A 72089-nucleotide genomic window follows, 5' to 3' on the forward strand; every position below is an offset into this window, starting at 1 on the left:
GCTTTGGCCTAGGCTGTGGCTTAGGGACTCTATAGCGCCACCTAGCACATTGTCTGTTATGGTTGACACATACATTGAAGAAAATGAACCAAATTTGGTGGGCTTGTGTGTTATTGCTATCGCTAGTCAGAGACAGAGCTCTGGCCTAGGGTGTGGGTAAGGGATTCTATAGCGCCACCTAGCGAGTTGTCTGTTGTGATTGACACATACATTCACAAAAATGAACCGAATTTGGTGGGCATGTGGGTTGCTCATGCACATGCCCACCAACACGCACATGTTGCTTTGTTAAGCTGGCCACACACTACACGATTTTTAAATCGGATAAGATTTTCGGATCGGGACAACACCACACACATGAAGAGAATCTTCACCGATATTTCCTCTCTCTGATCGTCAACATAATCGCATACGATTCGAACGCACAAGGGAACACCACACACTACAGGACAATCGTGCCCGATTGTCGCACCTCTGCGAAGGAGTAGGCTGCTACGTGTTTTCGCTGCCATCTATTTGTCTGAGCAAAATTAACCTAATTTTCGAGTTATGTCTACTGTGCCTTTACAACTAGCAAAACGATTTTACCAGGGCCATACAGAGTTTAAGGTGGTTCATGTAGGCCTAAGCTTCAAATAGTTCCCGAAAGTGATTGACAATTGATTAGAAAATCATTGAGCAGTTGAATATTGAGAGACAGAGCTACGTCTTTGGGTAATTAAAAGTCAATAAACGCATTATCGTACCACATGTATTTCACAGTGTAATTACTGTGTACAATACGTAGGCCTATCCTACAATTATTACATCAATATATTTACTAAAATCTGTAGCAGGTAAATATCGGATGGTGGCTTTTTCCCGTCCTTTAACGTGAGTGTCATTTCTGTACAACGGTAGATTTGTTGGAGAGACGCAGCGCCCGCCCCATGTAGGCTATACTCACATCACATATAAAAGATAGGCTAATTAGGTAATTTATCGTTAACTTATCGTTGCCCTTATCAGACATTCTCTGGTTGTCGACCTACCGAAAAATAACCCATCATCTCGAAGAGCTGTACTGTACGTCTACTGTTAGCCAACTTTGTTTGAGTCTTCTCCCCGTTTAATAGGCTAGTTCTCCCACTGATCTGAGCTAGAAATCGAGGGGGAATAAAAAAAAAGTGTAGCCACACTATCTTTTCTATTATAGCCTACAGTACTTCCATTGCAACTCGGTGGACATGTTAAGTTAGCCGTAACATCACCTACACAGTAACCCCATGGCAATGAATGACCATCATAATACAGTAATGACTATCAAAGTATGTAGGCCTAATGTGACATGTAAACATGAACAGCATTTTGTCGTCGTTGTCATTGACCGTGGTGTGTTTAGCCAGCGAGATTTTATCAGTGTTCAAAATAGAGAGACGCTGGGAATGGTTGTGCTCATCGTGTCAGAATAGCAATTTGATCACTGATCATCATAGGCTAGCCTACTGCATCAGTGCAAGTTTGGTTCGAAACGTTCAGGGGATGGGGATTTTACTCGATCCTTCCTCACTGACTGTGTCCCGCTGTGTTAATAGGCTATGACCATGCTGATGCTAACAGCTCCCTCAAATCTGGCTTTCATGCATAGGCTAGCTTATGCAAATGCGTAAAAGGCTCGTAACTGAAAACACGTTAACAACTAGCTATGAGCTTCACTGCTGCAAGTAAATTGTCTGTATGCTTTGCCATGCAACAAACCAGCTAGCTTATGATAAACAAAAACATACATTTTATTTGTTTAGTCCATTGAAAGTTATCCACATATTAAACAAGGGAAATTATATGGAGAAGCAGTTGCACTACATCCCACGTACTAGTAGCCGTTTTCAGAGTGCAACACTAAACTAGATGAGCTGTACGCATACAATGCTATGTTGACATGTTAGTAAAGTTACATGCCCAACAAACGTCACGTCATAAAAATTGTAGCCTATGTGGCAAGAGCAGTATTTTAAAGAGCCTGACTACGCCACTCTGGGAATTTCACCCAGAGGAATATTGCTTCAATGTTAACCAGGTTTACTAATGGCACACAAGTTCGTTTTACTAAATAGAGAGACATGGATTAGGCCAGAAAATACTGCTACACCTGCAGCGTTGTCGACCAATTATGCTTTTTCGCATACCTGTCGCTCCTCTGGTAGAGGAGGCGGGGCAGGCTTTCTGATCTCTGATGACTGGAGGTTTACTCAGTTGCTGCCGACTCAAAACCACTGCTCATTTGAATATCATGCCATCATGATAACTGAACCATACAAATTGTACTTGGTGGTTATCTATCGGCCTCCTGGACAGCTTGGCAACTTTGTGAATGAGTTGGACATTCTACTGTCTGCTATTCCAATGGATACGTGCCCTCTGTTGATCCTTGGAGATTTTAATATTCACTTGGACAATTCCTCTTCAGTTGACTTCCTGTCCTTACTCTCCTCATTTAGTATCACACGTGTTCACAGTCCTCCTACTCACAAGGCTGGTAAGGATCTTGATATGATTCTGCTACGTAACTGTACTGCAGACAACGTTTGGGTTAATCCTCTACATGTATCAGATCATTACTTCATTAGATTCTCTGTGCGTCTCCTTGATAACCCTACAGTTCCTGCTCCGACGATGTCATGCCGACGGAACCTCAGAAGCCTCTCAAGTGAACATTTTGCAACATTAGTAACTTCTGCTCTACCTATTCCGAGTTCATTCTCATCACTTGAGGTTAATGACGCTACAGAGACTCTTTGCTCTACACTGGCATCCTGTCTGAATGTAGCATGTCCTCTTTCCACAAGACCCACTCGTTCTAAACCTCGCCATCCATGGCTGACAAACAGTATACGCTCAGTTCGCAAGGAACTTAGAGCTGCTGAAAGGAAATGGCATAAATCTGGAGATAGAAATGATCTTAGTAGATACCAGTCTATGCTTTCATCTTTTTCATCCACTGTCACACTTGCAAAAAGAACATACTATCAGAGTAAGATTGAGAACGCCACTGACAGCAGAAAACTTTTTTCTACATTCAAGTCTCTTCTCAATCCTCCACCACCGCCAGCAGCTTCTTCACTGTCAGCAGATGACTTTGCAACATTTTTCACTGAGAAAGTTGCTAAGATAAGTGCTCAGTTTGATGACCCTGTAAGAAGGACTCTGCCTGGTGTTAGCATGATGCCATCATTGGACTTTTTCTCTCCTCTTGATGAGGAAGCGGTCTCTCAACTGCTTCAGCGAAGCCGTCCAACCACATGCCCTTTGGATCCTGTCCCGTCTACTCTCCTGCAGTCTATAGCACCCGCTATTATACCGGCAGTCACACATGTATTTAATACTTCACTCAGTTCTGGAATAGTTCCTTCTTCTTTTAAACAGGCAAGAATTACACCTTTGCTGAAGAAAAGTACACTTAATTCAACTGATGTGAAGAACTACAGACCTGTCTCCCTTCTTCCTTTCTTGTCAAAGGTTTTGGAGAAAGTGGTCTTCAAGCAAATGTGTGACTTCCTCTATCAGAATAACCTACTAGACCCTATGCAGTCTGGTTTCAAGAGTGGTCATTCTACTGAAACTGCTCTTCTATCTGTGACTGAAGCATTGAGAGTAGCTAAGTCCTCTGCTCAGTCATCAGTGTTAATTCTGTTAGATTTATCTGCAGCCTTTGATACGGTTAACCATGACATTCTCCTTTCTACACTATATGAACTGGGAATTTCTGGGAAAGCTCTTGACTGGTTCAAATCTTACCTTAAAGGGCGTTCTTTTAGCGTGTCTTGGCAGGGACAGATATCAAAGTCTCATGACCTCACTACAGGAGTCCCTCAAGGATCAGTATTAGGGCCCCTCCTCTTCTCTATTTACACCACTTCTTTAGGTGGGATTATTCGCTCTCATGGATTTGAATATCATTGCTATGCGGACGACACTCAACTTTTCCTATCCTTCCCACCTGAGGACTCTAGTGTTTCCCATCGGATCTCTGCATGCCTGAAGGATATTTCAATCTGGATGAAGGATCAGCACCTTCAGCTTAATCTTTCCAAAACTGAGCTCTTGGTGTTTCCAGCAAAAACAGCCATTCCCCAACAGATGAACATCCAGCTTGATTCATCCTCATTGACTCCAACTAGATCGGCACGTAACTTGGGTGTCATAATTGATGACCAACTTACTTTCTCTGAGCATGTTGCCTCAATTGCAAAGTCATGTCGGTATACCCTGTACAACATTAGGAAGATCAGACCTTATCTAACACAAGATTCCACTCAGCTTCTTGTACAGGCAATGGTTATCTCCAAGCTGGACTACTGTAATTCCCTGTTAGCTGGCCTACCTGCTTGCGTATTAAGACCACTACAGTTGATTCAGAATGCTGCAGCACGACTGGTCTTCAATCAGCCAAAGAGGACACATGTAACCCCTCTCCTAGTTACTCTCCACTGGCTCCCTATAGTAGCCAGAATTAAATTTAAATCTCTCACTCTGGCCTATAGGACACTGACTGGATCTGCTCCTAGCTACTTCAGTTCTTTGATGAAGATGTACATTCCCAACCGCCCATTGCGATCTTCTGAGGAGCGTCTGTTATGTCGACAAACCATACATGCTAGGTCAATCTGTAGATCCTATTCTTCAGTGGTTCCGTGTTGGTGGAATGAGTTGCCCAGTGCTCTCCGTTCAAGCAACAGTTTTGGATCTTTTAAGAGGGGTCTTAAGGCATATTTGTTTAATATGCACTTAGTCTTTTGAGTGTTTGTTATGTGTTATGGTTTGTATAATAGTTTTGTTTTGTTATAATTTGTCCATTGTTAACATTTTACATTTATTCTGCTATTGTCCTTAAATTTAGCCATACCTTGCTATAGTTATTATTATTAGATAATTAACTGAGTGACTTATTTGATTGCTTTTGTCATTTCATTGTTTTATTTCTCATTAGATTAGTGCTTAAATGATTGTTGTATTGATAATATTGCTATTCTCCCTTTTTTGTAATTGTTCACTGTTATTTAATTTGTATTGCTATTTATTTGTATGTCGCTTTGGACAAAGGCGTCTGCTAAATAACCATAGCCATAGCCATAGAGAGACGTGGGTCCATAATAATATGTCTTTTATTTAAACAAACACACACACACACACGGGTAGGACACTGAGGCTTACCAGTGGAGGAGGCTATAGCTAGGGCAAGTTAGCCAACATCTATTGCAGAAATCACCCAAAGGCATACGTGCTCAGGAATCACGCACACAGCACAGCAACATGATTTAAAGTAGTGAGATGACACACTGAAAAAGGGACGCCACCACCACAAGTACTGCCCCTCCACCTTTGGCGCTCAGCTCCTAAGAAAGTAAGGAAGACAGAACTAAAATGAATGACACACGAATAAAGATTGACACAACTGACACAAGCTACATGCTGTACATTTAAACACATAATTCGGAGAGGTCGCAGCCATCTCGCTAGACGATTACCAGTGTGGAAGACAGACGTACACATAATTCGGAGAGGTCACAGCCATCTCGCTAGACGATTACCAGTGTGGAAGACAGACGTACACATAACCGCACATACACTCAACAGTCCAACAAGTGGCGCACATTGACGCTAAACCAGTCAATTGGCTCAGATAGCGCATCAAGCTAGGCCAAGCGACACACAACAGCAGGCAAAGCAGGGGTCGGCAAAGCAGGGGTCGGCAAAGCAGGGGTCGGCAAAGCAGCAGTGTTCCCTTCCCGTAAGCGGGGGTGTTATTGTAGCTCCGTGAACCTCAACTTGCAGCTCCAAAGGGGACGTAGCAACCCATTCAGGTAGCTCCCAACAGCATTCCACCCATTCCAGCTGGTGATCGCCAACTGCGTTGCGCGAGCTAGCATATTTCAGACAGCAGACCCACAGTAGAGGATCTGAAGAACCAGGAAGCAGGGCTTGCACTCCCGTGTCAGTCACACATTAATCACACTGCACCTGACTTTTATAAAAACCACCCTGTACCCTGATTGGCTGACAACTAATTGTTTGACAATCAGCAGGGGTAGCCTATCTAATGGTGCCCACAGTATACCATACTGCTACAATCTACCACCGACTTTTCGCATCGTCGCCCCGACGATGGACCGAAAATGACCAAGGCCCATTTAAGGGTAAGTGCTTGGACAAAGGGTGAGTTGCAGTTACCATAGGCAACATGGGAGTGGCTTGCAGCTTGGTCGGTAGACCAGACTCCGCTGCCAGGAGCCTGTGACACAGGAAATCACAGAAAAAGGGGCCAGTAACCCTGACTCCCTCCATATTCAAAATGGTGCCCTAAAAATGACTCATCCCGAATGATCAGGGAGAGCAGACAGGACACCAAGAGGGCCTCCCACAACCCTGCTAATGGGCATCACCCTACCACACAGCTTCCCCTCAGTTACACAAAGTACCTCTATGGGATTACCAGCCAAGTATAGCTGTGGCCCTTGACGGAATGGTGGATGACCCATGACCCAAAGGTTCTAATTGTAGGGAGGCACTCTTGGTTACCTTATACATTGGACCTAGTGCCCCTCATAAAAACACGTCCTCCCCAAGTCTCCAGGGAGGGAAGACAAGACATGAAACAGCCCCCACTATTTGGGTCCCTTGACGGGAGATCATGTCAACATACAGCACCACATCCAATTCCCACAGTGAATGTGAAGGGTGGTTAACCCATTTGCTGTTGCCCATAACAGAACTGACTTGATCCCTTCCAAACAGCTGTATAGGGAAGCTGAACATTTACCAAGACATGATGACGACACTGCCCTCAACAACTTTACTGGTCCTGAAAAGAACGACTGCTGCTTTGCCTTTAAAGAAACTGGTTAGACAAACTTTGCCCAAAACCATACACAATGCTGACAACATCACAAAAAACAAAAATTATGGACACAGTCTCTGCTACAGTATATCCTGCCCGACTACGTCAAATGTGGCAAGAGCAGTATTTTAAAGAGCCTGACTACGCCACTCTGGGAATTTCACCCAGAGGAATATTGCTTCAATGTTAACCAGGTTTACTAATGGCACACAAGTTCGTTTTACTAAATAGAGAGACGTGGGTCCATAATAATATGTCTTTTATTTAAACAAACACACACACACACACGGGTAGGACACTGAGGCTTACCAGTGGAGGAGGCTATAGCTAGGGCAAGTTAGCCAACATCTATTGCAGAAATCACCCAAAGGCATACGTGCTCAGGAATCACGCACACAGCACAGCAACATGATTTAAAGTAGTGAGATGACACACTGAAAAAGGGACGCCACCACCACAAGTACTGCCCCTCCACCTTTGGCGCTCAGCTCCTAAGAAAGTAAGGAAGACAGAACTAAAATGAATGACACACGAATAAAGATTGACACAACTGACACAAGCTACATGCTGTACATTTAAACACATAATTCGGAGAGGTCGCAGCCATCTCGCTAGACGATTACCAGTGTGGAAGACAGACGTACACATAATTCGGAGAGGTCACAGCCATCTCGCTAGACGATTACCAGTGTGGAAGACAGACGTACACATAACCGCACATACACTCAACAGTCCAACAAGTGGCGCACATTGACGCTAAACCAGTCAATTGGCTCAGATAGCGCATCAAGCTAGGCCAAGCGACACACAACAGCAGGCAAAGCAGGGGTCGGCAAAGCAGGGGTCGGCAAAGCAGGGGTCGGCAAAGCAGCAGTGTTCCCTTCCCGTAAGCGGGGGTGTTATTGTAGCTCCGTGAACCTCAACTTGCAGCTCCAAAGGGGACGTAGCAACCCATTCAGGTAGCTCCCAACAGCATTCCACCCATTCCAGCTGGTGATCGCCAACTGCGTTGCGCGAGCTAGCATATTTCAGACAGCAGACCCACAGTAGAGGATCTGAAGAACCAGGAAGCAGGGCTTGCACTCCCGTGTCAGTCACACATTAATCACACTGCACCTGACTTTTATAAAAACCACCCTGTACCCTGATTGGCTGACAACTAATTGTTTGACAATCAGCAGGGGTAGCCTATCTAATGGTGCCCACAGTATACCATACTGCTACACCTACAAGCGCAAAAACGTGCTTCTGCTAAATTTCCAAACGCAATCACAGATGAGACTGTTTGTCAGTGCCAAGAACGACTGGCTGTAACGCTCGGATTCTTGGCAACAGGTTTGCTCTTTGCATTACTGAACTTATGTCACTGCAATTCATGCTTCACATCCCTTAGCCGACATTGATAGCCCATCTAACGTTAAGGCAAAACATCAAAATCTGATCACAGTAAATGGGCGGAAAAAAACATAAAACTGAGACAAGATGTATGAAGATGTAGATGTGCTAATGCTGGCCTGCCAATTTATTTCCATAACCCTCGTTTGAGCAGATTATTAAACGAGATTTGTTCATAACCTCCTGAAAGCAGTGAACACCTAGGCATGAAAGGAGATGCTCGGAAGCATGGGCGAGTTCCGCAACCAAAACACACAGCAAAGACGTGTTTTATTTTGATTAAAGAAAGAGAGCTAGGTGCAAAACTGTCCCATGCGCCAGCTGCTCCGCACAGTAGACCACTTTGTCTGAAGTTCAGTGTAGACATCAGTGATATAGAACGGCTCTTGCAGTGACGACGTTCTATGTCCCGACTGAAATATCAAACATGTTTGATAACCCCGATTTTACGATCGGGCACTTTTGGAACGTATAGAATTCTATCTCAGAACACTCGGCGAGAAAGGCAGATCGGGCCCGATTGTCGGCCCCGTCCAAGCTACCATGGTAACGCCACGCCCGATTGTCGGAGGGGGCAGATCGGGACTAAAATCGTTGCGATTCTCTTGTAGTGTGGGGTCAGCTTTAGATTCCGAAATGTCACATGTCCGCACCGCAGGTGTTCGGGCCCACCATCGCCGCTTGCGGCTATGTTTATTATTATTATCATAATTATTATTATCAATTTTTAGTTCTAACAATTTCACTACATTGATTGTGGAAATGTTTCAACCCTGTTGCAATAGGATTTTGTAGAATTATGAAGTGCAATTAAGAATTTAACAGCTATTACTGCATGTGTATTATAGTAAAAACCCTTTATCAAATATCACAGTTAACAAAGATCTTACTTTTAAGAATGTCTCACAGTTTTCACTCAGTCTGCTTTGCAGGACATCTCAAGTTCTGATATACTTTTAGACTAGCAAATATACTGGAGAGTGGGGGAGACAGCAGTGCATATCACTGGAAATAGACTCCCAACCATTCTAGAGATCTACCACCAGCTGTACCTGCATAAGGCACATTATATCATCGAAGATCACAACCACAATATAATTTGAGATCATAACCAGCCAGAACTTTTACCTTGCATAAGTTACAAAACTATTCCCGAAAACCTGAAAAGACTGTGAATAGTGTGGTACTGAATTGTGGAGCGGGGGCAATCTTGAAATGGGGTATCGGTGATGCTATGGGTTCCCGGGTTTAGCACTAGAGTATTAAAACATGGGTATGCTGACAGACTATCTTCACTGCAGTACAGATTTACCTGTATCGGTTCAATTTCGAAGACTCAAATAAGGAGACAGTTCACTGTAACATTATCTGATAACTTTATTAACAAGTTAAAAAAAGACAATGAATTACAATATTTACATCATCCAGAAATAAATGGAATAAAATTGTAAACATTCATTCTAGGCAACATGACAACCCACCATCTGGGACCAAATTTTCACAGGAGAAAGGCAAGATGTAGGACCTAAGTCTATGATGAACTTCAACAGTCAGAAGAGATGGAAAGACAAAAACTAAAATATTTACACATATCCAGTGTGTTATGAATGAGACTGACAGCTTATAGCAGTCACTCAAAAGCTTATTCTCCAATGTTTTTTTTTTCCTAAAATGATATATATATATATTTATATATATATATATATTAAAAAGCTATGCTAGTCCTTATAAAGGAAGAGAGGGATAAATGAAAAGGCAGGTCACCAAAACAACTCCCGGAATTTAAAGGTACAAAAAAAAGAGATATTTGTTAACCAGACATTTTAACAACAGCTTTTAACATTTGATTGAGATTGGAAAAACTCCAAAAAGTTACCTTTTTAGGTTGTTTCATATGATAACATTTAAAAGGGTAAAAGGTAAGAGTCCTTTCTGAAACACCACAGTTTCAAACACTTGACAAGTAGTTCTATACATAGCTGCATTCGGCATGCAGAGATCCCAGAATGCACCACATGGCACTTGGGCTCTCCCTCCTTGCAACAATGGTTCATTGCTCAGGAAAGACAATCTCAAAGACAGCCAGCAAATTAATAAGGCTGGCAGTTTTGGTACCAACGAGAGTTTTCTCTTGCTTTTGTCTTAAAAAAGAAAATAAAAATTGTTGTTCTGGACATAAAAGTATTAGTTCAATTATTGAATGTTTTTTTTGTGTATGTTGAGATAACTTTGTTGTTGGTTGGCATATTCACCGAGCTACAACATTTTATTTGAGAATCTAATAAGGCTTTGGGGTATTAGAGCAGCAACTTCCAATACATACAATCTCTGCTTTTATGTTTCCCCATAATAAACTGATGGCACACCAGGCTTCCATGTCATCACAACAGGATGGCACATGTTATTTTGCTTTCCATAGCACACAACGATTTAAAAAAAAAAAAAAAATCTATGTACTTAAATGTATGACTGCACATATTTTCTAAGTTGTTCATATGCATTTTAAAATGCAAATGAACAGCTTCTGTGCAGACACATTTCCCCTGTGCAGAGAAATTTCCCACATTAAGTGGGGCTTTCTGACAGCATATTTTATTGAAACATATCCACTTCCACATAGTTGTTGCTGTTTGTGTTGATGCACAGACCAACATACTGTGACTTCCTAGATCAGAGGATACTTCAGTATTGAAAATGTGTGCGTAGTGAAAGTACTACCTGAGATACATAGCTACATTGTTGATATCTACTTAACTATATATGGAGTCATCCAGAGATAGATTTGCACTTGAACCCAATTCATTAAAAGCTTCTGACAGACACCAAATAAAAATGGAATATATTCTGTATACTTTATACACAATATACATATACTGCATATGTATAATGTGCATACTATGTATAAGAAGTGGAAATATGTGCCAGCATGTTTTTCTCACATACTAAAGGAAAGCATGAATCACTGCCATCCTGGAGTTGGTCAGACGTTGTTAAAAGCAGTAAGCGTTAGGAAGTGCAGGGAATGCCTGTGGAGGCAAGTGAAACATATCACAAATAGCAGTAGCAATTTGCTACACAATTTTAGGGCCAGTGTCAATATCTTAAGATCTATCAAAAATTAAACTTCTTTGACATTAAGATAAATAACACATCAATATTCCTAAAGGAATATATATGGATTAAAAATGGGTCTAATAAAACAAACATACAAATAACAAAAAAATATTCAGGTCAAATCACAGAGGCCTTTCTACTTGGAGTAAAGATGCAGCCCACGATTCGGGTTTTGGTTTTGCAAAAGGCTGCAGATATTTGAGCTCAGTCAATCAAAGTACATCCCTCTCTTTCCATGCTCCTGAAGCACGTGTTGATTGGCTGGATGGTTTATGGCTCTGTCTGAACCTGGTCGTTTCCCCATTTACAGAGCCAGGACTATGTGCAAACACCTGAGTTTCCTTTTAAGGACAGTGAGGAGCAATTCACTGAATTTAAGAAAATGTGATGGAATTAGAATCGAGGACTGCACCTTTATGTGCCAAACTACTAGAGAATGAAGAGATCAGGGGGCACTTCAGAGGATGACAAAACAGAAGCGCCACAACTAGAGGCCCCATCACTAAATTTAAAATACCAAAGGCCAGTCCGGCTAAATACCAAATGTTTGGAGCGGACTCTGCTTTTACTATCCTCATTTTGTACACTGTCTATTACATTCTCTCTCTTTAGTCATCCAAAGAACTACCATCAGGAAGCTGATTTGACCCAAATGATGACTTCACAGTTCTATTAGCTATTGGTTACCAATATATTAGGATATGTCCAATGGGACCAAGTTATTCAATATCATGGGTTTAACTTTAAACAATGGATGGATTACAACTTAATGTGCAACACTTACAATTTTAACAATGGTTTACATAATGGTTAATTGAGCCTTTTTTCGACAATTTACGGGTAAATGAAGCAGCCCATTCAGTTGAATCCAAATTCTTCACAGCAATATGGTATCGTCCAGCTCATTTTTGGTCAAGCATTTCTTTGTTCTCTTCATTCAAATTGATACTCTTTGATAGATCTGATGGATATTCGGTCTCCAAAATGATTGGACTACTGGGTTGGCTGCCACCTCTATCCATCCAGACAGCAGAGCCAATAAGATGCTGAGCTGTTGTTCCTATTGCTGGGACAAGGCCGGCATCTGAACTGTTCTTAACGGACCTGCCAAGAAAGAACAAATGTCAAATGATAAACAATATCATCCTAATTACGAAAACTGTACACGGTCTTTAATTGGTGCCTTAATTAAAACATTAAGTAAAAATACAACCTTTAAGGACAACCATTTTCTTTGTGAATGAAGAATGCATCATAAATAAATAAATGTTTTTCCATAAACACAGGGTGCAAAAATGTTGGCACATCTATGTTAAATTCCTATAATGGACTGCATAGAGGCAGGCAGATTTTTATTTTAAAGGCCAGCTATTTCATGGATCCAGGATACTATGCATCCTGATAAAGTTCCCTTGGCCTTTGGAATTAAAATAGCTCCACATCATCACATATCCTTCATCATACCTGAGATTGGCATGGTTTATTTCAGTTAGCCTAATAGCTAATAGTTTGATTTGCATTGAGAGATGATCTTACGAAAAGTACCCAGAGCCTCTTCAAAATATAGATTTTGCAGTGCATGTCTTTACATTTAGTGTTTGTTTTTTCCTGACACTTTGAGGTTGTTTGTGCGATTGAACTCAAATGCTATTTGTTATCCAAATACAATGAAAGTATTTTTAGCAAAATACATTAGTGTCACTATTTTTTAGACCAGTTCTGTGACAAATCAGTCACTTTAGGGATGTTGAGCCTTGGCTGTAATTCTTAATGAATATAAACACTCAATAATGTCAAAACTGTCAAGAAAGTGTATTATAGTCCAGTATTATAGAAAAAGGAGAAAACTCACATGCCATGCCGAAGTACATGCCGTTCCCACTCTGAGCTATTGGTGAAAGAACGGCCACAGAACTCACAGGGAAAGCGTTTTTCCTTGCCAGTGGAAATGCTCCCACAACTTGGGGAGCTGGGAGTCTCTGAAGAATCGCTACCTATATGGTGAAAAACGGGGGGGAAAGCCACAACCCGATAAAATTGCAGTCAGAGCGTGACACAAAGTGTATTTATATGTCATGTTCTATATCTGGCAATATACAGCTATATTATTGTTGTTCAAAGACACACACACACACGCACACACACGCGCACACACACACACACAATTAGAAAATAGCTAATGCCCAAAGGTTGTTGTAGCACTGCTATTGGGCGGAGTGATTTGCACGCAGCACCTGAAAAGCTCCATTGCTACTTCTGCAAATCCTAAGTAGTGCTTCACCTGACTGAGAATGTAGCAATGACATAAAGCCCAGGCTGCTAGCTGTCTTACTAGCATGACTCTTAAGGCATCGGGAGGGAGGTTTACCAACATACTGTACACATGGCACAGCTACGGACCAACTGGCTACAGTTACACACGCAGAGGCGAGAAGGGTATGCATCATTTGATCTAATTCTGGGGCAGACAGCGAATAAGCCAATTGCCCAAAATGTTGGTGTGTTACTTTAAACATTACAGTGTAAAATGGATTGAAGATGTACAGTTCTACAGTTTGGAACATTTAGTAATTTGTACTGTTCTGAACAATGTATTCAACTTTGGCCCATCCCTACCTTCATATAACTGAACAATTCGGTAACACTTTACTTGAACACCTTACTATCTACATAAGAGTGACATGACACTGTCATGAACACATGAACCCTAACCCTAACTTGTCATGACAAAAACTGAATGACACTTAATGACAGAAGGGTTATGTCATAAACATTTCTGACTTGTTTATAATGTTTAGGACACGTTATGTCACTCTTATGTTGATACCTTCAGGTAAAGTGTAACCAACAATTCTTACATGTGATAGCTAATATATTTGGAGCCCCACACTCTTATTCACTAATGCTGTACCTTTAGCCTCAGGCCTTTCAGACTCATCTTCTTGGACCATTTCTTCATTTTCCTCCTCCTCCTTTGCACCCTCCTCTTCCTGTCCTTCAACCAGTTCCTCTTCCTCGCCACTGCTAAGGCTGTTCATCTTGTCCTTCAGAGCCTCCAGCTGGTCCAGACTGACCCGTCCCATAATCTCAAAGTTTCGTATCACCTGAAGAATAAAGAAAAAGGGGTTTTAAACATTGTCTGAAGAGAGGAAAAACTGGTTACATTAAGAGGGTTTACTATTACCCTACAGTAGCTGACTACCTTTGGTGTTTCTTTAACTAGGCTTCTATGCAGTATGATTTGAAATGTGAATTACAACTGAATTTAGTCAATATACATATCCTTATCCACTACTAGGGAGAAAGGGTCTGAGATAGACATGTAATGTGCAACATAATAGCACAAAAAATAGTTTGAATAGCGAAGGCTGTAGCCTGACCTTGTGCTCATCCCGCAGGTGGTTCTCCAGAGCCTGCTTGTACTTGCTGTCGTAGTAGCAGAGCTGGCACTGGTAGGGCTTTATCTCATCATGCTTATGGATATGCAGCTGGAGGCTTTCATCACTAGAGCAGCTGAAGGTGCATTTGTGGCAGCGGAACACAACACCCTGCAGGTGGCGTGAGAGCTTGGAGCGTGACACCTCTAGTGGTACAACACGTTCTTCTGGAGAACGACAGAAAGAAGAAAAAAAGGAAAAAGAAATGTACAGGAGACAAGAAAAGATGACAGGAAAAGATGAGGTAAAGAGAAGGACAAGATGTAGTGACAAGGTGAGGAATAGAGAAACAGGGGAAAAACAAAAGGTGAGCAATAGGAGGGTTAGGCCAGGTCTATCGATGTGTTTTTTAAAAAAACATTTTTTTAATGAAAACTCCTAAATGAACAACCAATATATTTTTGGTAAGAGGACATTAAGCCAATGTGTGTAGCAGAGAAAAATGACAAATTACCATACCACATGATTAAAGAAGAAACATATTTAAAGGCCCAGTAGTCATGTTAGTTGTGTAACCTGCATTGTGTGTACTGCTCAGGCCCCACAGTGTCCTGCTCCCGAACCTGTGCAGCACATGAGCATAGGCAGGCCGATGTGGTACTGAGTAGGCTACAACTCATGGATGCTAGCATCTGTCGCTAGCATGTTTCTAAGGGTGCAGTGACATGTTGGTGTTTATGCTATTTGCTAGAAAGACTGCCATTGTGCCAACTTTCTACGTTAATAGAGAACAAGGTCAAATACTCTGTTCAGACTTCCATATCTATTTCGTAATAGTAAATGCAAATCATCTCCAAGTTTCATAACTGTAGAGAAATTAGTTGTAATTAATTTAACTGTAAACCAATAAAATCAAAAGGGCATATCATTAACAGTGATTAGATTTAGAATTATACTTTTATACAATAGTTACATGGGGTAAATTGAGTTGATGGCAAACCTCCTGAACTTGTGTTGTAGTATGCCATAGTGTATCTGCTATGTATGATACTTGTATATTTATGCTTTTTTTGTTATTGACTCATTATCTTCATTGTTGATATCTGATATTATTTTAATGTATATTGTTGTTATTATTACTACCATTATTGTTATTGTGTTTAATGTAGGTTTTTCATTATTTGAAGCTATTCTTTCAATGTAGTGTATATACAGTAGGTCGCTTTGGACAAAAAAACGTCTGCAAATACCATAACCATAACCTGTTTATGGAAAGTGTATGTAAATTAGAGATAAATAGCATTTTCCCCATGCACAATAATTGCCAATTTTGGTGGTGAATACATTGAATATAGTGAGCTATATCTATGTTAACAGTGTCCAGTGTTTCAAATTGACATTTTCATTTTTATGCTTGATGAAGCACTAGGATCTCACCTCTGTGCAGGACAACATGGTCTATCATATTGCTTTTGTATTTGGTGTGGTAGAGGCAGAACGGGCACCGTAAATCTTTTGGGCCCTCTTCAGGGGCACTGGTATGTCCAGCCTCCACATGAATGGTGAAGGTTGATCTGAGAGAGGAGAAAACAAGACTGAGTGAAGGATGGACAACTTACTTACACCAAATGCAGCCTTTCTATGATGTTATGATGTTGTTCTATGATGTTTCTATGATTTGGAACCAAGGTTGCCTATCCCTGCTCTTACTTGTAGCAGGTGAAGAAAGAGCAGTCCTTGCACTTGAAGAGCTTCTTTCCCCCATGGCGATCACGGTAGTGCCTACGTAGACTCTGCATGTAGCCAGAGCTGAACTCGCAGAACTCACAGGTGAGGACGCTGTCTGGACGGGACTCTGGTACAGCACCAGAGGCTGCAGGGGGGCTACAGGAGGTCTGGTTCCGTGAGGCAAGCTGGTAATGGCTGAGTTGCTGCTGAACGTCAGCAGGCTCCAAGTAGCCTGGTTCTAGGATGGAGGTAGATTAGATTAGATTCAACTTGATTGACATTTAGGACAGGGAGGCAATGAAATGCAGTTAAGGTTAAGGTAGAGGCATGTCATTTCTTGGTACATGATAATTTCCTCAAATCAAACTTGATCTAGCCTCATTATAATTTAATTCCACTCTTCATTCTGTTTTTGCTGTATGATCTCCATGTCATGTATAATATTCATTTGCATTATTTCCCGATCTTAAAAAATAAACAGGTAAAAACACAAATACTCTAACAGGGTGTGTCTGCTGGTGTAAAAATGTCTCTTTCAGCAACATGCCAGCCAGTGCAGAAGCAGGCAGAAAAAAGGCATACCTTTGACTTTTCAAAATGCACATGATGCAATTCTGACTTTGCAAAGAGTGGAAGAAAAATCACATGAATCCATCCAGATGAGACTTTGATTTATAATACGAATGCATCATTCACAACAAAGACAGTATGTAAATGAGGGCAGCCATTCCAATCTGCATGGAGAGGAGTAATATGTCTCTCTAAGTGTTTCCAGCACCAAATGTATCCAAGTATGATTTAGTAGATAGAACACCCAAAACTGATGCAGTCTACAAGGGTCTGAGGCAACTACAGAAGGGAAACAGATCTTCTCTCACAACATGTTCCTTATGAATGTGACCAGAGTTCATTACACTAATCAATGCATTAGCAAGCTTTTCAAACGCGTCTAAGACTTAACAGCATATTAGCAATAGGAAGATCTAGGACTTTAAATAGCCATGCACTCAGACTAACATTTGTTTTTGAAGAAAAATTTGACGGCACAAATATCATCTCCACTGACAACAATTCAAGCTATCAACATCTGAAAATAGGGCGCTACATCCTGCAATAGATAGGGGTGGGTGTCTTTCGGGATTTATTTTACACCAGTGGTTAATCGACATTTTTAAAACGGTACCGTTGCCTAAACCAGTACTTTTTTATGGACTTTCCCAAACTGATGGCCACACTGAGATGAATTTTAACTTAACATTGAACTATATTCACTATTTAAACAATACCTACAATTGCATTGCTTCTAGTGATAAATAATTCAGCTCCTAAGTCGCAAAACCTAATCGAACAGATGCCTTCCCCTACTTTCAAGTTTATACAGTATGTCCTTAAATGCTTCATCAAATTTGAATGTGTTCCCCACTTTACACACAATTGTTTAATAGTTGTTTTCACATCATAGTGTTGACATCTTGATTCATGGGCACAATTTACAGATCATTTAGCTTTAAGCATCTCAATTGTGTTTAACGTAGCTACTTTACATAGTAGTTGACAACCTGTCAGAGTAGATCAAGAAGTGAAATTAAATCCACCTTTTTTATTCAGTCTGGTTACTACGGCAGCACTATTGCCATATTCCTTGTCATGTGTCACTGAAAATTCGCTTCAGTGAGTGGCTTTGGGTAAAAGCATCAGCTAAAGGACTAAACGTAAATGCAAAGTAAATGCAATACCACTTGTCTCTGCAATTTATTCACAGTCTAGCCAATGTTTTTACTGGTTGTGTCTAAGAGTATACAGACTATGGTGTGTATATAGACTTCAGACAATGAGCCAATTTGCCCCTTACCTTCCCCTTCCTGTGTCAAGGTCATGGGATCAGTGCTCAAGGTTGTCCGTGGGGACCGCAATGCTGCCCCTGCCCGAAGTTTGGGGAGTGTAAGCATCTCTCCATGGACCCTCAGAGAGTGCTCCTTCAACTGGCTGATGGTTATGGTGGAGAAGGAGCATGATAAGCACTTGTAAGGGTTCTCACCTGAAAGAGAAATGCAGAAGTTGAATAAGCAGCAGAATGGAAAAAGGAAAATCTTAATAGAAACAGGAAAAACAAGATAATTAAGGAGAAAAGTACACCATGGCAATAACTGTTTCTCTTGTGACAGAAGGTTATTTCCAAAGTAACAAGGTGGGAGAGTGTTCAAGGGCATAGTAATTGCCATAATATGGTGAGATGTGAAAATCTTTCAGTTCGAAAGAGTCTGAATAGAGCTGTGCTGCTATTTTCTGCTGTCCTGGCTTCAATGACTTTGGCACTTTGAGAAGACCAGCGTTTAGGTTTTAGCTGCAACTGATTCCATAGAGCACAGATGATTTCTTTGCAACTAATCTTCTTTGTCAAAAACCATTTAGGCCTTGAAAATGGTCTGCACAGTACAACTGAACACACACAAAATACAATGTGATACTGGGTGGTTCTGGGTAAGTGATTTATCTTCAGCAAATCATACATGATTACAGTGACTCAGGTGTCTGGCCTGTTCTTTCAACAAGAAACCATACAGTATTCTTTTTCTGGTTAAACAGGTTTTACACTGGTCTGATGTAGTTGACAGTTCACACATGTATTCAGCTTGTCTCATTTTATCATTAAGACATTGATAAACTAATAAACTTTGAAAAATTGAAGAGGACATTCATTTTATGAATTTCTTGCAGTGTGTTGTACAACAAAGTCTTGGGAGATGGTTTTCTTTTAAGCAGGTCAATGACTCTTGGAACATGACTAAAACCAAGGAGTGACTGTACACTCAATATTCTCAAATGACAGTCAAACCCTAATCAAATCCTACTAATAATATGTGACACTACAGTCCATACACCATCCCATCAAAATGGGAGAAACTCTTGTGCAATACCACTTAAATGTCAACTGCTTCAGAACTGCATCACCTTACATTACTTATGGCTAGGTTCATGGCAAACATGCTGGATCCCACCTGGGCTAAACAGCTCTTCAACACAAAACTGCCAAATTAAACTTAGCTAAAGAACATGACAAGAATAATAATGAATATTAAGCACATTGTTTAGTCAGATGCGACCAAGTGTTGTCCAGCATGTTACAATACAAATATGAATAACATTCAGCCAGATCTGTGCAATACTACAAGAAGTGAAACGCGACTACTGATTTGACCGGAACCCAAAGTAAGGCACTAGGTTCAGAAACAGTCCTTACTGGGGCGGTAGTAGTGTAGTGATTAAGGAGCTGGGCTAGTGTGCAGTAGTTTGAAAGTTCTGGGTTCAATAGGCTATAGGCCTGGTGAAGGCTGTTCAGGAGTTCATTTGTTTCCAGTGGAGCCAGGTGTGTTTTAACCTGCCACTACTGTTAATGTAATTAGTGTCTACACAGACACGCTTGGTTGTTGCACCTAGTGAATCAGTACGTTACGATGTAAAAGGATTTTGCATGTGTTAAAATTGCTATTATTGGGCAAACCATATCTTCAGTGTTGGAGTGAACATGTAAGGAGCAAAATATAACAAAAGATGTAGTGTTAGGGCCAATGTATCCTTTTTTGTTTTAGTTTACCTAATGACGTCTCCCCCTGCTGGTTCTTACAAGACAAGCCACGACACACCTGCAGGAAGACCATATAGACAGACAGGAAGTGCGGCCTTGGCAGGTGCTTGATACGTTTTTTTGAAAAGTTTTTTTGATCACGCTATTTCAGGATATTTCAAGATATTAGAGGAATTCATATTAAGTATACAACAAAGATACTTCATTTACATTGATTTGCATTCATACACTGTCGAGGATAGTTTTCAGCTAAGTTGAGAAGGATAGAGAATCCTATTTAAGTTTAAAGTTTGTATTATTATTTATTTGTTAATTGTATCAAACGTTAAAAGGTAAGACAAGCTGCCAACACACGCAGTTACAACACAGCTAACGCTCCACAGAAACAAATGAGCTCTTGAACAGCCTTCGGTGCATACAACCAATTTCAGCCTTCCACTGTTGTGTCCTTGAGCACGGCACTTAACCCCAAGTTGCTCCGGCGACAGTGTAATCCCTTGCAATATAGTTGACATATGTAAGTGACTCACTCTACATTTTCAAAGTTTACAATACTTTGATTTGTCTGTAGGGACCCTCTCCACACTTTCACCCAAGTTTAAGGCTATTTTGAGTCTTGTCAGTGGTTTGAAAATAGTGATTTATTTTGACATGGCTCCATGCCTGCTGCTGCAAGCTATTAGCCATTTTGTTGCTAATTCAAACTCCTTCAATTAACATAATTTTCTCAAACTTGAACTTGTTACCATCCATAAATAGACCCTCGGGTGTGTGCACAGCGAGCCATCCCTTTCGCTGGTCCTCTAATAGGCATTAATGTATAGGCATTATATAGTTATTAACAATATTTTTAAGTAGACAAATAACTTCCTTTAGCCAGTACAAACATACTTACAGATTATATATATCAATATTACAGTAATGTCCTGTGTATTAGCCACATTGTGTATAAGCCGCAGGACAGTGTTTTATGCCAGTTAAAAGAAACAAAAGCATATTCAGATCATAATAACTCTCTCCGTGTACTAACCTCATAGCTGAGGACATTTTGCAAAATCAAGGTATAAGCAGCGGCTAATAGTTGGGAAATTACAGTATAGGTCAAAGTATACACACTACATTGCAATTATTCACTATGAAAATACTGATTTGGAAAATGCATTTAAGTATATTTTGTAAACTGGAAAATGGTAATGACTCTCATTGAGTTTAATACTTTTGCAAGACACAGTGTGTTCTTTTCATCAGGTCTCTTTACCTGCATGCGACTTGAGCAGATGACTCTTCAGTCGGCTTAGATAGGCAGACTTAAAGGGACAGAGTTTACACCGGAAAGGCTTGTGATGACCATGATGAGACTGGATATGACGATCCAAACTAAGAACAGGATGAGAAAGAAAACATGCACTGAGGAAAGAGACAGTTTTAGCATGAATGTTACACCACACTCAACAGCCAATCAAATTACATTCCTCGCATCCATGTTCCTGAAGCCTCTTATTCCTATATTTCTTATCATTACAGTGCATGCAAAATTGTGTTCATTTTCTCACCTATTTTTCAATTTAGTCTGAGCTAGTCTTGTGTCAAATGTCCTTGTCACAGTTGTTGTCAATATAATTGAAAAGCTTAGGTTCCAGTCTTTCACATGCCTGTGATATCTGTATGATGAGTAGGCCTACTCCTCAAATCAACAGTGAAGGAGGGGTGTGAATTTGACCATCGGCCTTGTTTAAGTTAGGAAGTTAGTCAGCCACCAAAACTAAAATGAACAGTGGGAAACACTGGTCAAGTTCTGCATGACAAACTAGATACATTTCCCATGTCCGACAGTCCACAACACAAGGTATGCTAGCATTTGAATGATTCAGGTCAAACCACTTTACATACAAACGTAATCAAAACACCAATGCATAGGTCCTATATAGGACATGTGAGCAATGCATTTTCATTTTTTATGGCAACTGATGAAAAAAAAAAGAAAAGTCTGTGACAATCATGGGAAATCCGAGGGAGTCTATGGTAGTCCCAGTAGGAATCATTAAGTGTGTTTAGGTGACAGATTTGAATCCTTTGCCATCTTTTCCGCTGCTGAAGCTATTCAGATTTTGTGGATCTGAACATATGTGACATACATCGCTCCACCCTATTCCATCACATTAATGTCACATCAACTCTCGCTAAATGCACTCCTTCCGAGTGTATTACATTAGGGGGACAAAATCAGTGTTGGGGCGATGTAATTCTTTTTCCATCTTTTAGTCAGTTTTCTTTTTAATGGAAGATCTATGTGTCTCTTTCCGCTTCAATTGCATACATTGGTAGTTCCTTCAGGAAACACATCCTGTTTCAATTATTATTTTGAATTCTTTACATTGCTGTTTAACCTAAATTATAGTTAACTTTCTGCTTTTTACATTTCTCCTGCCTACAGCATATTACATTAGAAAGTTGGTTCAGCCTCAACTCTGCCCTGAGGGCAGCCTAAGACAAAAACACAGAAGTCAGAGGATTTTCCTTAATCACCAGGGTTTTACCTCTTGGAAAGCGGCATTAATATATGAAACATGGAAACGGCACACTAAAGAGAATTCAATTATGCAAAGTTACACTGAACAGAATGATTTTCTTACTTGTGTCTAAAGGGAGAAACAAATTGGCAGTACTGGCAGCTGTACTTGTCCTCACGAGAGAAGAGCGCCATGGCTGAGTGACTTCTCTCGTGAGACCGGAGACCCTGCATGGACATGAAGACACGGTCGCACTGGGCACAGGGGTGACCGCCTGTCCGTCTGTCCTTTTCCTGGACAGACACAGGTGCATTCACAACCACAGGCTTCTCCCCCCTTTCTATGGGGACATCTCCAGTGGAGGCCATATCAGCCACAGATAAGTCCATCTCTGAAGACACGGCATCTTCAATGGGCAACGAGTCCTCTGTGTTGCCATTGGGAACGGCATCCTCTGCACCAGGAAACGACACTTCTGTGATATCCTGCTGAGAGAAAGCAAGAGGGGGAAAGCATTAATGTACTACCTTTGCTAAAACCATTCAATAAGCCAATCAACTAAATAAAGCCAATTCATGGGATTTGTTCCAGTTCAAATGATCTTTGGGTTAATTTACATTATGCATATTATTGATCATTGACATTATTTTTTGCCCAGACCAAATGGGCAAAAATTACATCCACCACATCCCACACTCTTTATCTTGGAAAAGTTATGCCTATGCAGATGTGAGACAACAAGTTTTTCACTGCCAACAGGAAATTCCCTAGAAGGACCTGCAGGAAATTCATAAGAAGAGGACTTGACCCACATCATAAATAACTTATTGTCTGCTTATAGTTTGCTTTGTCAGCCTTCTCTCACCACAACAAGTCTCTCATAAGTAAAGATGGGTACACCACATAATGACAAAAAAGGAACAAAATGTCTTAGAAACTCTGTGAGATCAGAGAGTTTGCTTTCCTGGTGCTACACAGTGAGTAGGGTTTAGGATCGATACTGTACATGTCCATATACAAAACAATCATTTTTAAAATGTAGAAGATGTCTCACAACTGGTGTCAACATGTTTGAGTGAGATGAGTATCCGTTATTATATGTTGTGATTTGCTTTATCAAATACAAATGCACAAGCTAAATCAAATACAGCATAATAAACTGTAGAATAGTCTGATATCAGCAATATATAGCAGAAAGAAAATTGCTGTAAATTGATCATTCAATTGATGCAGACAATTTATATCAGACTGTTACAATAATATAGGCAAACTAAATCAGAAATGTAAATTATTCCTGAAATGAAAATATAACTGTAATATGTTACAATAAACATATTTTAAGCTTTTGTTGTGAAACTTAGTTTTGAAACTCAATAGTAATGTTGTGTCACCTTCAACTGGCCTTCTTTGGCCTCACCATACTGCACATGTTTTCGCAGGTGGTTGCAGATGGCTCTGAGGGTGGGGTGGACCTCCACACAGAAATTGCACCGATAGCCTATTGGGGTTTTATCAGTAGTTGCATCCAGCTAAATGGTAGGAAAACAATCACTAGAATTAGTTGGCATATGCATTATGTTAAACAAAACACTACATATGGTGACAGTCAAGTTCACCATGTTCAAGTTCAAAAGCATTTTTAATTTGGACACATTTTTAACCCAGAATCTCAGCAGTGAATCATAGCAGAAAATAATAAAAAATATCTGAATACTGGTGTTAATAAAGATTAAAACTTCACAGTACCTTTTCTTGCTTCGTTTCCATTTGCTCATTGACCCTCTGTTTGTTCTGGAGCTGCTTCCTTCTTTCTTGTCTCATTGCTCGCTTCTGAGTTTCCTCATTGTGATCCATCAGATGGTTTGTGAGGTCAGTAAGGGCCAAGAACTTGAGCTCACAGTGGGCACACTGATAGAATTCGGAGTTCCCATGCTCAGGGTTTGCAACTGTGATGAAATCACGCCTGAGGTCCCTGCTGTGGTAGTCATTGTAGTGCATGCAAAGCAGATCGGCTGAGCTGAAGCATAACTTGTGGCATTTCAAACATTTGAAAGGCAACCACTCAAGGTCCCTTTCCTGCTCTGCCTCTGGTTTGACCTCAACAGACTCATTCTCCTCCACAGCAGAGGATTTGTCCATTTCTTTTGGGTAGATAATGGTGAAATATCGTCCCAGTTTGCTTGAGTGTTGTCTCTTGGGGAAGACGCCAGGATGGCGCTTGATGTAGTGTGAGACAATACTTTTCCTACTGAATGCCTGAAATGAACAAAGGGAACACTTTCTTTGCTCCACAGCAAGTTTCAGTTCTTCACTCATTCCATCCCCATCAGCTTCAGAAGTCAAGGGTACCACCACCTTGTTGGGCTTCTCAGTCAAGGCCTTGGATGCTGCCAGACAGTGTGTGTAATATGCATCGATATCATGACGTTTCTGGTAATGCGCTGCTAAACCTTTGCGGATGGGATTGGTGTATGAGCAGAGGGCACACTTGAAAACATTGTTCTTTCCTTCAGGCTGGGCCCTGACATTGTTGTGCTTTATACGGTAGTGCCGAGCTATACCCTTTCTTGTAGAGCAGAAGTATTTGCAAAGCTGACACCTGAAAACAGCATGCTTCTCTCCCTTCTCAAATTGAGAGAGGCTCAGATCAAAGTCACATACATCTTGGGCATCTGTGACATTTGTAGCACTGCATTCTGCTACTTGTTCTTCTCTGTTGGTAGAAAACTGAGTCACAGCAGGGTTGAACATGTCTGAGGCCGGTTGGTTGTGATACTTTTCATAGTGTATTTTCAGTTTCTCTAGCGTGCCATGGGTATAAGGACACATTTTGCACCTGTAGGCACCATAACCTTGCCTCTGCGTTTTGCACTTTTCCTCACCTTCGACTCCTAAATCCTTTACTTGCTCTATGTCATCAGCAAAATCTTCTGCAGTGACCTTAACCAGAGGATGTCTCTTTTGGTAATGGGTAAGAACACCATGGATTCGAGAGTTCACATACGGACAGTGTCTGCACTTGTACACTGAGCTGGGATTGATGTCAGATTCATGAGCAAAGTCAGCAGCTTTCACTTTCATACCTGGGTGTTTCTTGCCATAGTGTGTCAAAAGTCCATGAAGACTGTTGTATTCAGACAGACATACAGTGCATTGATATGGGTTGTTTGAAATGGATGTAGTTGTGAAAGACAGGTGGGACTGTCTCTCTTGAGATGGTCTGGACACATCCATTGTGCCTTCTTCATGATCTGCCTGGTAACAGTCGAATGGATTTGACATGCCAGGATTGTGTCCTTTTGACTGAGTTGAGTGCATCTTTTCTTGTGTTCGATTACCTTTGATAATGTCCAGCAGCACAGACTCGTCTACTTTGATTGCCCAGGGATGCACAGTTTGGTAATGGTTGGTTATGTCCCAGATAGAACTTGCCTCATATGCACAATCCCTGCATGGATAGTGCTTTGTTTCCGAGTTTCCCCCTTGTTGGGAGGCACAAGCATCAGGACCAGCCCACAGTTTGCTAGCCATATAGGTGTAGTCCACATTATGCTCAGGGTGTCGTCTTTGGTAATGCATTAGCAGCCCACTTGGTTCAACATGGGAGTAGATGCACCATTCACAGTGATATCCAGCCTCAAGGACACCATCCTGATAACCCCAATTGAGGATGGTAATGGCTGTTGCTTTGACAGTAGGATGATCTTTTTTTAAGTGTTTCCGTAGAGCATACACATATGGAGATGTATAAGAACAATGCCTACACTTCAATGATCTCAACTTTTGTGATGCGTCCTTGTCAGATGTAGAGACTGTGGTAGCTCCTGCTGGAGCAGCCGTTTGGTTCAGCTGGGCACGCTCCCTCTGGCTGCGTACCACAGCTGTGTGCCTGCGCACCAAGTCTGCATTAGCTTTCACGTCTTTGTGCTTCTTTTGGTAGTGAATAAGTACCCCTTTGACTGTCCGATTTCCATAGTCGCAGTGTTGGCAAAAAAACAGCATCTCTGCCTCGCCTTTCTCAGTGCCTCCTTTGGTTGATGAAGCATCTGTCCCGTTGTTGCTAGATGGTTTGAAGAACTGCTTTGGGGGAGCAATCTGTAACTCATCCATTAGCTTCATGAGACCAGGAGTTGGAGGTGCATGTTTAATGTATTTTGCTGTTACTTTTATTTCTGGATGCCTCTTCTGATAATGGACAAGTACACCAACCACAGAACGGTTGCTATATACACAGTGTTTGCAATAGTAAACTTCATCATCTAAGCCTAATGGCATCATGTTAGCTGATTTTGGGGTGTTGGGAAGGTTGTAAGAGTTACTAGGTGCCTGATTCCTATCAACTGAGATCACTCTCATGGTTTTCTGAATACGGAAATAGGAGGCCTTTTGTTCTGGATGCTTCTTCTGGTAGTGCACCAGGACTGAGTGCATGTTGGGACTGGCAAACGAACACATATCACAATCGTAGACAACAACATTTCCTCCTATGGTTTCTTTGAGGGTCTCAGCATCTGATGTAGACTCTGATACTTTAGAGATGGTTTTGAGGGAAGGGCTTGATGAGGACCGTGACGCTGGTGTTGAGGATGTGAAGCTCTTGGGTCCTGAATTTAAGATCTCCCTTAGTGTTTGAGACTCAGCACTTTTCTGAGGCTGATCAACCATGTAACTGGAGAAAATCATGGCGTTGTTAATTTTCACTGTGGGATGCATTCTTTGGTAGTGGGGCATCAAGCTACGCACATTAGGACTGGTGTATGAACAAAAGCGACACATATAGATAAGATTGGGTTGGTTTAAGTTCAGAACATTACTGGCCCCTGGATGATGTTCCATATAGTGCTGGTTCAGATCATTAAAGTTGGTGTATTCAATGTAACACTCCAGGCAACGGAAGACAGCACTCTGATCCTCTGGGTCAAGGATGTACCTAAAACTAAATTTAATGTAGGGATGCATTCTCTGGTAATGCGTACTGACACTACGCGCAGACTTGTTTTGGTAATCACAGTGTTTACAATAGAAAAGGTTCCCAGGTTCTTCCGAGTACTCAACAGTCTCTTGGAAAGTATTCTGACCATCTTGACTATTTTGAATTTGAAGATTTTTCTCAACAGAGGCACTGAAATTATTTTCATTGTCCTCATCTTCAGACACAGCTACTTGAACAGGAATGTTTCTCACAGAAACTTTTGCCTGAAGGTTTCGTTTTCTTTTCCCTGACCTGCGCTCTTCTTTCACCTCTCCTGATTCTCTCCCTGATCTACGCTCTTCTTTCACCCCTTTTGATTCGCTGTGATACAAATTGTTTGCATTATACATGTAGCTGTGATTGTGAACATCTGTCTCCTTATCCATGTGAAAATCACTTTGTTTCTCTTCATCTTCTTCATCACCAAGGTCCTCCAAATTGATAACCATATCCTCCTGTTGTTGGGTCTGACTAATCTTGCTTTGGAGATTGTTGGCAATTTCATCAATTCTTGTACGTTTCTTAACAGGGGACAGGTCTAAAGGTTGATCATTAATAGACTTCCTTGCAGTTTTACCAACAAGGTGTTTTTTTGAGGCGTTTCCCCAGATTGATGTTTGCGTTTTTTGTACAAAATTTGCTGAGCTATTTGTTTCGGAGTCTGTGTCTTGCTGTTCATTCATTGAACCCTCTGTGCTATCTGCTATATTGTCACAGTAAGAATGCTTATGTTGCTGATGCACTCTCAGCCCTTTCAGTGTCATGGTAGAGAAGGTGCAGAGAGAACAGTGATGAAGATTTTTCTCATTGACCTCATTTCCAGGATTTGATTTCTTGCCATTGATCTTTGAGCCTGCACTTTCCCCATTCAAGGGATCTATTGACTCATTTTCATCCTCTGGGCTTTCACATGTTAAGTCCATAGTATCCCAGTCTGAAGACGAACCAATATGATTTTGCTTGTGACTTTCCAACTTGAGTGGACTGGTGCATATGAACGCGCAGTCATCACATTTGTACACTGTTGCTTTGCCAGACAGGTGTATGTTCTCTATATGACGAGAAATACTCCGTCGATGCATTGTGAGAAAGGAACAGAAAGGACACTGAAACCTGTTCAAGTGCCGTCTGAAAGGGATCCCTTTTGTTTCAAGCATTTTATTATCCTCCTCTGACAGAAGCAGCTTAGTGGAATCCTCAGCTGACAAGGGGTCTCTGTAATTGGGATCATCCATGTCACCGAGTTCATCTTCTGAGCTGCTTCTGGAATCGTTGAGCAGACTGGTATCTAAGTCTATGGCAGAATTTGACATATCAGACATGACGAAGGTTGACCTTTCTGATAAAATGGAAGAGCCTGTACTGTTGGGAACTTTTGCTGAAATTTGTGAATACTGAAAAGGTGATATCCCTGGGGGGGTTTTCACAACTGCATTTCCAGAGGCTTTCTTTAATGCTGAATCTTTATTGCCATTTAAATTATTTGCCTTCAGGTTAGATGTCGGAGTATGTCTTGGAGATGAAGATCCTGATTTGGAAGATCCACTATCCTCCTGAAGTGATGACATAATCTTTAGCATATTACAATGTTTTTTTGTCATGTGGTCATACCACAGCTCTTGCCTATGGGTCTGATAATCGCACCACTCACATGTTAAGTTTCCACTGGATTTAGAGATACATTTATACATTGAGTCTAAGATTCTGCGCATTGCATCATCCTGTGGTGCTTCCTCATCAAAGTCCTCAGATTCTGACTCCATTGTAACAGCTTCAGTGTCAGCTTCCTCTTCAGCAGGGGACCCTGGAGAATCCAACAAAACATCTTCATGATACTTCTTTTGATGCTTATTCAGTCTGGTCCTACTAGTAAACTTGAATGTACAATACTGGCAAGAAAAGATTTTCCCAAAGACTTCATGCATGTGTACGTTATAGTTTGTCTGCTTGACAGTCTGTGAGTTTCCTGTGGTCTCTGAGGCAGCTCCAACTGTTCCATGATTTTTTCTGGTGTGTTCAATTAGGAGGGATTCAGATCTGAAGTAGCGGACACAAAACTTGCACTGGAAAAATGGGTTGGACGATTTACTTGGGGAATTTTCTGCCTGACTGCATAGCGTTGATTTTGAATTGGAAAACTGGCCCACGTCTGTGTCCATGGAGTGCAGGCCTTCAACAGAAATCACAAATATTTCTCAATTAAATATTTCTATCAATTATAATTTATTGTTTCGGATTATTTAACAAAGACACTGTATTTTGTTAAATTTGTACTCATAACCATTAAGGGTACATTATGCAGGTTTAGGTATTTTTGGTCACTGTAGAGCTGCAATTTATTTATGCTTTACTCTGCTGTTGTAAATGGCAAACTTCTCCCGACTTACCCCCCTTGTACACAATTAAAATGCTTTAGTTGTGGAGGTGAAGGATCTACTGATATATGTTAAGATAATGTTTCACGATTCTGGCGAGATTTGTCGGGCTGCCATTCTTGAATATGCCTGGCAGGTTTTCTCGGTAGCGACTCGCTACGTCTATGTTGTAGCTATGCTAGGTGAATGATTAGCCTTACCATCAAATTGGCTTTGTAAAGGTGAAAATCTTGCATAGTGTACCTTTAAGTATGTGGACACTTTATCAAACTTTGGGGATGCAACATATCAGGAGAAGTCTCCAACCTGCATCATCAGTCTCAGTAGAGAAGTCCTCTTCCTCATCTTCTGCATGACTGAGGGAGTTCAGAGATGCAGACCTTGACAAATCCTGTGTACCATCAACAACTTCAGTGGGTTTCAGGAAGGCTGTGTGGACATCCTGGATATGTGTCTTGAGTTCATCGTATGACTCAGCTCGGAAATCACAGCCATCGCACTGTAGCACCTCCATCACTGAGGACTCCTGGGATGGACTGAAGAAGAAAAAAAAGATATGTTAGCAATGATCATTTCTAAAATATATTCTATATATTATGCGTAGCTCTAACAATTAACATTTTCCTTCTCCCTGTCTTCACAAATTCTAAACCATGTAAATGGGGAAAAGGTGTCTCTTTGACAATCAATTTAATTTCACTTATAGAGCGCCAAAACATTACACATGTCTCATGGTGCTTTACAGAGTGTTACACATTCAAAGAGAGCCCATAAGTGACAGGGGCGAGGAAAAACTCCCTTGAATTGGGGATACATATAGGACTAGTATGAGCTTCGTTGGAAGTGATGCCATAGTTCAGAAGAACTGACACCACATCACTCATATCATACAATTTCTTTACATTTACTGTAGGCAGTGTCTCCACATATCTGGTTGCCCAGTACTTGTAATGACATGTTGAGGTTAGTGGTGAAAAACACAGTCTACTTTTGCTACCTGGATATCATCATATGAATGCATTGTAGCGGTCTAGTCATTTCAGCTATTAGCATGACAGCTAATTCAATACTGAACCATTGTCACTGTTTGTCCCTAATGAAAGAACCTACAGACATCTAAGTGGGATTCTCCTTTCATTCATATGATGACATTTATGTTCATATGATCTAGTGTTAATCTAATCCTAATCCAGCTCTATAGTTATTTAATCATGACAGAGGTCTTTGATGTGGTGTGGAATGATAAAACTTGCCACTTATGAATTGGTCTTAGTAGTCGAGAGTCCTATACTAAATCATCAAAGACCTGGGGTGCTACTCTCTGCAATAAGAGGTTTTGTGAATGACTTGTCTGGACACATTCTTTGACTCACTTATTATTTCTAGGAGACACTTTCAGGCTTAAAAAATATGTGAATATGTAAAATGTCATATGTAGATCTGAAGTAGAAAAGTTGGGTTAGGGTTAGGGTTAGTAAAGTTTGCCACAAATTTGGTTAAAGGGGATTGCTGGTTTAGAAGTAGGCTAGACTACAGAATAATGTCACACATTGGAAAATAATATTGCTGTATTTAAATTTTTCGAATTTGTCAAACTAATCATTTTGAGGCTTTTGCATGAACATATCAAATTGTATGTGGTCTCAGACCCCACTGTGAACATAAATGTTAATTATTTAGAGAAAGAGAGAAAGAAAGAAAGAAAGAAAGAAAGAAAGAAAGAAAGAAAGAGAGGGAGAGATAGAAAGAGAGATAGAGAGTTTACAGCTTGAAACCTCAAGGAAAATAACACATTCTAAGACCTGACAGTGACAGATGCACAAAAGAATCTTTTTTTGCTGAATGGTTGGTTCAAGAAACAATAGTTGAGGGGGATTATGTGGGTGATTTGTTCTATTTTTTTTATTACCTAAGGATAAGCCGCTGATGAAGAGCACCAGCGGGCTGCTGTATTTACATCAGACAATTCCATCAGATTGCATCAAGCCCCGGATGTGTAATACTCTGTACACTGAGGTTGCCATGCAAATGCAGAGGATTATGGGAACCTTGACTTTGGGATGGGGACGTCATTACACCATGCCCTGTGTCATCATTAGTGTGACATCAAATCACATAGCCAATTTCACATATATCAATCCCAGAAAAAGACAAAGAAATCAAACTATCAAAAGGTGATCCAACATAGGTGATCCAACACTGGCATTGTTGAACCATATCACTAACTAATGAGCATTGTATTAGCAAACAGGAACATGTATTTACTCCGTTATTTACAACCATTGAAACTGAAATTTGTTATCATTGAATTTCTGTACTGCACGTCATATGATCAAAAACGTGACCCATATTTTCTATATATATATAAAAACATAATTTTGCAACCATGATTGTTGACATACAGTGCCCTATGATATTAGCACAACTGGCAATTATGCAAATGGATATGAACATCTTCACAAAGGTTATCAGAAAGATTTAAAACATGACTCAATAAGCCAACTTATTTGTTGTGCTATTTGCAGATACACTATATTGCCAAAAGTATTGGGTCACCTGCCTTGACTGGCATATGAACTTGCGGCATCCCATTCTTAATCCATAGGGTGTAATATGACGTCGGTTCACACTTTGCAGCTTTAACAGCCTCAACTCTTCTGGGAAGGCTTTCCTCAAGGTTTAGGAATGTATTCATGGGACTTTTGACCATTCTTCCAGAAGGGCATTTGTGAGGTCACACGCTGATATTGGACGAGGAGACTGGCTCTCAGTCTCCGCTCTAATTCACCCCAAAGGTGTTCAAATGGGTTGCGCTCAGGACTCTGTGCAGGCCAGTCAAGTTCATCCACATCAAACTCTGTCATCCATGTCTTTATGGACCTTGCTTTGTGCACTGGTGCACAGTCATGTTGGAACAGGAAGGGGCCATCCCCGAGCTGGGCTAGGTCCCTTAGTTCCAATGAAAGGAACTCATTATGCTTAAGCATTAACCAAAATATTTTGGACAATTCCATAATCACAACTTTGAGGGAACAGTTTGGGGTTGGCCACTTCCTGTTCCAACAGTAGGTTGGGTTGCATAGCCTACTCATATGTCAGTAAACCAGGTAGTCCTACATGAAGTTACTTTCATAGCCTAGGTAGGTTAGCAACAACGGGCTGAGAGATGCAAGCAGATCATTAACATTAGCCTTCTATTTAAATAACATCAAATGGGTGCAAAAGTGAGTATGGCATATGCGGCTCACTTTTCTGTGCGAGGGACTGTTGTGGCAGGTGAAATTTCACAAGAAAACTACGATGATTGGTCAAATTTGCAGAAAGTGATATTTGGACAAAATTGCAAGGTCACCCAGAATTTGCAGGGATTGGTTGAATTTGCATTAATTGTTGCGATCACAACATTGTAAAATCCTGGATGGACTTATAAATAAATAGCCATGCCTATACACTTTGCTACTGATAAGGGTGATAGCCATGGTCTGTTAGAGGTGTGTTTAACAATGTGCATTTCAACTTGGAGACCTATGTGTTGTGGGAACATTACTTTATGAAGATTCTAGACCAATAACCAGAACCATGTTTACTCACCTGAATTAATAGAGCTTATTTGAATTAGAGCTGACTTTCTGTGGTCAATCACAATTAATCGCATATTTATATGATAAAAAAATATTTTCTTTTTTTACCAGAAGTCTATTTAAAGCATTAAGCAAATCTTACCAGTGTGTATCTTCATTGGGAATCAAATGAATGAAAAGAAAGATGTGCAGCGAGCCTGAGGCAAAACGGTGTATTTTTCAGAAATATACTGTAGCTGATATAAACTGAAATAAATGCTACAGCTATGTGCATGTACAAAATGTAGCCTAGGCCTACAGCACATTTCAATGAAATGCATAACAAACTGAAATAGCCTAGTACATAATAATAATATCTTCATTAACTATGTTCAGTTCATGTATAACAGTGTAGGAGTGTTAACAATATTTAGCTTGAAGATTATATCTTAAAGTTAAAGTGCGTCGGTGATATTTTAATTCCATGCCGACTGAGCAGACACCAGCACCAACATAAGTGCATGCACTGTCACTTGCCATGCACTGGATAAATTAAAGTTTAACTCCAGTGTAAAACCAAGCTAAGGTCTATTTACAGTGGTCAACAATTTCAAACTTTTGATTGAGAGCAAAATTATTAAATGGTGCCATTTTGAGCAAGAGCAAGCGTTTATTTGAATTATCACTGAATGGGCTTACAGTGATGCTATCAGGGCAAGGTGCCACGTCTTTATTGTATACCGCTAACAATGCTCAAAATATAATTGCACTTCTGTGGTAGTGTGGTGAGGATTTCTACAGACAAACCAAAGTATTGTAAACTATGAAAGTGTACTGAGAGCGCGGCGCGTTCGATCTAGCAGGGCTGCACAGATCTGGCTGAATCATTCAATACAAACATGCCTTATGCTTAGCCAGATCTTAAACGGATCCAAAAAGGATCGTTAATAACAGAAGTGATTGTGTAAAATAAAGAAATCTTTGGCAGCATGTTGCCTCTTCTCAGTTTCAGTTCCAGCCCCATAAAGCATGATCTTTTGGCAGTCCAGATGGGCACAGAACAACATGCAATGCCAACTTCTACACTGACAAAAAGAAGATCCACAAATGAGAAAAGCAAGAGTAATGAACAAAAAAGATTTACATGCAAACATTTTGCTTCTTTGTCATGGCAGACTCACAAGGTGGAATGTGTGAATCGGTAAGCAACGCAGATCCTAAGCATCAAGCAGAAACATTTTAGGTGGAAGCTATGTGTGCTTAGGTGTTCATATTATGGGCCCTCAGATCCACTTCACTGACTGTCCAGTCACTGGAGAACTGCTGACAGAAATCTATCCACCAGATGTACTGTGCCCAAGCCCTCTGCCTGCGTAGCTCAGCGAAATGGAGGACAGGGGGGAAAAAACGCTCACACTTGCCAGCCTGACTTAGCCCTTTCATATCTTGGAACAATATCTCTTGCATCTTGGGATTAAAAATTATTGAGGTCTCTGGAAAGGGTCAGGGTGACAGTCTCCTCAAGACCAACCTGGAAAAAAGACAACTGCCAACTAAGCTCCACAAGGAGGTCTAAAAATGCAAGGCATGTCTGCATTTCATTTTTTTCAGAGCTCAGAAAACATCTGCAGCCTTAGGCTGAGCAGCAAGTGAGTGGGAAAGAAGGGAGAGATTTGAAGGGGGGGGGGGGGGGGTGTATACAGCCAGTTTGACCCAACCACCTGGGAGACCTTCCACCATGTACAGAGGACAAAGCCATCTGACTCTGCACCCCAGATTCCAAAGTCTACTGACATTTGTTAATCACCAACCGGTCTCTCTGCATCAGCAAGCTCTACCAGCAGTCACACCCTCTACTCAAACTGCCCGACAGCAGCTGCTCCTCTGAAAGAGGGCCTTTGAATAAGCCAACATTAAGCTGATTAGATGCACAGAGGTTTTGTCCTTATCCGTTGGACTACCATCTCTGGCCACAGGGAAACATAGAGAAGGGAAAATGTGGGGGGTTGTGCACATATTACATTGTATATAATTATGTGGATTTACATTCATATATGTTTAAGAAGACAAACCATCAACCTCTGCAGATCTCTGCCCAAACAATAAAGACCACTTTCAATACTCTGATACACAAAGTTAGGATCATGCCTTTTAATAGAACCAAAATATAATATGATTTGTTTTTATGCATTTACAAGCTTTCACAAATCTTGGACATCACCCATAAATACCTTTAATGCAACCATCTGTGGTTACATTTTCAGCAGTAAGTGTCTTAGTCATTTCTTACACTATTCTTCATTTGAATTCAGCACAGACCCCACTCTTAATCCACACTTCCATTAACATTTACAACACACCATTAACATTATAGGCATTATTCCTATATGTGGGTCATTCTGTGTCAAATAAGGCAGAATCCAGACAAATGGTTGCCGCAGCATCAATGATTACAGACCATTATGAGTTTTACTGCATGCCCATTGTTTTAACATAAGGCCTTAGTGTTTTCTCTGAATGTTTTTTTTTATTATTATTAAGAAATTAAGTATAAAACTACATGTGGTTGCATATTTGGGTTATTTTCATAGAACAGGAACATGAAAATCTATATGGGAATAGTTCAATATTTAATAATAAGCACAGGCACAAACGGCTCAAACCCACACACTTGAAGCACTTCCGACTCCAACGGGCAGCAGGGAGGCTAAAACCCATGGTATGGGTACTATGTCGTGGGCCGTAACAGCAAGGCAAGTACTTTTTGTATTGTGGTATTTCGCTTTTAAGTAGTCAACGTGCAGGTTTTGAAACCAAAATCCTTGCTGGAGCTTTAAGGCCATCGCCCACCAGAAGCGTACGCGGCGCACCGCGCCACGAAAAAACTTAAAATTCCATTGTTTTCAATGGAGCATCGCCCACTGGAAACGTCTGCCGCGCAGCAGCCGCACAGAGATAGAAAACTATTCTAAAATCCTGCGCGGCAAGCCCAGACCGCCGAACACCGCTGAACGCCGTTTCTGGTGGGCGTTGGGCTTTAGCCTCATCCACATTATTTTGTTTATGTTTGCAAACAGTTAAAAATAAAATGATCGTCATCCATTTTAGTGTATTTAGCTTTGTACGTGTTGTGCGTGTGAGTGAAAACTATGTTTTCATTTGCGCTTTCAAAAAGGTTTGTATCCACTTGGCATCATTTTCAAATAAATCTTCATCTAGACGGAAACACAACCAAGTGAAAACGCTGTAGTGCATACGCTCGACCAGTAGGTGGCGGTATAGAGGTTTCACACAAATGCATGAAGAAGAGCCTTCAACATCTGCCTGACCACTCATTAAAAGGTACACTATGCAAGATTTTCATCCTAACCTTTACGAAGCCAATTTGATAATAAACAAACTTGTGAAAGGGGAATCGCTCACCTAGCATAGCCATACAGCACAGCCGTAGAGAGTCACTAACGAGAACCAGCCATGCAACTTACCCTTTGCAACTTTGTGTTTGCCCATCTTGGACCACCTCTGGCAAAACCTCAACAACCCACCCTTCCATTTAAATGTATTTATTTAGAAGACAATTATATCCAGAGTGATTTGTTAAACATGAAGATTTGGTCATGTCAATAGTAGCCTACAATGCTGTTGTGCCAGTTGAACCAGATAAACAAATATTCCAGCACATCAGACCATCTTAAACAAAATCTAAATTTGATCGATTAATTTGATCTCTATTAAAGGTAAACTATGCAACGTGTTTCAGTTAATCAATTCGTTCCATACTGTTATATATAATTAAATGAGTAATTACCAGTCAAACAATGTTTTTTTCGGCCGCCCTAGTGGTCTGTAGCGGTAGAACCACGCTTGCAACTTCAGGAGACCACGGGCACGCACCCATGCTCTACTCCAGGAAGTGTCATGTAAAGTCTAATGAAAAGGCACGGCAGACTGACCGATTGAGGAGTTTTGTCAAATATACACGCTAAAGCTGTAGCGGAAGCTCTGCAGAGAAATATGCAAGCATAAAACGAGCGAAAATGAAAAGTGAAAGCGAAACCGGCGATGAAATCGCCAATCCTGCATAGTGTTCCTTTAATGTAATAGATTTCAAACAAGCAGTTAAAAGTATTATTTAAAACTTAATCTTAAATTGAACCACTCAAAATCAATCACAACGAACATTGCTTAAAATGCATAGCTCACAGAGGTTTGGTCTTTCAACTTTACTTTGACTACTGTAATCTTTTCTGGTCCACAAGCAAGGAGAAACTCATTGGCTTTTATCTCACAGCAAATCCATTTCCAGGAAACATATGGCAGCAGAACTAGGTCAACCATTTACCAACTAGCATGAAGCATCTCTGAGAACACCAACAGAAGCCTTTTCAAATGAACAGATTGTTTAGCCTCATAGCCATTACAAGATTGGAGGAAATGTCAATGAAATAGTGTGGTCAAGTCAAATATGTCAAATTACCCAACAAAAGGCAACAACAAAGTAAAGACTGGTGGGTGTTTATGTCCCACTGTGTTCCCAGTTCAGGAATTATTTTCTATTCAATTCAAAAACACCTGTATTTGTTTTTCACAATATTCATATTTGGTAAGTGAATACCAAACCCTGCTAGACAAGATGGAGACACACAGAACATTCAGTTTTCAGGGAGTAATCAGTAACTGGGTGATGCAATTTCCAGAAAACCTGATTTGTCTTCAAGTCTAAAAAAAAAAAAAATCACATGAAATAAATTTTTCCACAAAAACAAAAGTCAGACTGGACCTTAAGATAGTCATCAAAATAATAATAATTATTATTAATAATAATAATAATAATAATAATAATATAGAAACAAATAACAATTTAAGATCTGGTTCTGATATTCTACCATGCCAAGCAAGAATCTCTTTTAAAATACTATTACAGTGGTGGGGACATTGTTAATCCTTCAGTGAAATGATAATTTGCTGTTTGATGTCTGGCATTCCTTATACTGCAAGGTCAAAACATGCTCTTAGCAGGTGGCAACCTGAAATCACCCAGAGAGCCTACTTAACACGGTCCCATTGCTTTCTTCAGAGTCCTCCTAACTACTCAGATTCCTGCTCAGTCAGAGAAACTACGAATTTTAGGGACATTATGGATTTACTTCGGTCTCCATGTTAAGACCTAGAAAACCACTGACCTACAGACCTCATCAAATATGGTGTTCAAATAAAAAGACGAGAAGAGATAACCAACAATTCTTTTATCCATTCTTCCATCCTCAAAATAAAAAATGATACCCATTACCAGTCATTTGAAACTATTTCTACTCCATCTAGAAACACTGAAATTCACTCCAGAAAGACAGTGGAGAAACTTTCAACATTCCATGTAGAAGGCCATATTGCTGAAACTGTTTCAGTGGAGTCCCCTCACTTGGCTGCTCCCTCTGGTCTGACAGAATTATCTTCTGCGTCGCCACAGCAGAGGCTGTGCAGAGGCTGTAGCTACACAGAGGACTCCATTTTACTCACAGCCACACTGCAGCGTCAGTCAGAGCAGGCAGTCATTGGTCATCCACCATTTTGTGCTCCTCAAGGCCAAGGCAATGAAGTATTTTTTCACCCTCCACCCATTTTCACCCCATGTTATCTCATTACACAGACAGGAATCTAGTTCAGAGCAATGACCTACACAAGTTCCCTTACTTGTTCTTGCTTCCCATCTTTTTTTATGGTTGCTACTACCAAAAGAACAGTCCCTGTTGAAGGCCACAATCCAGCCATGACCTTAGAAAATGTTCACAAGCTGCCTAAGAAGATCTTGAAACTATTCTTTACAGGCTACTGGAGAGCCCACTTTGAACCTTCTTTTGAAGTTTGGACCTTCTAGATATCTATACCAAGGCAAACAGGCATATATTCTGTTTACAATTTACAAGTACATAAGTAGAGCAATCACCTAAATGCTCATCAAAATGCATTTAGCTCTTGGGCCTCTGAGAATGATCACTATTTTTTGAGAGAGAAGGTTGGCATTCCTTTGAGTTCTAGAAGTAGGCTACATTCCTTTGGGTGTGGTGAAAACATTCATTTTCATCATCTAGCTTGATCATAACATGACACTATTCATGCTACAAAAGCAAACAAAACATCACAAAGGAATAACAAATGTGAGTTAAGCATAGCCAAATGGATGTACTCAAGAAAATGTGCAATTGCAAATAGGCCATGTGTACATCTTTCAAAGGCTGAGATCTACAATATCACTTTTGCACATTAAATATCCCTCCTTATGAACTGGATAATCATACATTTAAATGTGAATGTTCTCCAAATTGCTTCTTTGTGTGTGTGTGTGTGTGTGTGTGTGTGTGTGTGTGTGTGTTGTAAGGTCACAGATATTAGAAGAGATCGTAATGTTGACATTTAACTTGATTTATTGCTATTGAAGCCAACTACTGAAAACTTTTGGTTCTAGGCAGATGGCTCCCTACAGCTTGGGAAAAGCTTTTTTCATCATGCAACACAAAGGTCGGTGATTGGATAAAGGAAGCCAAAAGTACAATCCCTAAAAACGAGTTTGGTTACTGTCACTGAGGTCAGCAATGGCCTGTATTCTGACATAAGATGATACAAGACGATAAGCAAAATAGGTATCAACAGTACCACCATGGCTATCCAGGTCAAAGAACTTTGAATCAATTAATTAAGATCTAATTTAGATTGTATTATAGCCAGCCAAATAAATATAGCCTCAGGTGACAATTGGCTTTGACCTATTGAGTAGAGTCACCAGGCAAACACACAAAAGGTGAAAGCTGAATGTTTCAAGAGTAACATAATATTAAGTAACTAGGGCCACACCAGGCTATGCTTTTGGCAGTCAGTATAGACATATGTTCAAACCTACAAACACTTTGACCAAAAACTTGAGGTTAATATGAACAAGACAACAACGCATCCAAATCTTGGCCTATTCCATTTGATATACAGTAGCTATGTGTTTCACTCATCGATCAATTCATGTAACATCACTGTTGAAACCTTTACATGGGAATTTGTCATGATATTCAATGTAAATACAGATTTGAATGTCATTGCAACATTAATCTGGTTCCATTTTTCTCTGATGAGTGTGTACGTGAGTTCCTACTAATACATAATATTAGGCTACATAAGTTAGTGTGTTACTCTGAAGATGTCAGTATGTGCTCATCCAGTGTCATGTGACCAGGGGCAGCAACAGGTTCCACAAAATTCAAATAGTTGATTTAGGCCCCATCCACATGAAACCAGCAGGTATATTTTTGCTTACTGCTTTCACATCTTTAACAACACTGGTAAAAAATTCCATGCGAGGAGGTGAAACCGACAGAAGTGTAGTGCATTTGCCAGGCCAGTCGATGGCGCAGAGGCTTCACAATAATTCCAAAGGAAAAAACAAAAACATTACAAAAGCAGTCGGAGGAGATAAACAGACTACTGAAAATTCAGTTTTCAATTCAACTGTAAAAGAATAAAGTAACTTTTCAGCTATATATGTGGACTTACTTTTGTAGAAAGCTAATGCTTAACTAAGTTTAGCTAACGGTGTGCTTCTAACTTAGCCAACAAAGGCAGATACGGATGGGGTCGTGTGGACACAAGGCCTAACCGATAAAAAAAAAAACCTTCACTGGTATCAAATACACCAGCATCGTGTGGACGGCCCTCAATCTAGCAATGAAACAATATCGTCAACGTCGTCAACGATATAGCAGATACACTACTACAGTAAAGGAATTTGACTGAAGTGATATGCTGATCTGAGGGACCTGGTAAAAGGGTGCCTGAAGATAACATGGGTCTTCTTAATTTCCAGTCTGTGCAGTAGTAATGTGTAGCAGTAATCTCACAAAACTTTACTAAAACTATATTTAAAAAATGAACTAAATATCAACAGTAGAGTTGACAAAGTCAGGGAAATAAAATGCCCTTTATCTGACAATTAACTTTTCATTAGTTTATTTGAATATTTTTGAAAGATAAGCCAAGCCACCTCTAACTGTGACACCACTTGTGGTAGAAAGATGAGAAACCCATTAATATTAACTTACTGGGGAGAACTCCTTCCATGTTCTTAAATATTTAATCTACCTTGGACAGAGGTTTGGCTGATGCTGTGCTAGAGAGAGCTAGGATCTCCCCTAGAAAGACCACTCCTGTTCTCCTCTCAAAGACAGCCTTGTCCTGCTCTAGTTCATTGGCAGAGGAACAAGCACCAGAAGTTTCTAGTTCTGAGCCTGTTTTATATCTCCTTGTAAACAAATTGGAAACGTCATTAAAACTGTATTTAATGACAAGGCTGATCCCTCATCATAATGTATACAACAGGAATGTAAGCAGCAAATGCAAAGCTCTATCTTTCTCTTTTGCATATAGAAGGACACCAATACAGTTTAGCAGACAAAATGAGACAGACACCCTTTTGATGTAATCACCCAATGCCAACATATGTGCAAAAGTGCAGCAAGTTTAAGGCATGGATCAGGGATTTTACACGATTTCTAGCCCGTAACATTTTTGTCACATTCAGCAAACATCTCCTCACGACCACTAGCTGTTCACTCCGTGATTACTGTACATCATAAAAAACCTTGGTCTCTGTAGGCAGCCCAGCTCTGAAAACTGGTAACAAACAAAGCGGGAGCACCCTTCCCCAAAACAAAAATGAAACCCTGCATGTCATTTCTTTGAGAATGCTGGTACCATTCAAGTATGTTGTTTGGTCCTTGGTTAAAATGTAACATATATGTTTTTGCACAAAAGTATCTGCTAATGAAAGTCAACATAAACACAAACAAATGTGACTTCCCGCGAAATCCCTGACTGCACCATTAATATGGCATTCTATTCTGTTCTCACTTTTAAGAACAAAGGAAGGAATACTTTTTCAAGATAACAATCTGAAAGAATATTTTAGTAATGTAATTTACTAATGATAGTTGTTTTTTGCAAAACAATAATGGCCATGCTTCTCATAAGTAGAAGACACTTAAGTATAACAACTGTGCATTTCTGTCTTTTTTAAATTAATTTACAGTTTGTCTTTGTGTTAACATCAATAATCGGTAGATCACAGTTAATCCAAATGCATCTGTAGGACACAAACTGCGGATACGCAATATTTAATTTAGCTAATGCACCTGTTGAACTGAACAGGCAGGCTTCATTTTGTAGGAGATAGGGACAATGTGTGAGGGTTTTATTGATCAGTGTTGATTTTACAGTTACATTTTGAACTCATCTTTTTTGAAAATACTGATTGTGTTTCCTTTAGTTCAAAAGTAAACTCCAGCCTTTTTCAACTGGGCCCCATTTATAGATCCTTTCTATATCCACATTTTCAACTTCAAATATTAAGTTAAAATGCTTAAACCCTCTGACACCTAAGGCTGTACAATAAGCTTATTAGGCATGAGAGAAACTTTAAAGTAAACCTCATGTTTTGCCACCAACTAGCTTAAAATACTGCCTTGGTCACATTAAGATCCCCATCAATATAACAACCTCTCTGTCTACCTCTATCAGTGTGAAACATTATAAAAATGCCTGTCAATGCCTTAGCCTATACCTCCATCTTCTTCCAGGTCTCTGACCTATAGAATTCAGTCCCTGTCTGTCCCTATACATTTTAAATTTGCTTGACAATATTATAAGTTTTATATGATAAGTTACTATAAGTGTAGAGCAACAACTTTTGAGAAAATCTTTAAAATCTTTTAAAATGTTCAAACTTCATTGAGACATGCACAAAGGAGCAATGAAATTGAATTGAATTGTGAATTTAAACCTTTTACATATTTAAACGTATGTTGTATGTGCTTGGGGGGGAGAGGGGTCCTATTGTAGGACTGCAATATTTACAACATATATTCATATTATTTTAATCAAACTCAGATTGTCAGAGAGTGCCATTGCAGAATTCCCCATAAGCAACTGCCTTACTTTGTGAATGAAGCTACTGGAGCATTGCAGTAGGGTATTGTGTGTGAATAGCCCCAGGTACAGCATAGGACACCACCACCTTCAACTTTCCTTCTCCGCTTTTGTGTCAAGATGTCCATTAAAGCAATTTCCCTTGAATACTCCATCAAGATGGATGCTTTCATTCTATCATAAAAACTTTCCCAAAACAGGCAGGACAATGAACCAAGTGAAGGTCCTTGCTCTTGCATTAGGCTACTAAGATGTCCCTCCAAAAGGGACAATTCTACCTTGAAACAGTTTTGCAACACTGAACATGAAAATGAATCAAACAACATATTGTCCTCAAATGAAATAATGACCCTAATGAACAATTAAAGATGGGTGTTTCCATTTTAATACACATATTCACGTTTGCGTGTTATCAGCGTGTTATATCCATTAGCATTACTTTGATTGTGGCCCATAATTTGAGAACAGTGTGAAGTGATTACAACCTTTTTAGTGAACATCATTCCAGACATTTTCTGTTCTAATAAGAATTTGGATAACATTGTACTAGCCTGCATACTCAAAGTACTTTTAAAACTGCTTAGGTGACAATCACATTTCCTTCATGCATTATATAATTCAACTGTGTAGACTGTGAAATAAGTATGTTTACACAGGAATAATGTGGTGTGGTAAACAGTGCCAGACTGATTATCATATGCAGCCTTGTTAGCTTAGGGTCGCAAACTTAGGGCAACTGCATAACAACATACATCATCATGGTTTGCAGGCACAACTCTGATGTGTCTTACATTTGTTAATGCAGGTACAGCCATTAGGCAACATTCAACATGAGCTACAGCATATGCCAGCCTTTCAGCATTTTATCCACAAAAGCCCATTTCCTTGACTTATGGGATAGGACACCCTATACCCATGTACAAATGTATCTACAAATGTATCTATGTACAAATACTGTTTGAAGATACACTTTATAATACCTTTACAACACTACCAGAAGTCCAGACAAAACTTGCCAGAAGACTGAGGCTTACATTTTGTCACTGAAAGGTAAAATGTGACATTGACATGTGAAATACTAAAACACTATAGTAAAATATAATATGAAGAGATTTACTGGCTATTTAGTGCTTCAAGAACTTTACTAGAGCAATGCTGAAGAAATGCAATCACATAGGAGAAACAATTCACATGTCATGTTGGTAACCAAAAGAATCTCAACCCAACTCAACCAAATGTATAATGGTACTCAAGTAATGCAGTAATGTATTGTCCCAATATCGTTCATCATAAAATTAGTAAATAATAAATAATCTTCTTTAACTTAATGTTCTACTTTGTAGTTTCTGTAATGTACCAGAACAAGCCTCTATTCTCTATGACATCTGCTATTTGTGCCTTCACCTGAAGATGAGGAAAATTAAGAAAGTCACTAAATAACTTGAAATATGTAAGAAATAAATCCTCTAATACGGTAATCTCCCTGTTTCCACAGGACATTTCAAATTAAGTCAACACTGACTTCCAGCTGACCAAATTTCCAGACAATTTAAAAATAAAACACTTTTGTTAAGTAATGTCATCCATGTTTTTGAAAATATGAAAATATAGCTACTGGAAAGAAAATTGAATTGACAGCAACTAAATTACAGTATCAAGAATTACTGTTGGAAACCTTCAGAGTGGGCCTATTCAGAAATGACAGTGTAGGACACAGCCTTTAAAGGAAAGTAAAATCAAACAGAACCTGCAGGATGACTAAGTGCATAAAATGAACATAACCAAATGAAACAACAGCAAAATGTGTCAGTGCCCTCATGGAGGAGATACATTCAAACTGATAGGAGCATGCTTAAAGGTACTTCAAACATAGAAAACTTAACATCCAAGGTAACTTTTAAACTTTGATTGCAGCACGGCTAAAATAAACACAATCAAGCAATGCCACCACAAAAAGGACAACTGACCACAAGAGACCTGTTTGGCTTGACAAGCAAGCAGCGGCACCATTTTAAATGTTCCTAGCTTGGAGTTGTCGCAGAGTGAGTGTCTAGCGCTGTCTCCCTGTCAGCAAGATTCCACAGTGGCTGGAGTTGCAGAAACAAGCAAGCTCATGCAAACACACTGCAAGGGAGGAGGAATCTGGCATTTCCCCATGAGGTGACCTTAAGCAGAATGTCTAGCCTATAAAGTACACTACATTGACAAAAGTACATGTACAAAAAAAAAAAAACGTTGAAAATTAGACACTAGGCCTACTCAAGTATGTTTTAATAATATGTTTTAATGTCAACGAATAGTAGGCTAGTTGTCATTCAGTGCATCTTAATGGTTTTGACATACAGTAGGCCATTCTACGTAAAAAAAAAAAAACTATTTTTTTGTATCATTTCAGTACTGTTAATTAAAATAAAGATAGGTGATCATGTCATCTGTGAAACAGATATTGACAGTAAAACCTTTTGAGACTAAACAAAATCTATTTTTAGCTGCGTGTTTAAATGCGCAAGAGGCAGAGGAACTTGAAAACTTCTTCCTGGAGTTAACCTCGTTGGTAAGTGGGGGCCACTTAGTAGAACATTAACAACCTGCCGACTTTCTCGCTGCATTATTTACTACAGAATTCCGACCTCCATGTTCCGCTAATCACCAGTCTGTCTCAGAGTCTTCCAATGTGACAGTCCATCGAGCCCTAACGCCCCCCGTGTTCCACAAGAAGAGTTAAGAAAATATGGCTTTCTGGGAGAAGACAAGAATACCAAAACTGTTTCAAAATACAACACCGTTTTATCCCAAAATGAATGCTAAATTCAAATAGGCAGCTCCGGTAACAGCTGTAGGCTACATAAAAGGCAGCTTTCACTCTCATGCAGATCTTCCGAATAGCCGGTGCAAACCACGCTAGAAGAGTCCACCTTTGTTCCTGCGTAGCCAACGAGATCTAGTCTGCCTCCTGGCTCGTTCCTGTGAGACTATCTGCCTTCCTCCATTTTATGGTGAAGCCCACAATGACATACCTGACTTCAGAGCACTGACAGCACAGTCGCGCATGCACACACACACACACACACACACACACACACACACACACACACACACACATTCAACAGCGATGGCAAGTGGGAGCAAAGGAGGGAAGAATACAATAAGTGACTTGGAAAATAACTCGCGTGTCCCCCCTGTAAGATGCTTATATTCCCACAGAGCATATTAAAATCCATCAAACTAGATTTTAACAAAGCACAGAGAGTAAAAAATGGAAGGTTTTTTTCCTATGGGTCTGGACGTGGACCAGAGGCTATGCCAGCCAGACCGTCGCTAATGGAGGCTCAGCTCCCATAGCTCTAGCGCTAGTGGAGAACAAACCGTGCAATGGCTTCTTCTCCAAGCGAGCACAGCCTAGCAGCAAGAGGGTCGAGAGCTAAATCCATGATCAGACCAGCCAAAAGAATGCTTTTAAATTGCAATTTGTGTTAACAAACTCAATATAAACCCTTCCTATGTTCATTTCCGAGTCCCAGTCCACTAACAACAGAACGAGATGTCTAGATAGCCTACAAATGGAAGGTCGGTGGAGTATAAGAACACAGCCGAGTTGACTTGGTAGCCTATATTTGGGTGCCAGTTTCAGGACATTCTCACCATATTCTTTCAACCGCTTTCACAGTCACACCCGACCGGTTGGTTCTACAACTAAGAGAAAACGAGAAAAAGCTGTTTCCAGGTCATTCACGCGGCGCTCTCCAAATTATTCTGTCTAGCCTTGACTACGATGTTGCTTCTGGACCATTAACCAAGCTGTGGTCTTCATGTTCAAGGAAATCAGTTTTACTCACGGGTTCGTCCAGAAAAACGACCTTCTTAAAAGTTGTTCCGTGTCTCATGCGTGTGCCCGGTCTAGTGGATGATCGCCATCTTTCCTGCTTCTCTTGTGCTGCAGCTGCAGATGACCTGAGATCCGTCTGTCTCTGAATAATGAGCAACCACAGAGACAAGGAAGACAATCTGCAAAGCAGGCAACACAAAGAAGTTTTGGAGACTAGCAAGCACCAGAGGGTGCACAAGAGTTTGCGATGAGACGACAGCGCAGCAGGATGGTCAGCGTGGTATGTTTCCCAAAACCCACTCATTCTTGTTAGAGGGAAATTTACCAGCGTCGCTATGGAACTGATTCAGGCTGACTGGATAATGCTAGATATGGCATATTATCCATACGTCTACGTCATTTTGGGGTTATTTTGAGTTCAGTAGCCCTGAACATTCCAACAACGGGCGCGCGATTGGAACACCATGGCCCTGGTTGAATTCAGCCTGATAGCACCAAAACTGAAGAGAACTAGCTCATCAGCCTAAACATGCAGGCCTGATATTAGCATATGTATTACCGGCCTAATGGCTGTAGCCTTTCGCTTTACGTTTGTCACATTAGCTTAATTGTCATGAAGTTTATGGGTCACATGTTGACTGTTCCCTTCCAACGAACCACCCAAAACAGGTTTGAATAATCTTAGATTGGTGAGGATCCAGTTCTGGCAAGCAGGCAATTGGCTGGACTGCTCAGTTGAGGCTTGTTCTTTTACTCAGGGGTTTCCAACAGGTAGCGCCAGCTACCAGTAGCTCTCCACCTGTTCTCTCCAAAAGGTTTGAGGAAGATGTTCCTAAATCATGATAACCCACCAATTGGGAAACATGTTGATACCTATTAAATCAAATTCACAGTCTACAGAGAAGGTAAATTAGTTGAAAGGAACCTTTAAAAAGCAGGCCTACAAATCTTATTTAGCGGTTTTGGGTGGAGATCAACAGTATGTGTATACTGTAGCATGCTACTACTAAAAGCTCTCGGTCATCTATTTTGTAGCTCTCTGAGGAAAATTGGCTATGTCCATTTTCTCATAGTAGTAAAAGGTTGGAGACCCCTGCCCTAGAATAATGTTTGATGCCTTCCTGATATGTTGTTGAAGGTATAGGAGCATGGCACTTCCCTCAGTTTTAGACAAATTTGGAACGCTCTCAGAGCTAACAACTGGGTAGGCTTGTATTGCTATAATACAGGGGTGGGCAACTAATTTACTCAAGGGGCCACATGAGACACTGGGACTGTTGTGGAGGGCCAGACCCAAAACGCCAAACTCAAGTCTAATCTCAGTTCTGTTCAATTCTATTCTGTTCTTGTACAAGATTAAGTAAATCGTATGGTTTTGGTTACTAGGCCTACTAGCAGTGTTGGGGAGTAACGCATTACATGTAATTGAGTTACGTAATTTAATTACAAAATAAATGTAACAGTAATATATTACAGTTACTGTAAAAAAAATGTAATTCAATTACAGGTACTTTGGACATTTTTCAAAATTACAATTTGAATTACATCTCAATATTGTCAGCAAAACTTTGCAAATAATATTGTATGTAAAAATAACTGTTTCCCTCCACAGCCATAGTTTGATACGGGACCTTCTGATAGGCTCTATCACGTCTACAGCGCCATCAGCGTAGGCCTACATGCCTGCCTGTAAACGTGTTATGATTATCATTATATTATCCTCACAAAAAAATGTATGCTAATTAATGTATTGAATGCCCTTGCTGCCTTGTGCACTTGTACAGAACTGCTCGGCAGCCTGTAGACCAAGGCCGAAATCTTTGCATGGATTTGGGGACTATATATATCATTCAAAAATCGGAAAAGTAATCAAAAAGTAATCAAAAGTAATTAGTTACATTACTCAGAAAAAGTAATTCAAATAGTTACACTACTATTACATTTTAAGCAGAGTTACTTGTAACTGTAACACATTACATTTCTAAAGTAACCTTCCCAACACTGCCTACTAGTAAGAGTAGAGATGAAAATGTGAGGGAGACCAAGTCAAAACGGCAATCATAGCCTATATATGTCCAGTATTTAAAATAAAAATTGTTTGACATTGACATGTTGTTGTTTTTCAGTATACAAATGTAAAAAAAAGCTTCTAATGCTAGCCATGAAAATGTGATGGAGTCATCAGTAGCCTACACACTTATCCCTGTGCCACCATTATTTCAGCAATTCAGCAAAAAAAAAGACCATCTTTTAAATTAACTCTACAGAATTAGACTATGAAAATGTGGAGCAGAAAATAGTAGGCTAGTTAATCAACATTCACAAACGAATTTTGAGAATTAAGGCTATGTGTTTGCTTTAACTTTATACAAAAGACTGTGATTGGTCAAACTCGCCCTGTGTGTTAAGCCGGCTGCTTCAAGCAACCTGTGGGTAGTAGGCTATATACTACAGTAGGCTACTAATTCGCTGACATAAGCTTTGCAGATAAACTCAAACATATTTTGGTTACAATGACGTTGTTATCATATTGTAAACTGCCTGTCAATACCGTTCTGAAATCAACACTTCCTATCGCCACCAATCAGCCGCAGCATTCTGACTACTGTTGCGGTGGTCGGCGACGCAGACACCGGAGACACAACTCGGAGGGTTTTTGCGCCGATGTAAAGGCAGCTGCATTTATCGACGCAAAACTTTATTCACCAGCACATCGTTGAGGGTGTTTACGTCGTATGCATCCACACACGCACAGACTTATGGGCATAAAAATAGTCACTTTCAAAATAAAAGCAACGATGGTGATTTGCCTGCATTATCTCTATGCTAGGGGCTTGACTGGTGTTTCTTCACGGACCTTACGCGGGCCAGTCAGGGAAAGCCCGCAGGCCGGATGTTGCCCATGTATGCTATAATAAGTTGATATTTTATGGGAAATCATTTTATACACCGTGATCCTTTTAAGTATGCAGTCCATGATGTTAAACCTATAAGCGGCCGACCCATAACCTAAATTACTGAGATTTTCATGGAACATTTCAAAGCTACATAAAAATGAAATGTTCAGAACAATAAGATAATTAATAGGCTACTAACTTCAGTAGCTTCAAGAACCACCACTTAGGCTAGGCCTACTAGCTATAAGCCAATAAAATCAGTGTTGCCAGATTGGGTTGACTGATTTCCGCCCAATCACCCCGCTATCTTGACCAAAAAAACGGCCATTGACGTTTTTCTCATAGAGAACCATTGAACTCAAAATTTTATTTACCCGCCTACAGCTTATTTTCCCCTGCCGAACGATGTAAAAAGAAGCCCAATCTGGTACCACTGAATAAAATTTGTGCATTCTGATAAAGCCGGTCAGAAGTTTTTATGGTTATACTCACTAGCCACGTTTACATGGACAGTTTTTTGTCATTCCGATTAAACTATTCGGATTGAACATAATTATACACCGTCTGTTTACATGGGCTACTTTCTATTCTGATCAGACACTTAATTGTAAGAGCTTTAGAATCTTTGATCGGAATAGCCGTTGTTTGCTACTTTTCATTGGGAAGATATTACGGTCAATCCGAATGACCGTATTATGAGCGTTCATTCGGAATAAGAACGGACTACACCACCTCTTCTATTCCGATTACAATTCTGATCGGATCAATTGAGGTGTTTATATGAGGATTTGTATTCCGATTGAGCTGTTTTTCCGTTTCTAATCGGAATAGAAGTGTCCATGTAAACGGGGCTACTGACAGCTTAAAATGCTCTGCATACAAGTGTTGACATGAGTGGGCCTTTAAAATTCTAAATTCTAAAATGCATAATTCTTATCTCGCCTTATGTCGAGTCCTTTAGGGAAAACAAGTGAGATCTAATTTGTAATTCTGCTTTCCTATGGGTAGGCCTATACTTATTTGATTTGGTTGTTGTTGACTATTAAACATTGATACAACAAGACTTCAATATATACCCCGATCAGCCATAACATTATGACCAGGGGAAGTGAATAAAATGTATTATCTTGTTCTCATGGCAGTTGTCAATGGTTTGGAGATATTAGGCAGTAAGTGAACATTTTGTCCTCAAACTAAATGTGGAAAAATGAGCAAGCGTGAGGATTTGAGCAACTTTAACAAGAGCCCAATTGTGATGACTGGATATGTCCAAATCAAATACCTATCAAAAGTGGTCCAAAGAAGGAAAAGTAGTGAACCAGCAACAGGTCATGGGCGGCCAAAGCTCACTGATGCACGCAAGGCCTCAAAATGGCTGAAATGGCTGGCCTCAAATGGCTGAAAAAGTTCATGCTGGTTCTGAGAAGTGTCAGAACACACAGCACATCACAGTTTGTTGCGTTGGGGCTGCACAGCTGCAGACCAGTCAGGGTGTCCATGCCGACCCTTGTCCACTGTCTGATGAATCTCATTTACTTTTTACATCACGTGGATGGCAGGTGCATGTGCGGCGCTTCACAAGGCACCTGGATGAACACTGCAGAGGCAGTGTGATGCTTTGGGCAATGCTCTGCAGAGAAATCATGGGTCCTGCCATTCATGTGGATGTTCCTTTGACACGACCACCTGTCTACCTGTTGCACCATATACACCCTTTCATGGAAACAGTATTCCCTGATAGCAGATTTGAGGAGCACAACAACGAGTTCAAGGTGTTGTCTTGGCCTCTAAATCCGTAAGATCTCAATTCAATCAAGCATCTTTAGAATGTGCTGGACAAACAAGTTCGATCCATGGAGGCCCCACATCGCAACTTACAGGACTTAAAAGATCATCTGCTTCGTCTTGGTGCCAGATACCACAGTGCACCTTCAGAGGTCTAGTGGTCCATATCTCGATGGCTCAGGGCTGGTTTGGTGCAGGTTTAGTGGCCAAAGTGGGACTTGCACAATATTAGCCAGGTCATAATGTTATGGCAGGTGGTCTTAATGGCATGTACTTAAAACAAATCTAAACACTGTGACATTTGTGACTCTGCAAAGCGAAACCAGTCGCTTCAGTAAAATTTAAAGCAACACTAAAGCACTTTTCCTCTGTCACACACATGCTATTTGTTTATCCAGCAAATAACGAATTTGACAGACAAGGTAGAATATGTTGCATGATTTTATGAAAGTATGATGTATTGCGATACCGAAGCAAGTCAAATGTGTAGTTTCTGATGTCTCATTTCATTGAACTACAGATACACTACCCGATCTGGTAAAGTTACATAGTGCGGTTATAGCCGATAGAGGGCCACGAAGTGAAAGCAGAAGTGCCGTTCACCCTGTTACGAGTTGATGAACTGCTGAAATGATTTTGGAAACATTATTTTAAGGTACGAAAAACTCTTTAGTGCTTTAAAAAATTAACTTACATGTGCTCACATGAACGGGCATAAACTAAGATATCCAACGATATGTATATCGAGGGCATTACACAAACTATCGCTGAGATAACCGCATTCTAAGTTGACATGGTTCTCCCGGCACGATATATGCCAGAAGGGGAGAAATCACATTTTTAAGTGGCGTGGACAACGGGAATGACTGTAAATGTGTTGAATCTTCACCGGGTTTAACAGTCAAAACGTATGTTTTCCCGTGAAATTTGTTCACGATATGAAACTGTAGACTGCATACTGTTGAATTATGCGAAAATGTGAAATTCAACATTTTAACCCGGAAGTTTGTTTATTGTGGATTTTCTCAAAATATAATCGTGCGCAAAGCAACTGGTTTCGCTTTGCAGGGTCACATTTGTGCTTAGTCTATGCAAGTTTCTAAGGCTTGGTAGGGATATGTTTGCGTGTAGCAAGACCTCCAATAATTGTTGAGCCACAGAAGGCCTTTTTTCACCGACAGAGAACCGGCTCCGTTCCCGTTCACGAACCAATATTTGAACCGTTCGTCGCGTTTTCACCAAACAAAAGCCGGTTCGGAACGTGGCATCGGAAGTTGAACCAAAAAATAGTTGTTTTTTCCTGCGAACCGGAGTGTCATTGCGTCTTTCAGAGGGAAGAAGGCTAAAAGCATGAGTTTTCCGTCCATATCAACTGTTGCCATGAGTAAACAAAACGATTCAACTAGCATTACACTGCAGACGTTGACTAGCATTTTAAACTGCTAGTTTCTGCCGTTTTTATGGGACAACTGGTCATATCATTCTCCCATTTATGCATCTCATTAACTTTTGATTTTACATGCACCACCCATTGTTGATGACACATCCTTGGTTCTGTTCAGAATTGGTGTAAATGCGGGCTGGTACACTAGATAGCACCACGGTTCAAAGAATTCTGAACGGCACCAGTTCAACACCAGGTTCGTTTTCGGTGAAAAAACGCCTAGAGACCTGCTGGTAAGCTTTGTATTACAGTCATCTGAGTCATCTAACAAATAAGAACAAAGCCAGTATTTTATAGTTTATAGCAGGGGTCGGCAACCTTTGAGACATCCAGTGCCAACTTCAACATTTCTAGTCAAAGAGTGTGCCACTATCATCAATTTTTATCTGGGGTTCGTAGTTTGTCACTTTTAATTGTAAACACGACTCGGAATTGTCCGTGGTCAAACGGCTGCCGATAGGGCTGAGCACACTTTTCATATGCGAAAATACCTGCTCACACAGGTATGTTGAGCCGAACACTGAAAAGAGGGATTGGAAGATCCTGCTGTCAGTCTGAGATTTTTTTTTTTTTTAGCTGATGCTGGTGGCGCGTGCCAGTGATTATGCCTCGGCGTGCCAGCAGTGGCACCCGTGCCATAGGTTGCCTACCCCTGGTTTATAGAGATGTATGAATGACAAGTAAAGATAGTGACTCCTTTTGAAAGAAAGCTTAAAATGTCTCTGAAACACTCTTTCAATGACACAGCAACAATGGTCTGAAAGGAAGAGGACATCCTGCATGGAAGTGTGGGAGTCTGAAGAAAACGAGGTGTGTGTGTGTGTGTGTGTGTGTGTGTGTTTGAATGGAAGTTTTGGAACCAGTTTTACTGTGAGTAAGTATTTCCTCATAACCAGAGTCAGACCATTGTTGATATGAGATATCTTTTTAAAGCATCAATATTTATTGTTCCACAAACAATGCCGTTTCATCTGTGAGAGAAGACTTATCCTCTCAAATTAAATACACAATTGGCTAGTGAGAGACAACATGTAAAACAGCATGGCACTTTGACAACATACGTATTGTCAAGGAATTCTAATCACTAAGATGATCTGACGTGAATCTTTTAGCTGTTGAGAAACATTTGAAGGTACTTATTACATCAGACATCAAATCGATAATGTCTCACATTTATAAAAGACTCAACTCAAATGTCTACTACCCCTCCCCCCCCACACACACACCCCACACACACACACACCACAATAGGTAGAAGATTTCAAGGGTGTCTGCCGGGTGCTAGAGTTTATCATGCTGTTACAACATATGGCCTGTGCGGCAAATCTGATTAATTTGGGAGGACCGGGACAGACTGCACCAGGAAAACCCAGCCGTTTCCATGTTCCTCTCTGCCAGGCCTTCCTCCAGAGTTGCTAAAAACAGACAAATAGACGTCAGGGACTCAGATGTTCCCACTGTGGACAGAGGGGAGGGGAGATGTACAATTTAAAGCATGAAGATTGACCAAATGCTAGCTGAAAAATAATGTCTTACATGGGTTGATTTACAACCTTTTGACTTGAGTGACACTTAACTGTAGAAATGTTTTTTACCATTATCATATCTGAGTAATTATTATGGAAAAATGGGTCCAAAGATCATGGAACTCTGTTCTAAGTTTCTCAGAGGTCTGCTCTTCTAAAATGTATTATTCTTTTAATATAATTATTAACTAATATAGTGTCCGATGCATAAAATGACATTGTGTATGATCACGATAAATTGAAACTTCAGGTTAAACTCAAACAAGACAAAACAAGGTGGATAACTAGGTGGATTCACTTTTTTCCCCTTTAAATGCATAACTATTTGTTTTGTCTGTTTGAGTTTAACCTTAAGTTTCAATTTATTGTCATGTACTCAATAAGTAGGCTAATGGAATTATTCAGACTCACAGCCAGCTAAACTTTACGAGTAAGTAAGTAAAAGTAGTAGTAGTGATAATAATATTAAACAATAATTAAGTTAAAGCAAGTAAGCTATTTTCTCTTGTAGAAATGTAGGTCTATTGCCTATAGTTAGGTGTGTTTTCCTTTTCAAAGTGTCATTTTGCACACTACACTATGAACCAGAGTGAGGAGGAAGTATTTTGAAGTAACCAGGAAAGAAGCAGGAGAAAAGCTATGCGTGTGCTGAGGACACACGTGATCAATGGTACACTGCTGTGGCCACCAATGTCCCAGTATAAAGGGGGAGGGGGCCATTGCATCTACTCTTGCCCTCTTTTATTGACGGATGGATAAAGCCTTGGACTTTACCTTATTGAAATAGGAGAAAGCGCCTGGGGAGCCATGAAATCCATAGACCCTGCTTAAATGGGTTTGTAAGAGGCTTCTGTCGAGCCAGCCATGGCTGAGAGGGCCCATTAAATACTCCCCTCTCCTCAACCAAGACCAGAGAAGATTCATCAGTGTGGGAAGTCAAAGATAATGATAGCTCATGGCCAGATGTGAGATATTTGTTCCATCACCCAAGCCACAGGGGAGCCTGTCAATAATAACACTGCTTCCTCCTTTCTTGCGTTGCATATGTGACCTCTCATTTTTCATTTTGTCTCTCTTTTAGGCCCCACATCTCTTTTTCTCAATCTCGTATCCACTGAAAAAAAAACCCAGTTATAATGGCACACTTGACATTTTTAAAAGATTATGCTCTCCTCTGTTATATTGTCTTGCAAGTCTGTAACCAGATTTGCAACTCAACAGGGCCCAAAACTCTTGGATAGCCTATAGTCACACATCATTATAATCATACACATTCAGCTGCAGCATAAGATGACATTCAATTCAAACGATTTCAAAGTTATGTGTGTGTAATGAGTTTTCTGACAGTATTACGAATGTCTGGATCGATTGATTTAATACTCACTAGCTTTGAAGTACGTGAACTTGAAAATAAATAAATATATATTTGATGCTACTATACGTAAGTGTCCAAAATAATCAGCTATTTTATAGTTTCGCCAATGTAGAGCAATATCTTTTCCAGTGGTTTCTCAAACATCCCAATTTGAATTATAATGTTCGTCTTATGGTTTGGTTGTGAATTGTTAATTGAGAAATATGTCTAGCTCCAAAGATGATATCTGTTTTGAAGGTAATGACTACAAATGTGCGACTGGACCAATTTGGTCACACTGTCCAGGTCTGTCCTCTTTCCCCCCCCCCCCCCCTACATCATGTAGCTTAATGAGTTCCCAGGGCCTTTGCAGGGAAAACAGAGCCACAACATACTTATCAGGCATGCAATTCTTCTATGTATGCTTAACCCACCTTGAGTGTTTGTTGCCAAAAAGCTCAATTCATCTGACTAAAGATCACACAATTCTTAGCAAAGTCCCAGTAGCTTTTAATACTTTCATACTGACAGGAAATACTTTTTTATCTAGCCATTCACATTTTGTAAATTTGCCTTCAATTTTGTAATTTGTTTTCTGAAAGTCTGTTTGACCCTTCTGGGCCACTGTTGTCCTCTGATCAAAACTCCACAGAGAAACAGAAGGATGAGTCAAAGAAGAGAATACACATGAGAACCAGAGCAACTGGCATATGGCCGCTGCTCACTTCATCACTGTTGTGATTTGCTTTCGAATTGTGGCTTGTACATTTGAAGAGTTCTTTTCCAAAATGCTATATGCACCATTTTAATGAACTTTCATAAATATTTTTTTTGTTGTTGTTTTCCAAGTATTTTCAGTGGAACTGTAATTGGGTTATGTTTAGTTGATTTATCTTTACTCAATCAAAGAAAAACAACTGCATTTTTATTGATATTACCTGAAATACACTTAAGCATTATCGCACGAGTGGGAGTGGTGTTGTTGGCCAATTTCGCCACGATCACGAGTGTGATAATGCTTTTATACAACAAAAAAATGATACCAGAGTGCATTTTTAGGAAGGATCATTTATTATTTGCCATTGTTTTGTTTAGCCCAGTTCCTCCGCTATGCGAAGTAGACCTAGCTCAGAACGCGTTTGGTTGCTATGCAACTGCTAACTCAAAGAACATGGAATCAGAGATGGAATGCCGTCTCGGTTAAATCAAAGCAAAGAATCAACCGTCGCGGAGTGATTAATGTTTTCAAAAATGGATTTATAGCGTTTTGGAAAAGAGCTCTTCATTTGTGCTGTGGGTTTTGTATTTGTGTTGTAGATTTTTTATGTTATGACTTTATACATTTGTGTTGTGACTTTTGAACACAGGAAGAAGTGAAGCATGCTCAAGGTGCACTGCAACATCGGGATATTGTTGGACAGGTGCAGAATGGAGGAGTGGGTCTTGGACTTGGTACCAGTTGGAGAGCATGGGGTAAGTCCACAGCACAGGATACAAGACAGATGATGATCAGCTTTGTTCATGAACATGAAGAACAAGCTAGATATTCAACAGCGGTATGGATAAACTGGTGTTATGTTGAGAAGAGGAAGATCTCCTGGATGGAGTTATCTGCCATGGATGCTAACCACATCAAATTTGTTGTAGGAGCCACTTGGACAATCTCGCTTTCAGCATCAATCTCATACTCTTACGCAGACGCAAGAAATGTGACGCCAAAATCCACTCTTCTTTTTCTTCAACCCGTTTATTATGGGGGGGGGGGTAGACGTAGCAATGGGGACGAGCAATGGCAGCCAAGACCGAATCACAACGACCGAGTCTTTTAGGAGGCAAGTCTGAGTCGAAACCGAGTCTTTAAAGAGACCCTATGCAACTTTTTCATAGTCATAAAATCGCTTAGAAATCGTTGTTTTGCTTGACTGACCAGTTTTATCGAAAACAGTCACATTTCCTCCCGCCCCTAGTGTCCCTATCCGCTAATTACAACCTTGCAACTTTCTGATAAACGATCGTTTGCTGTTTACATCTGGAAGTCAGAGACGCGAAAGGAACAAGAAGAACCACGCTTGCAATTGATATATTTATATATAGCCTATATATGTATAAATATACACGCTAAAGCTGTCGGGGAAGCTCTGCAGAGAAATATGCAAGCATAAAACGAGCGAAAAAGAAAAACGAAACCGAAACCAGAGATGAAATCGCCAATCCTGCATTATTCCTCTTTAAGGAGTCAAGACCGCATCAAGACCAACCAAAGAAAGAGATTTTCATAATTTACTGTACATCCCCCAAGTATCATATAACAGTTCAATTTCCAAAGGGTAGAGTGGGGATCGTTGGCTACAGGAGCAGTCTAGCAAACTAAATAAACTTCTAAATAACTTCTTTTCTGATTTACTTTAAGACATTAATAGCTATTTCACAGTTTTCTTCCTTTAGCCCAAAGGTTTCTTTAAGGTTCTAGGGCCTTTAGCCCAGTCTATTGTTAGGCTTACAAGTGGCTATCACACTGGTCTTGTTCATGTTGTTTTAATGTTTTTTCAGTATTCCATTTGTGAATTAGAAAAAAGTAGCCTAGGCCTATAGGTTATTGCTTGAAAGAATGATAAAATGAAAAACATTTTTCAACTAACATATCCTAAAGACTTGATTTTTTTTCACCGCACAAATGTCAAATGTCGGAAAATTAGAGTTCCTGCACTTATTTTTTCCCACTTCAAGCACTGCCTAGAACCTTAAAGAAACCTTTGGGCTAAAGGAAGAAAACTGTGAAATAGGCTGTAGCCTACTTCTAACATTGACAATTTAACAATAACTGGCCAAGAACAGAGATTCAAGGTCAAAAGTCAGAACAAGTGGGTAAGTGTGACTGTAAGTGTTCTTTCTATTGCTATTTTGGGTCCTGAAATGGCATATCAAGCATCTGCCATGGTTATATGAGGGGTCTGAATACAACTTCTGATATGAAAAATAAATTATTTTGAAGTCGGGGAAATGGAGAGGTATGAAAAAATGCAGAAGTTTGATGTGATTTCCAAAAAGGATTTCTCGTGATTACCGCTATACAGAGGCATTCTATACGCCGTTGGAATCAGTATAATCTCCTGTTTATTTTGATATGTAGTTTGCCATAGGGCAATTACGAAATCATCAGATATTTCACAGAGAAGAATGGGTGTGAACTGAATGACATTCATTTTTGTATGTAACTGTAATTTTCAACGCTTATTATCTCGCAAACTGTTCATCATAGAAACTAGCGGCTAGCGTCATTGGAAAGATCAGGTTCTGTAGTTTCATATGATATGCCTGTTATACCTGTGACCTGCGATTTTCTCGCGCAGCAATATGACCGAGAAGAATGGGTGCGGCCACGGCCGCATGGTGTGGTCTCTCGAAGAGGGCAGAGAGGGTCGGCCGGCGGCCCGATAGTAATCTTCTCGCGGCCCGGTAGATTGAGAAACACTGTGATAGGGCACTGTCGTGGCTCATGGGTAATGTAGGCTAGGCTTTCATCGGTCTTGTGATATTGTCTATTATTATATTATCGGGCCACTGTCACTGCGTCGGATCAGTTTCAGTAAGTACCGGAACGCAGAATAAAGTGGCGGAACCCAAAAGACGAAAATACAGAAGTTCCAGAACTGCGTTCCGGCCCACTTCAAGCACTGCTTATATGATCCCAGAAAGATTTTCCTCGACATGTTTTGAACATGTATTTTATCTAATGACACAGAAAGCAAAATTAAATGCTTCCACATATCCTTGTAATGCACTATCTGCAACTTTTTTTTCACTCGCGTTAAACCTTGAGACTGAAGGCTACCCTCACGTATAGCGACAGGCACTCAGTTACACACACCACTAATGCACACTCAATTAGATGTACACACCACTTAAAGAGACCCTATACAACTTTTTCATAGTCATAAAATCGTTGTTTTGATCGAAAACAGTAATATTTCCTCCCGCCCCCAGTGTCCCTATTGCAACCTTGCAGTTTGTGCAGGAGGTGATCGCTCCTTGTTTACATCTGGAAGTCTGAGACGCATAAGGAACAAAAAGAACCACGCTTGCAATTTATTTACGGTATCCGCCGTTCATTCCGACATACCAGCACTCCGACATTGACGTCCAATTGTCGTAGTGGAGGCATGTCTCCTTATGGGAAAAAGTCCCACCACTCCGACATTTTTTTTTTTCATGGTCGCAGTGGCGGTATTTCACTTTTTTTTCAAACAACGTGCCATTCCGACATGAGGTAATTAATAGGCTATTAATGTTACAGTTATTATTTTGCTGTCACTTCGTCTTTTTTATGGCCTAGAAGGTTGTATTTGGTATCTGTGGATAGCTCTAGCTCTCCTCTTTTATCTGACATGCAAGTCATATATTTTTGACCAGGCGTTTCACGAGTAAATCAAACGAAAGTAGCGAGCCGAAGCTATATGACATTCTTATTTGTTTGTCACTTCGTCTGTTTTTATAACACAAAAGGATCGATGTGTTTGGTATCAACGGAAAGCTCTGTTTCTCCTCTTTCATTTGATATGCTTGTCATGTCTGTGCGATGCCTGGTCCCGGAGTAATCCAAGCGAGAGCAGTGGCTGTGTGCGTGAACGCAGAGCAATATAGACTGTAAATATGATATACTTTGATTTAAATTCATGATTTTATTTTATACTTTATACTTGATCGTACAGACACGTGTCTAGTCTCGTTGGAAAGCCCCGGTTCTGCTCTTTCGTGCAATATAGGTCTCATTTCGCTGTGACTAATAATCACGGAGCAATGTAACAGAGAAGAATGGGTGTGTTTTTTGACGCACTTTGCATCCGTCGGGCTCATAGGGTCCGTTAAATTGACTTGGAAAAAAATAGGATTTGTAAACTGTCGGAATGGGGGTACTAAAATGTGTCGGATTGGCAGCATGTCTAAATAGCAGCATGTCGAAATAGAGGCATGTCTAAATGGAAGCATGTCGTAGTGGTGGCATGTCTGAGTGGCAGCATGTAACCTTATTTACAGTGCCCTCCATAATTATTGGCACCCCTGGTTAAGATGTGTTCTTTAGCTTCTAATAAATTATTTTTTTCCCCAAATAGTATAGGACCACAATTAAAAAAAAGCGTAAAATCCAACCTTAATAAACAATTATTTTACATCAAATCATGTGTGCCACAATTATTGGCACCCCCGATGTTAATGCTTTGTACAACCCCCTTTTGCTAATAAAACAGCACCTAATCTTGTCTTATAATGTTTCACAAGATTAGAGAAAACAGAAAGAGGGATCTTCGACCATTCCTCTTTGCACAAAATCTCCAAATCATCCAACGACCTGGGTTCTCTCCTCTGCACTCTCCTCTTCAGTTCACCCCACAGCTTTTCAATGGGGTTGAGGTCTGGGAACTGAAATGGCCATGGTAGGAGCTTGATACGGTGTCTGGTGAACCATTTCTGTGTAGACTTGGTCATATGTTTAGGGTCATCATTATCTTGCTGAAAGACCCAGTGACGACCCATCTTCAGCTTTCGGGCAGAGGCCACCAGATTCTGATTTAAAATGTCCTGGTATTTCAATTCAATTAAATTCAATTCAAGTTTATTGTCATATTCATATACTAAGAATTTATAAGTAATGAGATTCATTGTGTTCAAGTGTCCAGAAATAAATTAGAAAAGAACAAAAAAATAAATAAGAAGAAAAGTGCCATCTTAAGGGGGTTTCCCAGGACGGTTCAGCATCCTGATGGCTTGAGGGTAGAAACTGTCCTTGTATCTGCTGGTGCGGGTCCTTAGACTCTTGTATCGTCGGCCTGAAGGTAGGAGGGTGAAGAGATGGTGGCTGGGATGACTGGGGTCAGAAACTATACGCTTGGCCTTTCTTCTGCAGCGCTGACTGTAGAGGTCCTGGATGGATGGTAGCTCAGTCCTTGTAATACGCTGTGCTGATCTGACGACTCTTTGTAGCGCTTTTTGATCCTGGGCAGTGCTGTTACCATACCATGTAGTTATGCCACCAGTTAGAATGCTCTCTATTGTACAGCGGTAAAAGTTGGTCAGTAACTTGTGGTCCATGCCAAATTTCAGACGTCGCAGAAAGAAGAGCCGCTGTCTTGCTGTCTTTGTGATCACACCTATATGGTGTGTCCAGCTCAGATCCTCACTGATGTTAATGCCCAGGAATCTGAAGCTTTTGACTCTCTCCACTGCTGCACTCCCGATGTGAATGGGTGCGTGTTCTTCTCCCTGCAGCCGCCTGTAATCCACTATCAGCTCCTTGGTCTTTGTTACATTGAGCAGTTAGTCCAAGAGCATTAGCTCAAAATAGGGTCAAACCCGGAACAAATTAGTAACAAGCTGAATTTTTCAGGATATGTTCAGAATACCTTTAGGAATAACATACTAAAAGTCCCCGTGAATCCCCCTTGTGCTCTCTGAGATATTCAAGATGGCGTCCAAAATGGCCGCTATTTGGAGATTTTTCCGCATCTCAGGCTTAAAACTAGCCTGGCTAACGCCTCCCACTTCTCAAATGAGACGTGGTCTGGCAACCAGACGTTCATTTTCTCGTATTTGAAAAAATGCCCAGATCCGTTCATTGGGCGCCACGGATGTCTATCAAATGCGCATAGCTCACCCAACTCGTTCGTATGCAACGCTAAGGGCTGCCGTAAATCCTTTGGCGTCGAATGTAGACGCAAGAGGGCAACGGAAACTTCTCGGATGTTCTGTGATTGGTTCGCCAACATCAGGCGAACATTAGGGCGTTAGTTTCCAGACTGGCTTAGCAGCGGGATTGAAATCACCGCGCAAGGCAGTATGGGAAAACCCAGGCTAGCTTAAAACCTAATACAAATGCAATTAAAAGGTCAAAATATATGTTTTTTAAGGTAAGTAAGTCAAGTTCATCATAAGTTTCTTGAATGGAGACATTTCATAATAATACAGTTACCTCCATAAGTATTGGAACACATGCTAAAGTTGACTGTATAAAATCGTCTTTTGGAAATTGATCTTAATGCCTTAAATGGAAAAAAATAGGATATAGGCCTATCCAACCTTTAAGGACATCAATTTTCTTTGTGAATAAGTATCATAATGGTTTTATTTCAGTTAAGCTATTAGCTGGTTTCATTCTCATTGAGCTCAATGCAATTCAAACCAGCTAATAGGCTAACTGAAATAAAACCATCTCTTGGTATGGTGAAGGGTATGTGATGATGTGGGGTTATTTTAATTCCAAAGGCCAAGGGGACTTTATCAGGGTGCACAGTGACCTGGATGGAACCATGAAATATGTTTTCTCATACAAGGAATCCAAATTCACCATTGACACACTGCTAAAATTAAAGTTAACCAAGATAACAAGATCATTAATGTGACAATGACACAAAATGTACATACAAATTTGATAGTCGACATGATTGTGAGATGGAACATAATATAACCGTGCCTTGACACCAAGAGTGACCAAAGCTGCGAAATCACCGCAAGCAATTGACTTTGAATGGAGACGAGCGGCTAAAGCAACAAAAGCGACCAGCGGCAAAATTTGGGCGACTAGAGCGACTAAAAAAAGTTAAAAGTAGGGATGTAATGACACACTCAATCCACGATACGATAGGCTACACGATATTAAGGTCACGATACAATACAATTTTATATATTATTGTTATTATTATTATTATTATTATTATTATTATAAGCTATATAAAATAGCAGATTATCTTACATTTTCTAACAAAAATTGAGTGAAGAGAATTGAAATTGAAGGTTAGAATCTCTCGTGTCATGAGCAACTTCATAATTATTATGTAGCAGCTGCATTTTACAGCTAGAAAAGCGATCTGGCAACTTTGGTAGCTTTTGGTGTGAACGCACAGTTAGACAAACAATCAGACAACAATTTTCCCTCTATAACCTTTGTAATATAATAGTACATAATATATAATGCTGACCTCATATAGCATATAATATATATTTTTTTATTTTTTTTTTTAAGATTATTTTTTGGGGCTTTTTATGCCTTTAATTGGACAGGACAGTAGAGAGTATGACAGGAAACGAGCAGGAGAGAGAGTAGGGGTGGGATCCGGAAAGGACCACGGGGCGGGAATCGAACCCGGGTCGCCGGCGTGCGGTGCAGGTGCCCCAGCCAGTCGCGCCACGGCTGGGGCCAGCATATAATATTATAGTTGTACATAACGTCCTAAACATCAAGTAATAAAGCCATTTCATAAACATACAGTATGCGAGATGTATTCATTATGCAAATAATGACTTTTTTGTAATTTCAATCCTTGATTGTAATTTCTTCTTGGAAACCTACACGCATTTACAGTACTGTGAACATTCTTAAATGTGAACTTGTGAAGTCCTGAGCTCAGTAGGAGTTCACATATAAATTGTCACGGTCACAGAGTCTATAGATATTAGATTTTTGACATCAGAGTCATTCAGCGACAGCGACGGAGTCATGCATGATCTGTAAGGAGTTATGCACGGATTATGTGCAAGTTGGATGCAAAGGAAGGCCAACTCTGTCATCTTTACTAGATGATGAAGAAACTGAAGAATCAAGACCAGTTTCTGATGATGAGGATGATGACTGAAGTGATGTACAGTCCCCTCCGACCATAAGTATTGTAACACATGCTAAGTTGACTATATAAAATCATCTTTTGAAAATTGATCTTAATGCCTTAAATGAAAAAATGAGGAAATATCTTTCTGAATGAATAATGTATCGTAAATAAATAAATGTTTTCCTTAAAATACAGGGGTCATAAGTATTGGAACGCCTATAGGCATTTAACATAGATGTTAACCCTATGTGTTAAAATTCCCATAGAGGCAGGACGATTTTTTATTCATTTATTTATTTTAAATAAATGGATCCATCCAGGACACAATGCACCCTGATAAAGAACCCTTGGCCTTTGGAATTAAAATATCCCCACATCATCACATACCCTTCACCATACCAAGAGATTAGCATGGTTTTATTTCAGTTAGCCTATTAGCTGGTTTGAATTGCATTGAGCTCAATGAGAATGAAACCAGATAATAGGCTAACTGAAATAAAAACCATTATGATATATACTTATTCACAAACAAAATTGATGTCCTTAAAGGTTGGATATTTCCTATTTTTTTCCATTTAAGGCATTAAGATCAATTTCCAAAAGACGATTTTATACAGTCAACTTTAGCATGTGTTCCAATACTTATGGAGGTAACTGTATTATTATGAAATGTCTCCATTCAATAAACTAATGATGAAATTGACTTATTTGCCCTATAAAATATATATTTTGACCTTTTAATTGCATTTGTATTACGTTTTAAGCCTGAAATACGGAAAAATCTCCAAATTACGGCCATTTTGGACGCCATCTTGAATATCTCAGAGAGCACAAGGGGGATTCACGGGGACTTTTAGTATGTTATTCCTAAAGGTATTCTGAACATATCCTGAAAAATTCAGCTTGTTACTAATTTGTTCCGGGTTTGACCCTATTACTACTGGACTAAGTAGACTATCCTGGCACCAAGATGTCATTGCTGCCACCTCTGCTCTGTAGGCACACTCATCACCATTCTTGATGCAGTCGATTATGGTGGTGTCATCGGCAAACTTAATGATGGTATTGGAGCTGTCAGTGGCTGCACAGTCATATGTGTACAGTGAATACAACAGAGGGCTTAACACACAACCCTGTGGAGCACCAGTGCTGAGTGTTAGACTGGAGGAGGTGATGTTACCTAGCCGTACTGCCTGTGGCCTGCCTGTTAGGAAATTTAGTATCCAGCTGCACATGGAGGGACTGATGTTCAGGTCTTGCAGTTTCATGATGAGCCTAGATGGTATTATGGTGTTGAAGGCGGAGCTGAAGTCGATAAAGAGCATCCGTACATACGTGTGTTTCAAAGCATTCATGATGCCATGCACCCTAACAAGGTTCCCAGGCCCACAGCATCACCGATCCTCCCCCATACTTCACAGTGGGCATGAGGTGCTGTTCTGCATACTCATCTTTTTGTTACGCCAGACCCACTTAGAGTGTTTGTTGCCAAAAAGCTCTAACTTTGTCTCATCTGACCAAAGCACACGGTCCCAGTTGAAGGCCCAGTACCGCTCCAGACGTTTGTGCTTATAATTTTGAGTGAGAGTTTTTTTTCCGTGCATGCCTCCCAAACAACTTGTTGACATGTAGGTAGCGCCTGATGGTTGTTTTGGAGACTTTGTGACCCCAAGATGCAACCATTTGATGCAATTCTGTAACAGTGAGTTTTGGAGATTTTTTTATTTCTCTTACCATCCTCCTCACTATGCGTGGTGGCAAAATAAACTTGCGTCCTCTTCCAGGCTTGTTTACCACTGCTCCAGTTGTTTTAAACTTCTTAACGATTCCTCTGACCATAGATATGGGCAGGTGTGCGAGTGGCTATTTTCTTGTAGCCATTGCCTTACTTGTGAAGGTCGACACACATCTGCCTTACTTGAACAGTGTGTTCCTTTGTCTTTCCCATGTTGAAGAGAAATGGCCTCTGTATCACGTCATATTTATAGCCCAGGGAAACAGGATGTTAAGAATTACTAAATAAATGTTCCTACATACTCTGATTGACTTTGTAAACTACTGTAGAAACGACAGAAATTCCTAGGAATTGTTAGGTGTGCCAATAATTGTGGAACAGGTGATTTTATGAAGAATAATTATTTCGCAGTCAATTATTTCCCACCTTAAAATTCACTTGAGTTGAAGGTTACATTTTTCTACAATTTTCAGTGTGAGAGTATGCTTCTACAATAAAAATTGTATTTATTTTAAGGCAAGGCAAGGCAAGGCATGTATACAGCCTATATATGTATAAATATACACGCTAAAGCTGTAGGGGAAGCTCTGCAGAGAAATATGCAAGCATAAAACGAGCGAAAAACAAAAATGGTTGCATCTTGGGGTCACAAAGTCTCCAAAACAACCATCAGGCGCTATCTACATGCCAACAAGTTGTTTGGGAGGCATGCAGGGAAAATAACCTTTCTCACTCAAAATCATGAGCACAAACGTCTGGAGCGGTACTGGGCCTTCAACTGGGACCGTGTGCTTTGGTCAGATGAGACAAAGTTAGGGCTTTTTGGCAACAAACACTCTAAGTGGGTCTGGCGTAACAAAAAGATGAGTATGCAGAACAGCACCTCATGCCCACTGTGAAGTATGGGGGAGGATTGGTGATGCTGTGGGCCTGTTTCTCTTCCAAAGGGCCTGGGAACCTTGTTAGGGTGCATGGCATCATGAATGCTTTGAAATACCAGGACATTTTAAATCAAAATCTGGTGGCCTCTGCCCGAAAGCTGAAGATGGGTCGTCACTGGGTCTTTCAGCAAGATAATGACCCTAAACTTATGGCCAAGTCTACACAGAAATGGTTCACCAGACACCGTATCAAGCTCCTACCATGGCCATCTCAGTTCCCAGACCTCAGAGGAGAGAACCCAGGTCGTTGGATGATTTGGAGATTTTGTGCAAAGAGGAATGGTCGAAGATCCCTCTTTCTGTTTTCTCTTGTGATCTTGTGAAACATTATAAGACAAGATTAGGTGCTGTTTTATTAGCAAAAGGAGGTTGTACAAAGCATTAACATCAGGGGTGCCAATAATTGTGGCACACATGATTTGATGTAAAATAATTATTTCTTAATGTTGGATGTTTTTCCTTCTAAATAAATGCATTTGTATTAAAGGTTGGATTTTACACTTTTTTTCATTGTGGTCCTATATTATTTGAAAAAAAAAAATGAATTTATTAGAAGCTAAAGAACACATCTTAACCAGGGGTGCCAATAATTATGGAGGGCACTGTAGATAATATCACACTTTTTTACAGTCAGTGAATAGCACCGAGTGAAAGTCAACGTTGGCTTTATATCTAGTGACAGTGGTGATGTCGTTAGTTTGAGTAAGAACAGTAAACTTAGTCAGAAGATCTAAAAATATAAAGCATCATGCTAGCTTTGGTATACTTGCCACCTGTGAATCCCCCTGTTGCAAGCCGTTGACTAGGCAGTGCTGTTCCATGCAAACTGCGGTGGTGGACTGCGTTTTGATCGCTGGTCAGGCCACCCCGGACCAGCAAATGTGATGTGATTTATCTATGTCTATATATCTATCTAGGATATCTATATCTATCTATGTATTTATCTATTTATCTATAATCTGCACTTTTTACTGCTGAACAGTCTTGCCCATTTCTCTTTACTCCTCTCTCATGTCAATCTCAAGGGGGCTTGTTCGGTGGACCCCAACGTGACGTAATAGAGTGCATTGAGGGGGAAAGGAGAATCATTGCAAACCTCTGTAAAATAGTATACTTTTGCGTATTATATTCCGTTTTGTGACACCCAACAACATCAAATACTATGGATAACAGTTTAGATGAGTAGTACCAACAAGCTAATAATGCAAATTTGTTGGAAAATTAAAGAAACCCTATGCAACTTTTTCATAGTCTTAAAATCGCTTAGAAATCGTTGTTTTGCTTGACTGACCAGTTTTATCGAAAACAGTAACATTTCCTCCCGCCCAACCTTGCAGTTTGTTCAGGAGACGATCGTTCCCTGTTGACATCTGGAAGGCTGAGACGCATAAAGAACAAGAAGAACCACGCTTGCAATTTATATATTTATATATAGCCTATATATGTATAAATATACACGCTAAAGCTGTCGGGGAAGCTCTGCAGAGAAATATGCAAGCATAAAACGAGCGGAAATGAAAAACGAAACCGAAACTTAAGTTGAAATCGCCAATCCTGCATAATTTCTCTTTAACCTTGCAATACGGCCTTTAACACAGACTCTCACTTTTACAGAAGGTAAAAGTGGCTATAAATTTCACCGACATACTCCGTTATGTTTATTGACATGGCGCGTCCGGACGGGACTAAATTCCCTGGTAATTATTGCTTTACCTGATGTCACCCCATAAAACTTATCCCGTCCGAATAGGCCTTAAGACAGACTGGAATTAGCTGTGGACCAATTGACACAATTTACCCAACATAAATCAGTTGTGTGTCATTTATTCAATTGTTTGTTTATACACTGAGATACATTGTTTTTGAACTGATATCATTGGAGAAGCAGAGGATTTTATACCGTATCTAAGGTTTTGAATATTGTTTTAACTATTGTGGGATGTTGTGTGTTAACATTCGTAAATAATAGAAAAACGATTCATCATTTTGTTGAGAGGTATAGCTTGTCTGTTAAAGGTAAACTATGCAACCAGTTAATCAATTCGTTCCATACTGTTATATATGATTAAATGAGTCATTACCGGTTGAACAATGTTTTTTTCAGCCGCCCTTGTGGTCTGTAGCGGTAAAAGCACGCTTGCAAATTCAGGAGCCCTCGGGCACGCACCCATGATCTACTCCAGGAAGTATCATGTGAAGTCTCATGAAAAGGCACGGCAGACTGACCGATTGAGGAGTTTTGTCAAATATACACGCTAAAGCTGTAGGGGAAGCTCTGCAGAGAAATATGCAAGCATAAAACGAGCGAAACCGGCGATGAAATCGCCAATCCTGCTAGTTTCCCTTTAAGAAAATATAAGCATTGCGAAAATGTATTCACTGGCTGCCTACTGTGTGAAAACGACATGAAATGTGTGAATGGTATGGCCACAAAATACTAACTTTTGCTAACTGTGTTTAGAGTTTTGAAAATGTGTCAACTGAATGGACAAACGCTTGTTAGCGATTGAAAAAAACTGTAATGGGGTCAAATACTTATTGCCCCCTAGCATTTAAGGAAGAACATCTATTTATTTACGATACATTCTTCAATCACAAAGAAAATTGGTGTCCTTAGCGGGTTGATTTTTACTCATTTTTTAAATTAAGGCATTAAGATCAATTGTCAAATGATGATTTTATATTCTTCTTTTTAGGCAACTTTAGCATGGTATCAAATACATGTTCTCGCCACTGCATGTCCTTCATTTGCAAATCTATTCTGCAGTTACAAATACATTTGAGACATATTTGACACAGGAATTCAGGTTCACTGTCCAATCACAGAGCCAGTTAGATGTTAACAAAAAGCACAATTATTGGCATTCATAGAAAATACTATAAAATGTAACAGAAGCTTTTATCCATTTATATTCAACTTCTTTAAATTAATCAGAATATTACAAGGTATAGAAGTATACTTAGTATACTTAAAGGAATAGTTCGGAATTTTGGACATAGGACCTCATTTCCAACTTAGTCGGGGTGATATAGGTCGGTGAAGACCATTTTCAGTGAATTTCTGCCCTTCCTTGAGTTGCAGCGTTTATCTCGTGCTAACCTGGTGCCGAGATAACACAAGTCAACGGTAGCATCCAGCCTGCCACTGAAAACACTCCACAGCACACCCGAAACAAATAAATTATAACGTCAGACTATCGATGCACATGCCTGTGTTGATAGAACAATGTTAGAAATAAAACTAACCTTGCATCGCATTGCAATAGCCTACTTTGTTCCCTGTATGGCGGTGGCGGATTGATATTGAGAAACTAGTCCCTCAAAATGTAATAAATCATTGAGTTGCAAGGTTAGTTTTATTTCTAAAATTATTCTATCAACACGGACATGTATATCGATAGTCTGACGTTTTAATTTACTTGTCTCGGGTGTGCTGTGGAGTGAGTAAGACTGTTTTGGATGTTACCGTTGAAATGCGTTAGCTCAGTGTTAGCAAAGGGGAATGCTGCAACTGAAGGAAGGGGTTAAACGCGATAAAAAACAGTCTCCACCGACCTATATCACCTTGGTAAAGTTGGAAATGAGGTCCTATGTCCAAAATTCCGAACTATTCCTTTAAGTATAAAACTTAAAGTGGCACAGAGGTCAAATCATCATTTTTCAACATGGTAAAGGGAAGATCATACACTTATTTCAACTAAAAGGAAAGTGTGTTGACCTTTGCAACCAAGGTTAAAAATGTGCACGATTACAGTTAGAACAATAATTCAGAAAATCCAATCAACTGGAAATGTGTCCAAAAAACTTCAAAAGAGAAACCTCCATGCTGACAGATTATTTAGAGAGCATACCAGGAAAAAGCCCTACCCATCATTTATTTACAAACCAAATGGCTGCATGGAGCTGCTTAATTCTACAGGGACATTGTCTGGAATTGTTCATTTTTTGTCAGATGAAATTACATATTATAATCAAATAACAAATATCTGTCAGTGTCTGCTAAGACACTCCATGTGTGGGTCATGATTGGATCATTCAGCAGGTCAGTGAACCAAAACATATGCCCAGGACCAGATCAACACAAAAATGGTTTACTGAACACAAAAGCCTCTGCCATAGTCATCTCAGTCCTCTGATCTGAACACCATTGAAAAACAGTGGGGTTAGTAAAGTGAAGGAATGTACAGTGGGAATTCGGACAATCCGGAGAGATTTTTTAATGTGGAATGATCTCAGATTCCTTGCTTTTTTTTGCAACCTTATGGGATGTCATACAACCCCTGGCAAAAATGATGGAATCACCACTCTTGGGGATGTTCATTCAGCTGTTTTATGAAAAAGACAAATTACAGATGTGCCTCAAAAATATTTTCCGTAACAGATGAACATTCTGGTTTTGTGAAACATTGCTCCAATAAATTAGCAACATTTTTTAGATATAGAAGAAATGTATGGAATCATCCAATTCTGAGGAAAGAAACATGGGATCACAAACCTAAATCACAATTAGTATTTTATTGCACCTCTTTT

The 72089-nt window shown here is 40.1% G+C and overlaps 1 protein-coding gene across 3 annotated transcripts; it reads right to left on the bottom strand.

Moving 5' to 3' along the window:
* Positions 1-9627: 9627 nt before the first annotated feature.
* Positions 9628-47493, bottom strand: znf462 (zinc finger protein 462). Of its 3 annotated transcripts, none has more exons than XM_062553892.1 (13): positions 47291-47493; positions 30238-30467; positions 24331-29726; positions 23976-24113; positions 22708-23069; positions 21333-21451; positions 18341-18526; positions 16471-16726; positions 16198-16334; positions 14764-14987; positions 14295-14487; positions 13236-13377; positions 9628-12487 (listed from the first exon to the last, which is right to left on the bottom strand). In XM_062553892.1, the coding sequence occupies exons 2-13, from the start codon at positions 30443-30445 to the stop codon at positions 12286-12288; spliced, it is 7563 nt and encodes a 2520-aa protein (XP_062409876.1). In that variant the 5' UTR covers positions 30446-30467; positions 47291-47493; the 3' UTR covers positions 9628-12285. The 3 variants fall into 3 exon arrangements, with proteins under 3 accessions (XP_062409876.1, XP_062409875.1, XP_062409877.1); XM_062553891.1 differs by having other exon boundaries at positions 22708-23072; XM_062553893.1 differs by lacking the exon at positions 47291-47493 and having other exon boundaries at positions 22708-23072; positions 30175-30302.
* Between the last annotated feature and the right edge of the window lie 24596 nt (positions 47494-72089).

Source organism: Sardina pilchardus, chromosome 14 (assembly GCF_963854185.1).
Source record: "Sardina pilchardus chromosome 14, fSarPil1.1, whole genome shotgun sequence".
Taxonomy (NCBI): domain Eukaryota; kingdom Metazoa; phylum Chordata; class Actinopteri; order Clupeiformes; family Clupeidae; genus Sardina; species Sardina pilchardus.

Coding starts and splice junctions, on each gene's coding strand:
- znf462 (XM_062553891.1), bottom strand. CDS start 30,445: ATGGAGGTGCTACAGTGCGATGGCTGTGATTTCCGAGCTGAGTCATAC. Junction 16,727..18,340: donor CTTGACACAGGAAGGGGAAG/GTAAGGGGCAAA, acceptor CCTCCATCCTAG/AACCAGGCTACTTGGAGCCT. Junction 14,988..16,197: donor CCATGTTGTCCTGCACAGAG/GTGAGATCCTAG, acceptor GTCGTTCTCCAG/AAGAACGTGTTGTACCACTA.